Raw genomic sequence first — 64,729 nt, forward strand, 5'->3', positions numbered from 1 at the left:
TATTTAGGTCTTCTGCCCATTTTTGGATTGGGTTGTTTGTTTTTTTGGTATTAAGCTGCATGAGCTGCTTGTGAATTTTAGAGATTAATCCTTTGTCAGTTGCTTCGTTTGCAAATATTTTCTCCCATTCTGAGGGTTGTCTTTTGGTCTTGTTTATGATTTCCTTTGCTGTGCAGAAGCTTTTAAGTTTCATTACGTTCCATTTGTTTATTTTTGTTTTTATTTCCATTTCTCTAGGAGGTGGGTCAAAAAGGATCTTGCTGTGATTTATGTCATAGAGTGTTCTGCCTATGTTTTCTTCTAAGAGTTTGATAGTTTCTGGCCTTACATTTAGGTCTTAACTAACCTTATTGTGGTAATCGTTTTGCAACATATACATGTATCAAATCATCACATTTTACATCTTAAACTTACATGTGTTATATGTCAATAGTATCTCAATAAAACTGGGAAAAAATAAAATAAAGTGAGTGGTTAGAGGAGTGATAAGGTGATTTTGAGCAGAAACCAGAAATGAGGGAACAAACCATTGGAAAAGAGAGCTCCAAATACTGGGAGACAGTCAGGGCAAAGGCCCTGTGGTGGGTGGGTGCTTGGCACATTCAAGGCACAGTAAGAAGCAAGTGGGAGGAGGAGTAAGGAATGCTAGGAGAGGATTAGCGGGGACATGATTGGGTAGGACTCACCCCCACGGATGCTCAAAGACAACCACAAACCCAACCCTTACACACATATACGTTCATATATAGGGTTGAGGCTTGGGGTGATTGTCGTTGTTTATAAGAATAGGGTCAAGGCTTCCCCGGTGGTGCAGTGGTTGAGAGTCCGCCTGCCGATGCAGGGGACACGGGTTCGTGCCCTGGTCGAGGAAGATCCCACGTGCCGCGGAGCGGCTGGGCCCGTGTGAGAGGCCCACATACAGAAAAAAAAAAAAAAAAAAGAATAGAGTCATGCATATATTAAAACTAGCCTTTCTCACTTAACAACATACCACAGGCATCTTTAAAGTCCCTAACATGGACCAGGGGTAGGCAAACTTTTTCTGTGAAGAACCAATTAGTGTATATCTTTGGCTTTGCGGGCAGTCTCTGCTACTCAATATCGCTGTTGCGGCTTAAGAGCAGACACTAGGTAAGTAAGAGGGTGTGGCGGTGCTCTAACAGAATTTTATTTACAAAACCCGAAAGCAGGCCTGATTTGGTCTGGGGCCATAGCTTGCCACAGTCATTGCACTCCACCCTCTTGAGTTGCCATGTTTTCCCAAAATCCATTCAAATTGACAGCCTCTGGAATGATAAATTTTTCAAACATAAGACAGCCTATCAGAATCCAGCTTACATCACTTCAAAGCTTGGGAAATACTTTTGGTTTCCAAAAGTAAGAATACCCACTGGATTGAAAATCACAACTATGCCCTTCTCCAGACTATACTTTACAATCTGGGTAATTATGGATTTGAAGTTATTAACTCTCTTCTGTATCAGATTGAGGCTTCTCTCCCTCTCTTTCTGACAGACTCCTGTCAGCACTTCACAACTTTCAAATGAGCAGTGACCTTTATCTGCCACCATGTTTATAGACACTTCAGACACCGCCACATGCTGTACATCCATCATTTCTCCTTTGAGTTGTTCTTCCAAAATATCAACAGAGGTGAGTTAGATTATCAGCAAGACTCCACAGAAAGCTGATGACCCAACACTCCCTTCAATGATGCTACTTGAGACTGTTTCCTCTTAGGCAATTCAAATTTTTTGTTAAGAGTAGTCAGTGGGTGGTACTTCCCTGGCAGTCTAGTGCTTCCACTGCAGGGGACATGATTGCAATTCCTGGTCGGGGAACTAAGATCCTGCATGCTGCTGCGCGACCAAAAAAAAAAAAAAAGAGTAGTCACTGGGCTCTGGAGAAAGAGAGGTGAGAGAGTGTGGAGGACATCAGCTACATCTTTCTCTTTGGGCAAATGAACTGAAAGGAGAGAGGAGGTGACACCCCACTCCCCATATGCTTCTAAGTACCACCCCATTACCTTCCCAAAAGGAATGTTCAGAGTGGCATTTCCTGGTTCACCTCTTGCCAACAATGAATTTTTGCGCGGCTTGTGGGATCTTAGTTCCCCAACCAGAGATCAAACCTGTGCGCTAAGGCAGTGAAAGCATGGAGTTCTAACCACTGGACAGCCAGGGAATTCCCCAACAATGAATTTGAACAAACTTTAAAATATTGACAATTCAATGAGTGAAAAAAAGGTTATCCCGTTAATTCTTCTTTCCCTAATTACTATATGCCACACACAACTTTTTTAAGATCCACCTATATATTTTACTTACCTAACTTTAAGCACAGTGTAGCCTCTACCATCAGATGCCAGTTATTAACACTCCCCCTCCCCTAGTCGTGATAGCCAACAGACCCCCAGACTTTGCCAAATGTCCCCTGGTGGGGGCAAAATCGCCCCCTTTCAACAGAACCTGTAGAATATCAAGGTTGCCCCACTCACGAAGAGCTGGAATATACGGAGATACCTAAACAGCCAGTATTATCCCCGTGATGCCATTTCCCCTCAGCTTGTGTGACACCACGCCCTCCAGCTCTCCTTCCCACCTCTCTGGTCACTTCTTCCCAGCACCTTTTCCTGAACTGAAGTTTCAGAGGACTCCAGGGTCTTCTGCTCTCCACTTAAACTTATTCCTCTGTGGTTTTCATCTAGTTCTCCAGCTTTAAATGGCATCTCTAGTGATAAACTCCAAAATGTGCGTTTCTGCCACATAGATAAGATGCCTTCCAAACCAATGGGGGAAGGGATCGCGTTGGGACAACGGACTCTCCACAGTGGGGAGAACATGAGCGTACCTCTGGGGCAGGACTGCCAGGTCTTGCTCAACTTTCTTGGGCCAGAGGCCTTGGCCCTGCTCCTTTCGTCGGTAATTACAGCGAGCGTGAGACTGCCATATACACCTCAATCTATAGGTGGCTCCAGGTGCCAGTGCTCCAAGAAAGACCCATGGAAGGAGAGGTGGACGTACAGGGAGGCGGTGAAGTGAGACCACGATGACGGCTGTGAGACCACGATGACGGCTGTGAGACCAAGAGGGACAGAAGCCAGCAGGGCTGTGCGCGCCCGGCCGGGTCCCCACGACCTCGGAGCGCAAACCTCGTACGCTGTGGAAAAGGGTACCTAATCGACTGTGTCCGAAAGCACCTTCCCCACCAGCCGAGCGTGAGCCGAACGACCCGCGGAGAAAATTCGAGCCTCGTTTCCCGGGACCAATCAGAGACCGCGGCGGCCTATTATGACAACCTCGGGAACCAATGAAAAAAGGGATTCTCCTAGCGCCAGTCCTGGAGAGATCACACAGAGGAACGGTTCGTTTTTTTATTTTAAGTACAAATTAGAAAACAGGTCCGCGACTGGAGACGGAATACGACGTTTACAAGGATGTGTGGAGAAAATTCGGTGAGCTGGTAGAACCTCACTTCCCTGAAACTTGGCGGACAAGAACTCGCAAGTCACCCTCGCGCCCAGCGCTCCGGCTTAAAGCGCGGGAGGGTAGGTGCAGCGCGCTGACGCCACACGCCGGGCCCCACCCACAGCCGCCCGCCCTTATAGCGTAGCCCAGGCGCGCGCGCACCATTGTGTGGCTGGACTCGGCCGCCGCTGCGGAGGGAGGTGTGTGTCCGGGCTCTCGCCGTCCCCGCACCCGCGCCGCGGCTTCTGCCTTGCGGTCCGCCGTTCGACAGCCAGCCCTCGGGCCCCTCGCCCGCCACGGACATGCCGCGCGTCTACATAGGACGCCTGAGCTACAACGTCCGGGAGAAGGACATCCAGCGCTTTTTCAGTGGCTATGGCCGCCTTCTCGAAATAGACCTTAAAAATGGGTGAGTCTGGCCTGGGTGCCCACGTCCGTCCGCAGCGCCCCGGGCCTGCGGCGGCAGGGCAACATCGGAAGGAGGAGACGGCCAAGGCCGCGGCGCCGCGTGGCAGGGCCGCCAAGATGGCGGCGGCGCGGGGCTGCGGGAGCGCGCGGGGGGAGCGGGGGCGCGTGCGTGCGCGCCCCCGGCCTAACGACTCCCGCCGGTCTCCCGCCCTCGCACCGCCCCTCAGGTACGGCTTCGTGGAGTTCGAGGACTCCCGCGACGCCGACGACGCCGTTTACGAGCTGAACGGCAAAGAGCTCTGCGGCGAGCGCGTGATCGTGGAGCACGCCCGGGGCCCGCGCCGCGATCGTGACGGCTACAGCTACGGAAGCCGCAGTGAGTCCCACCCCCGCGCGCTCCGCGTCCTTGGGACCCCGGGGGGCGGGCGCAGGCTTAGGGGGGCCGGGGTGGGGCCTCCCAGCCGGGCAGGCGCGGTGGCCGGGGTCGTTTGACTCGGGTGTCCCCGGGGCCCGCTGCCTTCACGCCTGCCCGGTGAAGACACGGGACGCCGGAGCGCGGGGATTGGGTGGTGGGTTTTGCCTAGCCAGGGTTTGGGTGTTTGGGGGCGGGGTTGCTAAGCTGGGAGGGGGTGACGTGCTGGGCCCCTGTCAGCACTGTCGTGGGCTCTGCCTACGGAGGAAGTGAGGGATGGCTGTATTTGTTGCATGCCCCTTACTTACCTGTCAGTGCATTAGCTGGGAATGTGAATGATTTAGCCTAGAAGTTTGGGGACAGGCTGGGGTGGAGGTGGGGTCGGGGCGGGAAAGGGGGTGGGGTTTTAAGAGTAGATTTTAGTGTTATTCAAATTGGCGGGGGCCAAAGGAAATATTCTTTAGCAGTAATGTGGTAGTCTACCACAAAGTAGATTTAAATGAGCTTTATGCTGTATTTGAACTAGTTGGGGCATGTTATTGGGAGGAGGTGGGGGGATTTTTGGTTATGTTAAATGTTTGATGTTGAAATTGTTGCATGTTGAATTCAAACTTTTTAACAAGTCCTTGATGTTTCAATTTGAAAGTGACCAATGGGGCTGAGGCTGTGTCCACTGAGGCTAAGATGACTGCCTTTCCTGATTGGCCTTGGCTTTTCCATACATTGTGTGACCCTTGCCCTATGACCCTTTGGCTGACCTTACCGGAAGCCATGACGACAGCAGCCTTTTGCCATTAGACGCAGGGTGATGGTGAGGATTCCAAGGGTTAGACAAAACTGGTTAATCTGAACTAGGTGACTGTTACCTTGCGTGTTTTGTGGCCAAACCACCACCAAAAACCTCACACTGTGATGTAAGTACTTAGTGTAACTAGTAAACATTTTTGTAAAATGTAGAAATGCATGTAATCAGTTAAGTTTTATATTTTACAATGTTCTGTAAAATAAAACTTAGCGAGGTAAATTGAATAAAGGAGCAGTCACTTTCTAACAGAATGTAGGAGAGTTTAGTTGGATTTAGTCTATTTGACTTGCCCTTAATTTAATTTATGGCAAATCACAACTGTATCAAAGGTTTAGCAATATAGTAGCAAAGTCCTACTCCAGTAAATAAAAGTTGATATGTTTGTACTAACTTTCAAAAACTTGTATCCCTATCACTACAAAGCATCTAATTGTTCTCTTCATGTGATAAAGGTGGTGGAGGTGGATACAGCAGTCGGAGAACCTCTGGCAGAGACAAATATGGACCACCTGTACGCACAGAATTCAGGCTTATTGTAGAAAATCTTTCTAGTCGTTGCAGTTGGCAAGATTTAAAGGTGAGTGCTATGATGTGAGGTAAAAAAGATATGACTAATGGTTAAAAGGTAGGGTTTTGTATTGCTCTTTCATTTCTGAGGATTGGATTTAACGCATAGTTGTTTTCTCTTTAGATTTTTGGGTCTGACCAGTCTTGTTGCTCTTTTTAGGATTTCATGAGACAAGCAGGTGAAGTAACCTATGCGGATGCTCACAAAGAACGCACAAATGAAGGCGTCATTGAGTTTCGCTCCTACTCTGACATGAAGCGTGCTTTGGATAAGCTGGATGGTACGGAAATCAATGGGAGAAATATTAGACTAATTGAAGATAAACCACGAACAAGCCACAGGCGGTCTTATTCTGGAAGCAGATCAAGGTAACTTATTGAAGGATATGGAGAAGGGAGGAAACAGTATTTGCCACAAAGAAAAATTCAGTCAGCAGTATTTCAATTGCTGCTTAATTGAAATTAGGTCAGTTCTTAGTTTCTTTTGTTGCATCATTTGGAGCAATTGTTGGTTAGTCTATTTTTCATAAATTGTACAAACATTCACATCAAGATGTCTTGAGATAAAGATTTATTGTCACGTTTCTTGTTACAGGTCACGGTCTAGAAGAAGGTCACGAAGTAGGAGTCGTAGGAGCAGCCGCAGTAGATCTCGAAGTGTCTCAAAAAGTCGCTCCCGGTAAATGTGTCCTTGAGTGTTTTTCTGAATTACATACTTTATGTTTATAGAGTGCTTATGTGTTTGGCAAGGTACTGAAAAAAAAATCTGGCTTTTATTGTCTAGATCCAGGTCTCGGAGCAAAGGTCGATCACGTTCTCGTTCAAAAGGCAGGAAATCTAGATCAAAAAGCAAATCTAAACCTAAGTCTGATCGAGGCTCCCGTTCGCGCTCTCGGAGCAGATCGAAGGATGAATATGAGAAATCTCGAAGCAGGTCTCGTTCTCGATCTCGTTCCCCCAAAGAAAATGGGAAAGGTGATATAAAGTCAAAGTCCAGATCAAGGAGCCAGTCTCGTTCCAATTCACCCCTACCTGCTCCACCCTCAAAGGCCCGTTCTGTGTCCCCTCCACCAAAAAGAGCTTCAAGATCCCATTCTAGATCTCATTCAAAGTCAAGGTCACGATCCAGATCGAGTTCCAGAGATTAACCCAGAACTCTACATTCTTTGCACACTATTACGGAACACTTTCCTACTTGCTTAGGCAGTTACTCTTCCACGTTTGTACTTGGCCTCTTCTGCAAGAAGAGTCTCCCGAAAACAGGGGCATACAAAAATTGGATTTGTAGCCAAATTTGATGAAAAAGATGAGATTCTAAAGAAATGGCATGAAATCAAAGATCTTCTCCCTTTGTAGAATTAAGATAACTTTGATTTTATAGCTTTTGAGCTAAAATAACTTTTGTAAAGATTAAGCTCATTTAGATTTTTTTTTTAAGTATTTCAGCAGCATCTGCTGCAGGGGTTTCTGTCATTGTTATATTTGTTTGCTTAATTTTAAATTAACCGTTTCAAGCTTTGAACACTTAAGGCTTTAGAGGGAGAACCCAATTTCCAATTATGTTGGCTTTTTATAAAGCTTGAGTTATGTAAGATTTCAATAAAAGTTTGCTACCAAGATGATTGCCTTATTGAATAGGTCACTCTTAAATTCCTTCAAATACTGATTATCTTCTATCTGTGGAAGTAATGTAAATTCTACTTAAGTGTAAAACAAGGCAAGTCTCAGACCAGCAATAAATTATTCAATTTGGATAACATTATTTTGTCCTGTTATTCAAATTTGCCAAAGTCATATTGGCCCCCTAAACAGGTTAAGTTAAAAATAAAAGATTTTATAGTCGATCTGTTATGCAATTTTGCCTAAATTAATAGATTTTTTAAATAATGAAACCTTTTTCAAACTTAAATTGATTGAACTCTTCAAAAAATAGTTCCTGTTACTTGGGATCTTATCTAGCCTGGAATCCCACTTTCTGGAAGTGGTCATTGTAATTAGTGTTTTGTTAGAATAAGGTTCCGTGGTCTTTAATGTTTGTTATGTAAAAATGGAAGTAACCTTTCTTTGATCAGAAATTTGGTGTGTTATTCAAAATGGAAAAGCAAATATTTCATTTTCTACTGAAAGATCCTTAACAGGCACTTAAAACAGATCGCTTGATAAATCAGTTTTACTGATTAAAGTAAAATTCCACCTAACAGTCCCCTTTAGTTAGTGGGGTTCTGTGATAATTGGTTAGATCATCCTTGTAGAACTTTATGTGGTTGGCTTGGAAAAAATTTAAATGGGTTAACCCTAAACTTTTGTACTTCGTCATGAAGGGTAATGAATACTGTGGAAACCAAATTTTATAATACTGCGAATTTGTAGGAGTTACTGGGTTACCAATTAGTCCATACATCCGTTAAGCCTAGTTAGTTGAGATTGCAGTTTGAGAAATGAATTACCATATATATATACATATATATATATATATATGTATGTATCTCTTTCTCCAGATTGTTTAAATAAGGTAATTTCATTAAAAGCACTCATTAATCTTAGTCTGAAATCAAGATGTAGGTTATATGGCTCAGCTTTAACATCTTCCTGGGAGCTGTCACTCTATATAAGGTGTTAAGGGCTGGGTAGTGTTAGGGTGTGGTGGGTACCACTCATTGTGCTGCAGGGGGGACTAGAAAGCATCATAATCTAGAGTTGGTTTGTAGGTTCAGATAATCCAGAAGGCAAGCCTAATCAAATTGAGACTGTGTGGAAAAGGTTGAGTCAAAGATCTAGTTGCCAAAGTGACACTGTAACTGCTAGTGTTTGCTCATGTAAAAAGACTTGTTCTAATAATTACTGGGCTTCCTGTTATGAAATCTTAGAGCCTAATCTTAGGAACATAGTGCCCCAGAATGTTGATGCTTCTTCCAAGACCTTGTTTTCTTTAATGCTTTTGATATATTTTTTTTAGATGTTCGTAAGAAATATGGTTTGTTTGGGGTTTTTTTTCAATATAAGCTTCAGATTTTGAGAGAAGAAACTGGTATCTGTAATTATAGTTCATTGTTTTGCCTGTTTGAAAGAACAAAAGTTAGGACTCTTACATGAGGAAGCAAGCCTCCACTGCCTTTCAAATTACATTTAAGGACAAGTTACTTTTAAGAATTGGCTTTGACCAAAATTCTCTTGTTTTCAGCGAAAGAACAAAAGCTTTTAAAACCACAGCCTGTTAAAATGAAGGAGGGGAGCACTACAGTGTGAGATTAGGCTTTCTGAAAGTGTGCAGCCTCCTTCAGCTGGGCTTCCTTGTGTCCATACTCCATCGCATGGTAGTCAGGTTTGTTTGCATTGTTAGCTCCCCCCCCCACCCCGTGGGTGATTGTGTAGGTAAATGTCTGCATCCATAAGAATTCAGCAGCAAAGGCCAACTTATTAAAATTCTGGTTCCTCTCCCACACCTGTGGACCTACATCATTGGATGTGCTAAACCACTGTATGTATAACGCTGGCCCACTTGACCAGTGAAATGTTTAGTTCCTTGCTAACTTTGAAGTAGAATCTGAGTCTCTACAACTTGCCACATGTTCATCTGTGGCTAGATGGAGTATTAACCTGGTGGAGAGCAAACTAGAAGTGAATGATAACTGGATCCCCCTTTCTTTTATGTGGTAGCGTGTGGACATGCCATAGTGCCTTTATGGCCAGTTCCAGTCCTTCCTGCTCCTGTGACTTAATGTTCCACTCCTGTGTTGTTACCATCTTTTCTCTTGGTATCTTCTTTCTCCCACTTTGTTAACCTGCTTTGTGCTTTATTACTTCAATAAAATGTTCACTGAGGGAAAGGCTTGTTTTGAGTTTATTGCGTATTCCCACTTAGCGCCAAATATTTGGCAGATGGTTTTTTGAATTTGAGTTGCCGTTGGCAAGTTTCATTCCTGATTTGAGTATGCGAAAAGGTCTTGTTTTCAGCTCCTCAGAAACATGAGGTTAGGATCAACATAGTAGATGGTTTAACTGGCTTCAGTGTCATCCGCAAGGTGGTAGGGATAACCCCTCATGGGTGGTGAAGATGAAAAGTTAATATGTGAGAAGTACTTAGAACAGTACCATAATAAGTAACTATGCTGTTACGAAGGACTAAACATGCTAAGTCTCTGCTATTGCCCTGCTTCAGTTTTCACACAGAATTTACCCATTGTTACCTTGTAGCAGTTTGAACATTTTCTGTGACAATTGCTCAGATAAACTAGGGAGCTCAGTCATCTTTTCCCACCTAATTTCACTTTTATTTATGTTGCTTTCAGAAAGCATTGTTTTCTACCTTCATCCAGGTTTTGTGGTTGTACACAAATCTTGTGGAATGTTTTAAGTTCCTGATTTAATTTTTAATTACAAAAGTAGTATGTCCTTGGAATATTAAGTATCGCTCTTTTAGAGTCCACTTACTAAGGTAGCTGCTTCTAACACAGTGTATTTGCCCAGACTTCTCCAGTCGTAATGCCTATGTGCTTCAGTAAGGTATTCAAACCATGAGTGTGTTCTGCGACTTGCTTTTTTTTTTTTTGGCCAAGCTGTGCGGCTTGTGGGATCTCAGTTTCCCAACCAGGGATCGAACCCACAGCCTCGGCAGTGAAAGCGAGGTGTCCTAACCACTGGACCGCCGGGGAAGTCCCAAAATATTGAGCTTTTTGAGGCAGCAACCACATCTTGAACAAGATACATCTTTGTGTCCCTAACACCGTGTATGCTTCCATTCACTAAAAGGATGTGTATTTGCATTTGTGTAATTGGTCTTCTAGATCCTAAATAGCTTGTTTAGATTTGCTTGGCTGGCTTATAACAACTTCACAGATGGGCCCCCAGCATAGTACTTAATAAAGTGATAAAGTGAATAGAAAGGAATCATGGTTCAAAAATCAGAAGGTAAATACAAGAAGTTAATAAACAGTAAATTCCATCCTTGACCCCTTGGAGGAAGCCAGGATTACTAGTTTCTTATGCATTTCTGGAGATGCAAACCCGGTAAAATTAATGTTTCCCAGGTAGTTTGATCATAGCTCATCTGAATTTTACAAAGTCAAGTGATATTTAAGTAGTATACCTTCTACTAAGAAACTCTCACGTGTAATTTATATTATTTATTGTTAACATCCAGAAACTTGCACCCATTTTTGAGATCATTACTGAGAAAGGTATGTTATTTGTATGTTTGTTAACAGAGGCAGGATTTAAGTCCTGGTTCAGTTCTTAACAGCCCTAAAGTATCAACATCTATTTCAGATACTCATTTCCTCTTAGTGAAAAGCATTGAAGAGGCATGAATGAGCAGTCTTCTTTTATAGTTATTTTGATAAAATTTCAAAATTAGGAAAAACTTGCAATATAGTACAAAAAATTACCCTTTGCCATTCACCAATAATATTTTGTTTCATTTACGCTGTTTTTTCCTAAACCCTCTGGAAGGTAAGTTACATCTTTCTGTTCTATCCCTAAAATTTTGTGTATTTCCAGGGACATTCTCATATAACTATAGTGTCTGCCTATCAATACCAGGAAAATAGCTTTGATATAATCTTATCTCATCCACAGTATTTATATTTTGTCAGTTGTCTAATAACATCCTTTATGCTTTTTTTTCAATTGGCCCAGGATCATTTGCTGCATTTAGTTGTCATGATTTTATTTAGTCTCTTTTAAACTGGAACAGGTCCTTGGCCTTTCTTGACCTTGCCATTTTTGAAGAGTAAAGGGTGGTTATTTTGTAGAAGTTTTCTCAATTTTGGTTTGTCTGATGTCTCCTCATGATTGCATTTTTGGCAGAAATATCACAAGAATGAGACTGTCCTCAGTGCATCATACCTAGTGGCACATTGTGATAATAACCTGAATCAATTATGAAGTCGCTTTTTCCCTTTATAGTCAATTTGTGGGAGATAACCAGAGCCTATTCAATACCCAGTTCCTATCAAACGGTCACCCACTATTAACATTTGTTGATTTTTTAAGTTTTGTTCATTGGCATTCTGTCGGGGTGCTTTCTGTGGGGGGTAGACTGTTTTAAAGGTCAGATCTAAAGAAGGGGTGTTTGGGTTTTAGGAGGGGAAGGAATCCTTTTGGAGACTGACAAAGTTACTGAACGGAGAGCTTTGATGGCATCAATTTGTACTCCGTTATTGTGGAAACCAGGACAGTGGTTCCCCTGGCCAAGGGCCGAAAGGGAGCTGGAGGTAACTTTTACGTAGATGAGAGGAATATGCAATAGAAAACTGTCCTCAGCTATGAAACAGTGTCTTCCCACATTGTAGGCAGTGGGTGCGATCATCAGAGCAGCTGGCACAGCCACTTGTGAAATAGTAGCTGCCTGTGTTGTAAACCATTCCAGGGGACTCCCTGGCGGTACAGTGGTTAAGGACTCCGTGCTTTCACTGCCAAGGGCTCGGGTTCGATCCCCGGTCGGGGAACTAAGATCCCGCACACCGAGCGATGCAGCCAAAGATAAAATAAAAATTTCCATGATTAGAGTAGTCAAACCTTAATGTTCTAGCCAGGTGAGAAAAAGGTAAAGCAGAGTTGCTGAATATGGTGCCCAAGTATTAGAAATGTCAGTACCCCTTTCCAGTCATTCATGAACAGCCTTGCATGTACTATTTAAATATATTGCTGCTACTTTTATACAAAAGTTCAAATACTGGCTAGAGAATAGTGTGATGGACCTCCTGTGCACTCATCCAGCTTTAACTATCTATATGCCTATCCACTTTCTCTACAGATACTTTTGAAGGAAATCCTAGACATTTCAGCTGAAGATGGTTCAATATATACCTCTAAAAAGACATCTTAAGTCCCATTTATCTATAGGGTCCTCCAGTTTTTTTTTCCTTGCACTGTATTTGGAGTTTTTTTGTTTTTTGTTTTTGCAATGTATTTCTTGAAGGTCACTGTTGAGTAGTTTCTTGGTCTTGATTTCACTGATTGCATTCTCGTGGCATCCTTTAGCGTGTTCTGTCCCCTGCATTCCCTGTGAATTAATAAACCTAGAGCAGTGGTTCTGGAAGTGTGGTTCCTGAATCAGTAACATCGGCATCACCTGGGAACTTGTTAGAAATGCACTTTCTCAAGCCCCACCCCAGACTCACTGAATCAAACTGTAGGTGGAGCCCAGCCATAGGTGTTTTAACAAGCCTTCCAGGTGAATCTGGGGCACGCTCAAATTTGAGACCCATTATTCTGGAGGCTTTTTATAAGATTCTGATTCATCTCGTTCATATTGGCAGCCACTGATCTTTGTCAGGATCTTTGTCAAGATCCATTAATCCATGAACCCTTGATTTTAAAACTTTTTTTCAACCCACTGCAGTTCTTTTTGATGTTGCTTTATTCTATCTTTGATCAGTGGGAGTCAATTTAAGTTGCTTCCTGAGTTCTTTTGAAACAACCCTAATAATCTTAGCAGTTTTTTTGCTTTCTGGTATAAGATTTCCAGGCTCATCTATCTAGTCCCAAACCTGCAATCAGGCATTTCTCCCAGGAGCCCTGGTTGCTGCTTTAGTCTCAGGAGCCTGAGTCAGACCCACTTGCTGACCTTGGAGAGCTTCCCAGAGAGGCAGGAGGCAAGTGAGACTCCCCCCAGGGGCATACAGAACTGGGTGGCAGCCATTTTGGGGAGCTCATTCTACCATGAGGTCACTGGTGCTGGCAAGCGCCATTTTGGAGTCCTCCCTGTGGCCTATTAGTGCCAGGTGCTAACCCACCAACCAGCAGGCCAGCATCAGTCCCAGAACACCCCAGCCCCACAGCCAGCTGTGGCCCAGGGTTCAGCCTCACCTACCACTGCACCCACAGTAATCAGTTCTGCCACAACAGAAGGGCCACAGAGCCCACATGGGGGCACCCCTAGAGCATATAGCACTGGTGACCAGAGGGGAGTGTGCTGCTGGGCCCCATAGGACATCTAATAAGGCCACTTTTCCAAGAAAGGGAAATGTAACTGATCTACCTAATACAAAGAAATAAAAATAGAGATTTAGGCAAAGTAAGGAGACACAGGAATATGTTCCAAAGGAACAAGACAAAACTCCAAAAGAAGAGCTAAGCAAAGTGGAGATAAGTAATCTACCCAATAAAGAATTCAAGGTAACGATCATAGAGATGCGCAACCAACTCAGCAGAAGAATGGATGAGCCCTGGGAGGAGTTTAACAAAGAGTTAGAAAATACAAAGAAAAACCAAACAGCTGAGGAATGCAAGAATAAAAATACACTAGAAAGAATCAGCAGTAGATTAGATGATATGGAGGAACAGATCAGTGAATTGAAAGAGTAGTGGAAATCACCCAAGCTGAACAGAAAAAAAGAATTTTTAAAAGTGACGATAGTTCAAGAGACCTCTGGGTCAACATCAGATGTACTAAGTCTGAGAAGAAGAGAAAGGGGCAGAGAATGTGTTTGAAGAAATAATAGTTGAAAACTACCCTAACCTGGGAAAGGACACAGACATCAAGGTCTAGGAAGCAAAGATAATCCCAAACAAGATCAATCCAAGAGGTTCACACCAAAACACATTGTAATTAAAATGGCAAAGAGAGAATCTTAAAAGTAGCAAGGGAAGTAGAATGGAACACCCGTAAGGCTATCAGCTGGCTCTTCAGCAGAAACTGCAGGTCAGGAGGAAGTGGTATAATATATTTAAAGTGATGAAAAGAAAAAAACCTACAACCAAGAATACCCAGCAAGTCTTATCATTTAAATTTGAAGGAGAGAGAAAGAGTTCTAGGGACAAGCAAAAGATAAAAGAGTTCAGCACCACCATTTTGGATTTCTGACCTCCAGAGCTACAAGATAATTAATTTGTATTGTTATAAGCCACTAACTTTGTGGTCATTTGTTCAGCACCAATTAAAAACTAGTAAGGACTTCCCTGGTGGTGCAGTGGTTAAGAATCCGCCTGCCAATGCACGGGACATGGGTTCGAGCCCTGGTCTGGAAAGATCCCACGTGCCGCGGAGCAACTAAGCCCGTGTGCCACAACTACTGAGCCTGTGCTCTAGAGCCTGTGAGCCACAACTGCTGAACCAGTGTGCCGCAACTACTGAAGCCTGTGTGCTCTAGGCCCACGTGCCACAACTACTGAGTCTGTGCTGCAACTACTGAAGCCCACGCACCTAGATCCCGTGCTCCGCAACAAGAGAAGCCACCATAATGAGAAGCCAGCTCACCACAACAAAAGCATAGCCCCTGCTCACCGCAACTAGAGAAAGCCCATACGTAGCAATGAAGACCCAACGCAACCAAAAAGTTAAAAAAAAAATAAGCTTAATCCAGTGATTTTTTTTCCCATTGTTTTTTTTAAAATGTTTTTTAAAATTTATTTTATTTTTTTGGCTGCGTTGGGTCTTCGTTGCTGCACGCGGGCTTTCTCTAGTTGCAGCAAGCAGGGACTACTCTTCGTTGTGGTGCGCGGGCTTCTCATTGCAGTGGCTTCTCTTGTTGCGGAGCATGGGCTCTAGGTGCACAGGCTTCAGTAGTTGTGGTGTGCAGGCTCAGTAGTGTGGCTCGTGGGCTCTAGAGCACAGGCTCAGTAGTTGTGATGCACGGGCTTAGTTGCTCCATGGCATGTGAGATCTTCCCGGACCAGGGCTCGAACCCATGTCCCCTGCATTGGCAGGCGGATTCTTAACCACTGCGCCACCAGGGAAGCCCACCCATTGGGTTTTTCAGTAGCATCATGAGACATGAATTCTATCAGTATGTTGAGAACAAGATTCAGATATTTAGCAGGGTTGGGGTAACAGAAATAGCCGAGGCTCTGGCCCTCACTGAGACAAATTTACCTAGTGGTTGCAAACATAAGCTTCAATTCCCAAAGCCAAATACAAATTTTGTCAGTTTCTGATGCTTTGGAAAACATACACCCATACACCTATGTCCAGGGGGAAAGCAGGACCTGAAGCTAATCATATTCGGAAACTTGCACCTCCCCTGCCTTTTCCACCGTGGGACCCCCAGGTCAGGGGTATCCAGTCTTTATACAGGGGATTCAGTTTCAACTCCCAGTACCACATGGACCCAAGATCCCATCTCCCATCATTATGTGTGTGATGAAATCCAACTCCCTATCCAGCCACCTCCAGGACAAGAGAGACATCAGGCCACCCCCTGGTTGCTCTGTTTCCATCTTTGTTTCTGACTCCTTCTGACTTCCCCTTCTTTCAAGTTCAGCCATGAATTTACTCTCCTTCCTTCCTGGCTTGCCTGCTTCCTTCCTCCCTTCCTTGTACTATTTTATCCAGGATTTTGGGGTGTCTGTGCTACAAAATGCTCCCTATTAGCAAAATGTGCCATACCGCTGAAAGCAGAAGTGTTTTCCCACTTACAAAAAGGGCACATCCGGATGATTTCGTAAAATACATGGACCGCCCCAATGGTGAATTTTAAATCTGTAGGAACAGAAAGGTGTGGGCTGCTCACAACAGTGTTCTCTGTGCTTCTATTCATCAACATTTCAAAAAGCTTTGGGTCCGCTCTTTGGTAGGGGGTTAACTTGGAGAAGACACTGGGGGCTATTAACTTGTCGAAGAGGGGGCTGTCTCGTGAGGGAAGAATTGGACTTGATCACTTTCTCCTGAGGGCAGATTGGACCAGCGGAGCAAACTCTGGCTATATTAGAGGGAGAACCTTCCCCAAACACATCCACTTGGGAGGAGCTCTCCATCCCTGAAGGTGTGGAGGCAAGCAGGCCCACCAAAGGTATCAAGACCACCAAAATACTGTTAACGAGCAGAAAAAAATAATATATCGGCAACTCACACCCGCATTCATTGTTTATTCCTGCGTCCCACTAGCTCAGATTCCACTAGTCTAAAAGACTCATTCCTTATTGAAATTTATGTGTTTGTGTAGTTCTGTCACTTTCCTTTAATCTTCTGAATACCTAAAATAAACCTTTTGGAATCTAGAACAAGCACAGTCTGGGTAGAAATGAGAAAAGTGAGTGGATGGTGTGTATGTTGGTGTGAATAAAGAGACTTCCATTGTTATGGCAACCAGCATCCTCAACTGCTGTAATCCTGTTCCCAATAATACGAGTTGTGATTAAAAACTGACACGGCAGCGAGGAAGGACACATGTAATGCGTTGGTGTGGCAACCAGAATAAAGTCTGCATAAATTTAAATCTGATGATCACAACAATTAGGGGAATTTGCCTACAATTAATTAGGAACTCTTTTCTCATCTGCACTGGAAATCAGGAGCCTGGAGGTCTGACCTGTGGCCATGACCTTAGGCCAGATGGACCTCAATATCCTTTTCTGTAAAATAAGAGGTTAGATTAAATCACTAATGTGGGTGTGGGGCACAACTCGACTGTACCAAGAGTTGCCCTGTTTTCATCTGCATGCAGTACATCATTAGTCAACAAACGTTTATTGAGCACCCACTCAAGTGTCCAGCCCTGTGCTAGGTGCTGGGGATACACAAACCATTGTGTTTCCTTCCCTCTCGGAGCTTGCAGTCTCTTAACCTCTCCAATAACACAAATCTATGTGAAGTTACAGCTGCCGTACGTTTAGAGGCATTTTGTGCTACAAGAACCAGTAACAGGGAGATTTGACTAGTTAGATCAACCAAGGAAATCGAAGCACAGACAGGCAATGATTTGCGCAAGGCAACACCACCACGGGAACCCATTATTCAAAACAAAACAAAACACACAAACAAAAAACCCCAAAACAAAAACCCTACGCCATGAAGTAGCTTATAGTCTTTACAAATGGAGAAATGGAGGACCAGGAGGATAAGTGATATGCCCCAGGTCACAGCAGCAGCCAATGGCAATGTGGTCATCCAGACGCAGGCGCGGCTGATGCTGCCCTTTAGGCCATCAGGGCCAGGATCGGAACCCGCACCTTGCGGGGGGCTCCTTTCTTCTGGTCGCATGGCCCTTCGTGCGCCCTGAGACGGTTTTCTGACGTTCCTCGGCTCTCCTTCCTCAGGTGAGAAGCAGGCGCCGTGGGAAGGCGTTGGATAGCGCAGCGACCCGGCCGGGGTGCGTACGGGAGTGCAGCCTGGTCTTGTCACTGACCACTCAGCTCAGGGGCCCACCAGGCTCTCTCTTCCGGCGCCGTGGTCCCCGCGCCCCGCTGCGCGCTGCTAGCTGTGAGGCAGGGGGTGGGGGACAGGGAGAATCTCGACCCGCCCCGCGCGCGCAGCAATCCGACCCCGGGGCTAGGGGACATTAGGCCCACGCAGTCGGTGCCTGGCAGGAGGGCCCCCGGCCGGCGTCCCCCAAACGGGCTCCGCGCGCGGTCTGCGCTCCGCGTCCTGCGGGGAGGCGGGCCCGCCCCTCTGTGCGCGCAGGCGCGCGCCGCGCGGGGCTCGGACCGCAGCTTGGCGCTGGGTGGCCGCACGCGGGCCTTGCAGGTAGGACCCCGGGTGCGGGGCGCCGCGCCGCCCGGCCCCGCCTGGCAAAGCGAGTGCTCGCGTCTGCGGCCGCGGGGCGTTGCTCCTCCAGAGCGCCTCCGGCGGGGTGCACGGGCCCAGGAGTAGGTTCGGGGAGCCTGAGTGCAAGGGGGTCTGGGCGGGTGCGGGGCTTGAGGGCAAGGCGTCCGCCAGCAGCTGGCGGCGATCGGGAGGGTGGGGAGGGAGGCGACTTGGTTTTTAGAGAAATGCAGTCAATTAAGAGTTGTTCATTAATAGAAGAGAGGGTGTAGAGGGCGGGGCTTTGGTTTTCTTGAAATGGGTCATTTGGCAAACTTTCTCTTTCCTACCGTTAATTTCCAATTTTTATAACGGAAAATTGAATTATTATTATTATTTTGCCATAAAGGGAAAGAATAAAAAGAATTCCGCCATTTTGGCGTTTTAAAAAGTAACCGTTCTGCGGGGCTGACTGGTCAGTGACTGCCCCGCCCGCCGCCGTCTACACTAGTCCCTGGAGGCGGGTACCCTGGAGCCCGCATCCATCCCTCCGGCGTTCTGGCCGCAGCTGCAGCGGGGGGCGGGGTCGAGGCCCCAAGTTTGCGACGCTCAGGCTCGCTGAGGCTCAGAGTGTGTGTTGGGGGTATCTGTCTGGGGTGGTAGCTCGCCACCCCCGACACCTAGAGCAAGGGCGTTTATTGAGGGTCTGTTTTATGTGAGGCCTTGACGGGCAAGGGCTGGGGGAAGCCTTGGCAGACAGTCCAAGAGAAAATAAACACGGACACATTCACTCAATAAATATTTATTGAGCATCTGCTATGTGCTAGACACTAATCTGGGTTGGGAATCCAACGGTTGTTTTAGGTCAGGTTCCCTGGAAACAGACTCTGAGAGGGAGGTTTGAGTGTAGGTTTATCGGGGTGGCCTTGGGAATATCACCTGTAGGGGAGTGAAGACAGCAAGTTGGTTGGGCGGAGGGAGAAGGTGAACTGCTGATGTAGTCTTAACAGAGGCCTCCGCCTGTCCCAAGGGAAGTTCTGGAGGGAAGAAGGCCCTGCAGAGCTGTCCCAAATTGAGGCAAGGGGGCGGGGCCTTCCTACCCCGTATCAACTAGTGAGCAGATGGCTGCTTCGGAGAGGGCACTTGCTTCCCCTGGCTGAGGGCAGTTCAGAGAGGAGCTGACAGCTGAGGGCTGCCAGTGACAACCTTCGCAGTAGCCCGGGCCTCCCACTCTATCCCCTCCTCTTCCAGGCTCTGAGAGACACAGAAGGAGGAAATAGTATTCTAGCCCCTAAGGCAAGAATGGCTAAGCCATTTATGGATTTCAGGAATATGTGTTTCTTCTTATGTTATTGATCACTCTTTACTCCCATCTCTCTTTCATTCATTCACTGACTATTTGTGGGTGCAGGCTCTGGATCAGGCTCTTTGGTGCTTTGTTCTGTCCCAGAGGAAGACACAAGTTAATGTACAGTTAGATTGTGGTGTAGTGGAGAACAGTAGAGGGAGCGATGAACTTTGTTTTGGGGGGTGGATTCTGGGCCTTTCACAGAAGAGGTATCAAGCTGGACCTTGAAGGATGATCAGGAATTTTCCAGACATATGGGATCTGGTAAGGTACCAAGCAGAAGGATCAGCGTGTGCACATAGAAGGCCACAGAAGTGGGGTTCTGAAGCTGTGACCAAGCTGCAGCGGGGAGTGGATGGATTCCTGGCATCTGGCTCAGGCCTGGGAGCCATGTCAGACTGGTTGTGTTGCTGTGTGGACCTAGAGGGACAAAGCTTATGAAAATTCTGTATGAGCTGCAAATTTGGGGGCTGGTAGTGGTAGAGGAGAAGTACACAGAGAAGGTAGTTCCACAGAGAAGGTAGTTCCAGGCCTCGGAGAAGTTAATGGTCCAGCTGGGGAAAAAAACACACACAGTTGGTGCTGCTAGCCAGGAGCCCACAGCCACATGCGATGGGTCCCAAACATCACAGGTGCCCTGGATCCTCTCCCCTCCTGCACTGTCAAGGACTTGTCTTCTAGAATTATTCTTTTTCCCCTGCTCTGTCAGTTTCTTCCTTTATAGGCTCATTTTCATCAACTACAAACATGCTGTAGCATCTTCTATTTAAAAAACAAACCAAACTCCCCCTTCCCTGAGAACTCATCACTCTCCAAATACCATCCCCCACATCCATGTTCTCCTTCCCGTCACAACTCCTTGAAAGAGTTGTTAGTCTTGTTGTTTCTACTACCTTTTCTCCCATCCCCCTACAAGGACCAATTCTTACTGTCAGTTTCCCCACTAGAATGTAGACTCCATAATGGAGGTTTTTGTCTGTTTTGTTCATTACAAGTCTGCATTGCCTAGAACAGTGCCTGGCACATAGTAGATGCTCAATAAATATTGAACTAATCAATGATTTCTCTCTAGAACCCACTCTGATCAAGTTTTTGTGTCCACAGCTCCTCTGAAATGGCACTTGTCAAGATTTCTGGTGATTTCTTTATTGCTAAAATGGTCAACGCTCAGCTCTCATCTGACTTGATCTGTCAGTGGCATTGAACACCACTGAGCAGTCCCACTTTCTAGAAAACTTTCTTCCAGAAATCCCTCCAGGAGCCCAGATGCTTCTGGTTGCCCTTTGATCTCATTGCAGTCTCTTTGGCTAGATCTTCTTCCTCTTCCCAACCTATAAATTTTGGTGAGCTCCAAGCCTCCCACCTTTTTCTTTATACTCGGTACTATAATTTTTCCCTCCCGTCTGTACAGGATGGTTTTTAAATTATAACTCCAGCCTTAACTTTATCCCTTATTTCTAGAATGTAGGCTTCATGAGAGCACTTTCTCTTGTTTGAGACTATTCGCAGGGCACAGAAGGATGCTGATACCTAGTTGGCCCTCCAGTGTCTGCTGAAAAAAGGGCAGGAACCTGAACAGAAGGGCAGCTCTCTCAACCACCCTCCCTTCATAGACCTGAAATATATGATGGGCTTTCAGACGGAATGGAATTCTTTCAGGAGTAACCATATTCACTCCTAATGACTGCCAATGTTTTGAATAAAAAGGTTAACTCTATTTAAAAGAACTTAAAATGGTACAACTGTGTCAACTGTGCAAAGCAAAATAATTGGAATTGAAATTCAGGGAATGCTATTATATTTTAACATTTTTTTGAAGGGGGAAGGGGAGAGAACAAACCTTGGTTTGACTGTTGCCTTAATTCATCAGGTTATATGTTCAAGCCTTTGCCTACCTGAATATACACTCTCTATATACTATATAGGAGATACTCTGTATTTTAGGGAGGAAAAGCTGGAAGATAAATCAGTGCTCAAGAACAGCAGGAGGGAGGAATGAAGGGTGGGAAAGATAGCAACCATTGCAAGCTGATTTTGCCAGCAAGCAGCTTATTTGTTACTAGAGCTACCGAGCTCCTCAAAATTTCTGTTAAAAGGGAGTGAATTGGTATTTATTGAAGGCCTGCAGGTATCAAGACTTTCCATATTTTTTCCATTTAATCTTCATCAGAGCCCTTCAGGATAGATACCATTACCCCCTTCATTTTACACATGAGGAAACTGAGGCTCAGGGAAGGTAAGCTACTTACTCAGAACCACAGGTATTAAGGGGGAGCTGAGATTCAAACTGACTTGTCTATCTGAAGCCTACATCTATGTTCTTTCCTTTAATCTGTATGCCAAAAGCCATTGTCAAGCCCTGCTAACACCTTAAAGCAACCAAGTATCACTTACTCATACACTCCTTTTTTCTTTTTTTTTGGCTGCACCGCCAGCTTGTGGGATCTTTGTTCCCCGATCAGGGACTGAACACGGCCCCCAGCAGTGGAATCATGGACCACTGGACCGCCAGGGAATTCCCTATACTGCTTTTTTTCTTTAATAAATTTATTTATTTTTGGGTGCGTTGGGTCTTCGTTGCTGCACGCGGGCTTTCCCTAGTCGTGATGCGCAGGCCTTTCATTGCAGTGGCTTCTCTTGCTGCGGAGCACGGGCTCTACGCGTGCGGGCTTCAGTAGTCGTGACACGCGGGCTCTAGAGCACAGGCTCAGTAGTTGTGGCGCATGGGCTTAGTTGCTCTGCGGCATGTGGGATCTTCCCGGACCAGGGCTTGAACCCGTGTCCCCTGCATTGGCAGGCGGACTCTTAACCACTGCGCCACCAGGGAAGTCCCCCTATACTGCTTTTTATTAACAAGTTCAAATTACTGAAATCCAACACAGTACATACTGTGTGCCAGGGACTATTCTAAGTGCTAGGGATATAGCAATGGACAAGACAGATAAAGTCTCTGCCCTTGTGGAACTTATATTTCTGTGGGGACGACTGATCAAACACAAATAAATAAATGAAGATCATTATTGATTATAATGATGGACATAAAGGAAATCAACACAGTTATGAGATAAGAGATAGGGCGATGGGCGTGGTGCTTTAAACTGAGTGATCAGGAAAGACCTCTTCTGGGGACGTGACCGCTGAGCCGAGGCCTGCTGAAGGGGAAGGAGGCGGCCAAACACAGAGCTTGGGGAAGAGCATTCCAGGTGGAAAGAACAGCAAGGGCAAAGGCTCTGAGGTGCGAACGTTTGTCAAGCAATAGAATAAAACCAGAATCTATCAAGGGTAGAGAACAAGGTGAAGGGTGGTGGAGGATGAGGTCAGAGAGGAAGGCAGAGGTTGGATTCTATACCGTAAAGCACTTCGATTTTATTCTAAGGGCAGCCAAGAGCCCTTGGGGAATTGTGGATAGGGAAATTATGTGATTTGGTTTACATTGTTAAAGATTGCTCTTAGGGCTTCCCTGGTGGCGCAGTGGTTGAGAGTCCGCCTGCCGATGCAGGGGACACGGGTTCGTGCCCCGGTCTGGGAAGATCCCACATGCCGCGGAGCGGCTGGGCCTGTGAGCCATGCCCACTGGGCCTGCGCGTCCAGAGCCTGTGCTCTGCAACGGGAGAGGCCACAACAGTGAGAGGCCCGCGTACCGCAAAAAAAAAAAAAGAAAAAGAAAAATTTTAAAGTTTGCTCTTAGTGGAGAATAGACTGTAGCAGGGGCTGGAGAGGAAGCAGGGAGATGAATTAGGAGGCAATTTCAGAAGCCCAAGGAGAGCTGATGGTGGTTGGGACTAGCATGGTGGTGATGGAGATGGGGGGAAGTGGTCAGACTCTGAGATGTGTTTTGGAGGTGGAGGTGACAGGCTAATTAGAATATGTAGGGACTTCCCTGGTGGTCCAGCGGTTAAGACTTCTGGCTTCCACTGCAGGGGGTGCGGGTTCGAACCCTGGTTGGGGAACTAAGACCCCACGTGCTGCGCAGCCAAAAAAAAAAAGAAAATGTATAAAGTTGTTCTGTGCTAAACAATAGCTATGGCCAGCCCCGGTAGCTACTTAAATTTAAGTACAGTTAAACGGAATTTAAAATTCAGTTCCACAGACATATGAGCCACATTTCACGTGCTGAGTAGACTCATGTGGCTAGTGGCTACTGTGTTGGACAGTATAGGTATAGGACATTTCCATCATCACAGAAAATTCTACTGGACAGTGCTGGGAGGGCATCTAGGACAGTGGCCGACACATTTTAGGAGTTAAGTAAATGATAGGTATTAAGCACATTTGTTATGTCACTAGGTCTTCTTTCTTATAAACTTACCTGTTCAACTAACTCTTTATTAAATGTCTCTGCTGCCCTGGCTTGATTAAAGCAAAATCACGCACTGCCTGCGTTCTCATGCCCTACCTCTTTGCTCTTGAGATGTATACATTTCTTCAACAGATGTTTGAGTGCCTACTCTGTGCTTGGGATTGGAGGGAGTGGTGGACAGGGGGCATAAAAGAACACGATCAGGAAAGATCATCTCCCAGGAAAATGAACGTGTATGAGTGAAGGAGAATCTGGTACTTGAAGGCTCTGAATCCCCAGAGGGAGAAGGGAGTGATTCTATTGGGGATGGAGGTGGGGGTTGAGAAAGAGGGGGAGTTTGGACTTGGCCTGGGCTGTGCCATGAGACAGCTGGCCAGACAGAACCTTGGCCTGAAACACACTGCCCGAGACTCCCTAGAGTGTACACATCAGTTTACAAAGCACCCTCACACATGCCCATCTTACAGAGACTGGGGGAGGTGCAGGGCCTGGCCAGAGCCCTCACCTGAGTGACCTGGATAGAGCCAGGAGCCAAACTTGATGCTGGGCTCCTAAAACACCCTGCTCCCCTCAGCCCTGAGGCTTTTCTCTGTGGGTGGGCAGCTCCTCCTCAAGGAGGTCTCTTACCTCCCTGATCACCTTGGGGGCTGTGTTCCTTTTGTAGGCCTACCAGGATGGAGGGGCATGCGGAAATAGAGATGCTGAGGACACTGAAGGGGCCCTCCACAGGGGAGGTCAGCGTGCACCTGGTGGCCAGAGACAGCCCAGGTTCAGGCTCTCACCTGCCCGCTGCTGCCTTTATCATTCCAGGTGGGCATAGCCAGGGGTCTGGGGAAGAGAAGCACCCACATACCTGCCCAAGCAGGTGTGGGTCCTGGGGAGGAGATGATACTTTTCACCTGCCTGCACACATGCATGGCCAGATTGGGGCAGGGCCACCAGGCTCATCTGTGTCGTGTCTGTCCGTGTATCTGTTCGCAGCCAGCTCAGCCACCCTTGGTCTGCCCAGCAGTGCCCTGGATGTGTCCTGCTTTCCGCGGGAGCAGATCCATGTGGGCACCTCAGAGCGAGTGGCTGGCAGCGTACCTGTCACCGCCACTGTTCTGCCACAGTTAAGCGCTGGGCCGGCGGCCAGCCCCAGCGCCGGCACAGTGCGGCTCCTGGAGTGGACCGAGGCCGCGGCCCCGCCTTCTAGGAGTGGCCTGCGGGTCAGTATCTGTGAGGATTGGGGGGGGTCCAGCGAGCCGCAGCTGTGGGGCGGGGCCTGCGGGCCTGGAGGCGGGGCCTGAGGCGGAAGGTGGGGAAGCTGGCCGAGAGGGAGGATTCTGGGGGTGGGACTTGGAGTGAGGGACTCTGGGGGCGTGGCTTGGAGTGCAGACCTCCCCAAACGAGACATTTGCGGGGCCCTAGGGGCGCGGCTTATGGGGAATGGGTTCCGGGGGCGTGGCTTGCAGTGAGGCGGCTGGAGAAGGACCATGCTGACTAGGGGTGGGTCAAGGGCCAGTACAGGAGCCGTGGTCCTCTGACCCTCCGCACTCCAGTTTCAGATAAGCGAATACTCACCGCCGAACATGGTAGGAGCGGAGCAGCCCCCAAGCCCCGAGCTGCGGCGGGAAGGCGTGGCCGAGTACGAAGATGGCGAGGCCCTGGCGGGAGGTGGCAATGCGGGCCCCCAGCAGCCGGGTAGGAGCCCAAGGCCCGAAGCTGGGCCCCTGTGGGAGTAGGGGGAGCCCTGAACTCCCTGAGGAGCCATGGCCAGGGGCGTGGCCCGAGGGGGCGTGGCCCGGGTGCCAGCAGGTGTGCCCACGCCCACGGGTCGGTCTTGGGGCGGAGAAGGCTGCGGGCCGGTGGGGTGGGGTGGGAGGGGAAGTAGATGGGGCTATCCAGTAGGGGAGCCCAAGGTGGGGGGACCAAAGGGGAGGCCAAGCGTGGGCTCCGAGGTGGGCGGAGCCTGAGTGTGGAAGTGATGGGTGGGAGGCCTGAGACCCTTTTGGCCCCCTGCAGAAGACCTCCCCCAGGACCCTCCAGGAGATAACCCTCAGGACCCGCCAGAGGATGATGGCACCTGCCAATGCCAGGCGTGTGGGCCTCAGCAAGGCGCTGGTCCAGATCCTGGGGCCTCCAATGATGGCTGCCCCCAGCTGTTCCAGGAGCGGTAAGGGGGAGGGAATTCACCTCTTCTTCTCTGCCTGCGGGCCTCAAAGCCCCACGCCTGTTCAGGGGTTAGGAGAGGGTGTGGATGGTGCAGGGTGGGTAGTTCTTTCCCTCAGGCTGCCCCTCCCTCAGGTCAGTCATAGTGGAGAACTCTTCAGGCCAGAACAACTCCTGCACCAGCGCTTCTGAGCTCCTCAAACCCATGAAGAAAAGGAAGCATAGGGAATATCAGAGCCTATCTGAGGAGGATTCGGAGCCGGAGGCCATGGTAGGAAGAGGGCTTGGGGAGGGGAGGGGGAGGCTAGAGGCTATACCTCAATTCCACTATCCCCTCCATTAATCCAGATCGTGGGGCTGGGCTAGAGAAGACACATAGTGACTCACTCATCATATTTTGGGGTCCCATCCTGAGTCAGATCCTGTACTTGGTTGGAGGGAAATAAATAAACCGCTCTCCTGTTTTTCTAGACCTCCCATCTCAGTCTAGTGGCAGGGCTAAGTCACATTGACATGAATCAATAACCAAGTAGATGTGCAGGCAGATGGAAAGCTTCATCACTGGAGCCCCATCTCTGAGCCAGAGGCCAGGGAGCACAGGGCTCTAGTTGCAGAGAAGCTGGAGAAGACAGAGCATGAAAGTTCCACTGGGCAGGCAAAATTGGCACAGGGCAAGTATTTGTGTCCTCAGTTTCCCCACCTGGGAATGAGGAGAATTGTAGTCAGGCTGTGTAACTAGGGGGGGGTGTGCTAATGTGAGTCTCTGCCCATGTGGTAAGGGACTGTCTGCCAGAGCTGTGTTCCCGCTGGTAGCCTAGAAGAATATCCATCTGTTTGGGGAAGAGCACCATGTGACCAGAGAGCTAGGCAGGGGCCAGGAATAGAGGCTGAGGCTTCACGCCAATGCACGAGGACAGGAAGCTGGGATCTGGCTTGCCTTCCACAGGAGAAGCAAGAAGAAGGAAAGGATTCAGAGGGACAGCCCACCACTAGCACCCCAGAAAGTGAGGAGTGGAACAGCAGCCAGCCTGGTATGATGGCCCGTGTGTATATTATATTCATGTGTGGATACACCTTCGGAAGTGTGAGGCTGGGAGTGCGGGTTACCATTGTGATGGTGTGTTGTACATATACAGATAACCATAAGTTAGCACGTGTGTGACAGAGAGAATGAGAGAGACAGAGAGAGACGGTGGTTTTGGTTTGTGCATCAGTATATGTGTGTTCTTGGGGGTTATATCATGTGTGTGTTTATCCTCTTTTATCCAGTTGCGAGCAGGCCTCACAATATCCAAAGACTTAAGCAGCCTTTAATGGCAGCATGTGGTGGCGTGAGCAAGTCCGTACCGGTCATTGGTCTGACCTTGCTATTTGGGCCCCCATTCTGACCCTTCAGTTCTAAGAAAAATGGAACAAAGGTCATTCATAGTTAGCTCTGGCCCTCAGGTCTTCTCCATTACCATCTCCACATTGCCATGTGACAACAGCCAACTGGAGCCAAGTAACATTTATCGCACTTATAATCGCCTAGATACTGGGTAGCAATGTCTATCTTCCTCCCTCAAAACCGAATCTCTTCTACTAAGCATCTGTATCCCTGGTCCTTAGTCCAGAGGCTGGTGTGGAGTACACTCTCAATACATGTGTTTGTTCAGTGGATGAATGGAGGAGTTGTATGTTGGTGCTTCCTCTTGGACCATGGCTCAGTTGCATGAGTCACTGTCTTTCCTGTCCCAGGGAGAACCAGAGAGCGAGGTCAGTTCTAGGGCATCATTCTGCCTTGATGGCTCCAGTGCCATACAGAAGAGTTCAATCTGTGTCCAGGGCTCTGAACTCTATCGTGCCTATTCCATATTTTGCCCATCTTAGCCAAACCAGATTTTCACCGCTCTCTCTTTCACCCGAGGCTGTCACATCAGAAGCCAAAGTCTTAGCTCTCATTGGTTTATGGCATCTTAAGTCTTAAATAGAGGAAGGAGTTAGTGTCTAACTGCGGTTGGCTCAACTGCTCTATCTTTCTTAAGGAAATACATTCTTTTTTTGTTTTTGGGGGCCGCACTGTGTGGCTTGTGGGATCTTAGTTCCCTGACCAGGGATCGAAGCTGGGCCATCGGCAGTGAGAGCACGGAGTCCTAACCACTGGACCTCCAGGGACTTCCCTCCCCAGGAATACATTCTTAAACCAGCATTTTTTTACCTGGCTCCTGTTGACCAGTCTAAAGTTATCTTTTGATTCATACATTTCACCGTCTCAACCGTGAACATCAGTGTGGCATTTGTTTCTGGATATTTTCTCCCTTCCGCCTTTTTTCGAGGGAAGAAACTTTGTCAGTAGACAGAAGTTTGCATTTATGGCTAAAATCTTTTTCCACTCATTTTTGGGATCTTTTGGGAGAAGAATCTGGGGGTAGAGGGGGAGGTGGCAGGGCTGCTTGCATGTCCTGTGTGTGTGGATAATCTGTATTTTACCTACATTCTATTTGGTAGTTTGATGGCTACCCTATTGGATTCATGTTCTACAGACCTGACGTATCTAGTCCTGATGGAATGTTCCAATAGTTTAAGAGTTAGAGCCATGTAACTCATGTACACACACTCAGCCTTCTCTTCCATATATCTCCTTCACCTTTTCAATTGTTTTGTGTGAAGCATCATTTTCTTTTTTTAAATTTATTTGTTTTTTGGCTGCTTTGGGTCTTTGTTGCTGCCTGCGGGCTTTCTCTAGTTGCGGCGAGCAGGGGCTACTCTTTGTTTGCGGTGCGTGGGCTTCTCATTGCTGTGTCTTCTCTTGTTGTGGAGCACGGGCTCTAGGTGCACAGGCTTCAGCTGTTGTGGCATGCGGGCTCAGTAGTTGTGGCTCGCGAGCTTAGTTGTTCCATGGCATGTGGCATCTTCCCGGACCAGGGCTCAAACCCATGTCCCCTACATTGGCAGGCAGATTCTTAACCACTGCACCACCAGGGAAGTCCAATGAAGCATCATTTTCTAACACACCATTGCAAAAGTCTTAATAATTTATATAGTCGTTAATAGCTATTCTGATAATTTTAACAGTTACTGATATTCTCATTTCATCTCTCATCCTGCCCACATCCAGGTCAAGTATCAGCAGTGGCACTCTTTGGGGTCAACTTGTTATAGCCTTTTCAGATTCAGAGCAATGCTACAAGCATCCTGTTCTATTTCCTTATAGTTACTTTAGACATATATTTTTACCCATTTTAAATTGAGTTATTGTCTTAATTATTTGAATTAATTGTTATTAATTCTTTATATATTCTGGATACAAGTCCTTTGTCAGATGTATATATTACAAATATTTTCTCCCAGTTTTTGGCTAGCTTTTTTGTTTTCTTCTGAATGATGTCTTTTGAGGAACAGAAAGTTTTCATTTTGATGATGTCTAACATATCCATTTTTTTACAGTTAGTGCTTTATACATATTTTTACAAGAAACAGCTTCTTTTTTTTGCCACGATGCACGCCTTGTGGGATCTCAGTTCCCCGACCAGGGATCGAACTGGGCCATGGCAGTGAAAGCTAGGAATCCTAACCACTAGGCCACCAGGGAACTCCCAAGAAACAGCTTTTTAATAGGTTTATAGAGATATAATTCACATACCATATAGTCCACTCATTTGAAGTGTACCATTCAGTGGTTTTTAGTTGATTCACAGAGTTGTATAGCCATTATCACAATCAATTTTAAAACATTTTCATAACTCCAAAGAGAAACCCTGTACCCATTAATTGACATTCCCCCCAAACCACCAATTCCCATCCGGCCCTAGGCAACCACCAATCTATTTTCTGTATATATGGATTTGCCTGTTCTGGGCATTTCATATAAATGGGATCATATACATGTAGTCCTTTGTGACTGGCTTCTTTCACTTAGCACAGTGTTTCATGGTTTATCCATGTGTAGCATGTATCAGTACTTCATCCCTTTTTTTCCATCTCTTTTTTATTGCTGAACAATATTGTATGGATATATCACACTTTATTTATCAATTGATGAATATATATGGGTTGTTTCCACTTTGGTGCTATTATGAATAATGCTGATATGAACATCTGTGTGCAAGTTTTGTCTGGACATAAGTGTTCATTACTCTTGGGTATATACCTAGGAGTGGAATTGCTGGGTCATATGTTTAGCCTTTTAAGGAACTGCTAGACTGTGTTCCAAAGTGGCTGTACCATTTTATATACCCACCAGTAGCATATAAGGGTTCCAGTTTATCCACATTCTCACCAAGCCTTGTTATTAACTGTCTTTTTGATTATAGCCATCATAGTGGGTATGGAGTGGTATCTCTTTGTGTGTTCTTTTTTTAAATAAATTTATTTGTTTGTTTGTTTGTTTTTGGCTGCGTTGGGTCTTCGTCGTTGCACGCAGGCTTACTCTAGTTGCAGCGAGTGGGGGCTACTCTTCATTGCGTTGCGTGGGCTTCTCATTGCGGTGGCTTCTCTTTGTTGCAGAACACGGGCTCTAGGTGCGTGGGCTTCAGTAGTTGTGGCACGTGGGCTCAGTAGTTGTGGCTCACAGGCTCTAGAGCACAGGCTCAGTAGTTGCAGTGCACGGGTTTACTTGCTCCGTGGTATGTGGGATCTTCCCGGACCAGGGCTTGAACCATGTCCCCTGCTTTGGCAGGCAGATTCTTAACCACTGCACCACTGGGGAAGTTCCTCTTCTTGTGGTTTTGATTTGCATTTCCCTGATGGCTAATGATGTTGAACATCTTTTCTTATGCTTGTTGGCCATTTATATATTCTCTTTGGAGAAATATTTATTCAGATCCTTGCCGTTTTCAAATTGGGTATAAGAAACACGTTTCCTATCAAAATACAAGGAGTGCCATGCAGAGTTGGGGAACAAGTTGAGAATATAAGTGTGTGATTCAGTACAAGACATTGATCAGTATGCCGCTTGCAGCAGTGCCCTCTTAAATTTACATGCAAAATTCTGTGAATTGCTCATTTTCCTGGGGAGGTGGCCCATGGCTTTCATTAGATTTTGAAAAGAGTCCATTTATACTCCATAGAAACTGAGGGCTGGATAAACAGTAGAGCACAGCATTATGGAGCCCAACCTCTTGAGTCTGGTATTCCCAGGCATAGATCCCTTATACTTTTGGAACACACGTAACAGGCTCTTCATTAAGCATTCTGTCTTAAAATGAACTGATTATGAATTGGCTAACCATGCTCTATAAGAAGTAGATAAATACAGAGATGTATCTGTAGCAATTTAAAATGAAAAGAACCAGCCAATGGTGGCATCCTGATGACTGCTTGTCATCGGTTGTTCTTGAACCATGGTGCTCTGTTCTTTACATTTTTTTGTCTTTCCTGTTGACCTTCCAGTGGAAGGTCTGGCTAGAACCATTCATTTGGGAATTATCTCTACTGAAAAAGCTGAAGCCATGCTGAAGAAGCTTCCAGAGAGAAGATGGGAGGGAAGTACTATATTGATTTCTAGGGATCCACCATTAATGAGCAGGGTTAGGGTGGGAGAAAGAAAAACCTGTAATGGAAGTAGAAGAGGCGGAAGATACAGCCAAGAAAGTACAGCAAGAAGGAAATGCTGAGATGGAACAGGTGGTTGGTAGCACATGGAGATCAAGAGAGTTGAGTAATAAGACAAGATCATTGGATTGTGGCCCTGGTGACTCAAGAGAGCAATTTCATTAGTGTGTAGAAGTAGGCTTAAGACTGGGTGATTAAGAAGGGAATTCGTCAAAAGAATGTTAAAGTTCTTCACAATATCCCTTTATCTTTTTGAAGTCTGCAGGATATGTAGTGATATCCCTTTTAAAATTTCTCCTATTATTACGTGTGCCTTCTCTCTGTTTCTTTTTTTTCCCAGCTTTGAGAGGCCCGCGTACCGGAAAAAAAAAAAACCAAAAAAACCCCTATGCTAGGTGCCAGAGATATGGCTGGGTCTTGAAGGATGAGAAAAAGATAGGAGGATGGGACAGGGTGGTGACAGAACCTCTGAGACAGAGGGATCAGCATGTGCAAAGGCACAGAGGCATGGAAATGCAGGATGAGGCTAGTTCACTAGGGGTTTGTATGTGTGGAAAGGTATTTGGATTTTTGGTTTTTGATTGGAAATCCAAAGCCATTGAGGACCTCAAAGCAAAACAATAACAAACTAATTTTTATTTTAGAGATTCTGGCAACAAACTGAGTTTTAGGCACAGTAAATTAAGAGGCTCTAGGACTAGGTTCAAAACAAGAAGGACAGAGAACATGGAGAAGTGGAGATATAGTCAAGAGATAGCTAGGAGTTGCAATCAGTAGGACTCAGGCACTAAAGAATCCTGGGGAGTAAAACAAGAGATGTAAAGGATCCCTCCCAGGCTTCCAGCTTGCATGACTGGATGAACGGTGTGGTGCTGTTGACTAGGATAGAGAATACTGAGAGGGGCAGAAGCTTTGGCAGAGAAGTTGCGAGTTTGGTTTTGGACAGCCTGACCTTGCTAAGAAAGTGCTAGCCAGGGGCGTCTAGTCTAAGGGAGCAGAAATAAGCAAAGGAACATTTCTGGAAATCAAGAGAGGATTGGTGCTACAGCCAGCCTATATGGTGCCTTTGTGCAAATTATAAACAGGTGCCCCTTTGGAACAGACCAATTAGAAAAAGTCAGCGTGTCTTCATAGCAGACTAAGCCACGTGGCCTGGCAAGGAGCCAGGCTAGATTCCAGCCCCCATTCACCCTCTTGGCTGGGCACCTATGTATGGTACACAAACTATACAAACATGCACGGGAGCTTTGGGACCTACTTGAGCTTGGGGATTTGCCTAAAGTTTCAGCCAGTTGTTCACCATGGAAAAAGGATGCAGGAAACTGGAGGAGGCTGGGGGCTTGGTCAGGGAGGGAGTCTAGTCATTACTAAAAGGTTTAGTGGTCAGGCCTCTCTCTAGTGGATTACATTTAATCTCTTTTCCCATCTGTGAAAAGGATTACTACCAGCCCTGCCTATCATGTCCAGACAATGTTAGGATTAAAGGGGACCATGTATATGAAGTCTCTGAACCATCCCTGTACCCCCAGTTTCTGGCACCAGACACGGTACATGGGAGGTACCCCTACATGATCAAAGGAACGGTTGAGGTAGAAGGAAGGGGCGGGCGATGGTAAACTGTAAATATGCGTTATGACTACGAGAGAATCCAGGTAATAAAGGCCCAGGGAGGGGAGTGGCGGGGAGGGTGGGAGGGTAAGGATGGGAGTGTGAGGGTGGCAGGTGAAGATGTCAGAGGTCTCTACTATGGCATGAGGGGCTTAGAGCTTGGCCATGTTGGAGTATGGCTAAAGAGAAATGAACTTGCAATGAAAGAGCCAAGGCGGGGCCAAGGTGCCTGAGATGAGGAATCTGACAGCTAATCAGCTCCTTGGCTTGTGTTATAGTTTGGGAAGAGTGAGACAAAAAGCTAGATGTCATCCACAGAGAACTGGGTGCTGTAAAGGGATTGGTAAATAGTACTGGTGATTTGAAAAAACAGGTATTATGCAGGATGATGTGGAATGCCAGTGGCCAGAAACAGCAAGGTGATGCTAAGCCTGGCATCCTGAAGCCTCCTCCCTGCCCCTCCCCCTACACCGTAAGTCCAGATGAGGACCGAGTGGGAACAGTGAGAGTTTCTTGAGGGACTGTAGTGGGTGATGTGTTCTAAGGTAGGGGTCCCCGACCCCTGGTCCGGTCTTCGGCCTGCTAGGAACTGGGCTGCAGAGCAGGAGGTGAATGGCAGGCAAGCGAGCAAAGCTTCCCTTGCTTCCCGCTCCCCTTACCCCCGCATCGCTCACATTACCACCTGAACCATCCCCCTACCCCCCTCCATGGAAAAACTCTTCCACGAAACCCGGTCCCTGGTGCTGAAAAGGTTGGGGACCGCTATTCTAAGGGGCGACCCAGGTTTCACTCTGGACAAAGGGGAGCTGGAAGAGCAAAGGGGAGTTGGAAGTGCTCTAGGTTGCTGTGTCGGTGTAGGTCTCAGTTTCCTGGCTTAGTTGATCTGTTGGTGAAGAAAATACCTGCTTTGGCCCATCTGGGTTAGATGGTTGGGATCTCAAGATTCAGTGGAGTGACTGGTGAACTTAGGCAGCTCCTAGGAGCCACGTACGTTCCAATTAAGGAAAAAGCTTCTTCCTGAGTGACAAACCACTCCACACCAGAATGACCCAGAGCAATCGCCAAGCGAGCCAGAGCTAGGCAGAGCGAGAGTCCAGACCAGACGGCCTTCGTGGAGACCTAGGAAGGATCCAGCATCTCATAAGGATCTTTTACTCACAGCCTCTCACTTGCTCTTCCTGATGACCCTCTCTGGTAGACAAAGTGATCTGCATTTGACAGATGACAAAATTGAGGCACGGAAGTTTCTAGAAGAAGCTGGAGCTATTCACCCAAGCGATATGAATTGATTGTGGCAAATTTTTTCAGGCTGACGTTGGGAGCTTACCTTACATGTTGCCAGCTTTTCCCATCTTTAAAGGATGTTTCGCCTCTGTGTTGGAGGCCAGGACTCCATCTCAGGCTAAATTGAAGGTCCCACAGGGAGATTCAGCTCCCCCTCCCCAGGACCTGGAGACTCCGAGGGCTGTAGGCTCTGACCAAAGTACGTGTGTGTGAGTGTGTGTTTGTGTGCACTCTGGGGGGTGTGTGTGTAATCATTCTCTACTCTGTGGGCACGCCAAGCACACATACATACATTTTGTCTCTGTGTGAGCCTGTCAGTCAGTGCTCAGAGGAAGAAGACTCGGGAAAAGGGGGTTTCTTCTTTCTGTGTGGTCTCTTCTGTTTCTTCCTCATTGCATGTTTTCCTCCCATCTCTCTTTTTCCTCTTCTTTCCCGGTGAGCTTAGGTGTTGCTGTGATTAAGTCCTCTGGCTCAGGATTTGTCATGCAGCTTCGTCCCTCTGTGGTTGAGACTCTAACCTCTGTTAGTCGCTCCCTAATCCGAAGTGCTTTTGCTGACAGTGGGCTGGGGTGGGACGGGGCGGACAGAATTTGGTACAGCCCGCTGTGTGCGGCACCTCATGGCTGAGTGGGACTAGAGGGCAGCTCGTAATCACAGACAAAAGTTTGTTTTGGAGGTTAAGGTAGAGTTGGGTTGGAAGATGGTATTTGAGGAGCAGCCCAGGGGTCAGCCTGTCTGTCTCCTGCCCACAGCCTCCGGGGAGAAGGAAGGCTGGTCGTGGGAATCCTACCTTGAGGAACAGAAGGCCATCACTGCCCCCGTCAGCCTCTTCCAGGACGTGAGTCACATACTTTCCTCCTAGGAAGAGCTTGTCTTCCCAGTCCAGGGACTCGCCACCAAACTCAGGCCTTCTGGTGTTTTCTGTGTCTGACATCCCTCAAAGGACTTGCACAATGGAAGGTGGAAAGACTCGTTAGGGGCCCAGAGTAGAGAAGGGCTCACTGTAAGGGGCTTCCTCGGTGGGAAGAAATAGGGGAGTGGGACCCAGGCTCACCCATCCCTGGGCCTGCAGACTTTTGAGTTCTGGCGCTTTCTAATCAGTTCTGATCTTTCCATGACTTGGGTAAGAGAGAGTCCCGAAATCCATTGTTCGAGGGAACTAGGAGCTAGTCCGTCCTGCTTTGGATCCCTGCACTAAAGACCCCCAAATAAGTCACCCCTTTGGTAGTGCTGGGCGGGTGGAGCCCCAAGGCAGTTCCTTTGCCCGCGCGCACTAAGCAAGGGTGAGGCTGGAGGGAAGCTGAGCCCTTTTCCATCTGTGCATTGACAGTACCAGGTGGTCACTCATAACAAGAATGGCTTCAAACCGGGCATGAAGTTGGAAGGCATTGACCCTCAGCACCCAAGCATGTACTTCATCCTCACCGTGGCTGAGGTGAGCTGAGGCTGGCACCCCCATCCTGGTGACGCCTCTCAGGATGGCTTGAAGGAGCCAGCCAGGGGCACGGAGGGCTCGGACTCAGATGAGGGGGGCACTGCACTGCCCTCAGAAAGGGGAGGGGAAGGCGCAGAAAGCTAAAAATCGGACAGAAATCAGGCGAAGGGTCGGGGTGGTGATGTTACTGAGGAGGAGCGCTCCTGAGGGCGGGGATGGTGGCTCGAGTCCAACAAGGTCCTTGTCCTCTTAGGAGCTCACCGTTGTGTGGGAATCAGCCAGATAAACGGCCACAGCCCACAGGGGAGATGACAGATGTGAGCAGGGGGGCACTGAGGGGACAGGAGCGGCTTCAGAGAGGAAGGGCCTCCATTGCTGAGTCTCGAGAGATGAGTTGTGAATGAATAGGATGTTCAGGCACAAGAGGCAAAGCGAGCGGAAGCACTGAGGCATGGAATGCCACGTTCAAGGGCGCCGTGCTCAAGGAGCCGCCATCAGCTTGCTGAGGTCTGAGCAGTGAGAGAAGGTAGCAGAAGGAAAGGTCCCTGGGGGCCCTGAGCAGGCCTGAGCCTTGGTCACTGCCCTTGGGATTCTATCCAGGGTTCAGAGGGGCCAGAGAGTGCCTTAGAATCTACCGTCTTGTGCCCAGAGCTCAGGGCTCATGAGTATGTGAACCATCCTCATTGCAGGATGGGAGGGTGTGGGGCAAAGTGCAGGATGCAGGGAAACCTGGGGATGAGGAGAGGTGGAGTGGGGAGTCTGCCAGCACCAGAGCCCCTGAGACACCAGGCTGGGCCAGGAGAGGTGAGGGAAGGGGAGTGCAGCGACTGCTTCCCTCCCTCCCCCTCGTGGGGCCAGGTATGTGGCTACCGCCTACGTCTGCACTTCGATGGGTATTCCGAGTGCCACGACTTCTGGATCAATGCCAGTTCCCCTGACATTCATCCCGCTGGCTGGTTCGAGAAGACGGGGCACAAGCTGCAGCCCCCCAAAGGTAAGGCCTAGCTGGGTTGGTCCCAGTGAGGCAGTGAGCCTCCCAGACCTGCCCCCCCCCTTCCTGTTGGTAGCTCCTTCCCTGTTCCCATTGCACAGCCAGCCTCTCTGCATCTCATCCTGCTATGCCTCGGCCCCAGGGCTTCTGCTTTGCCCTTGCCCTTTGAGCGGACGTCCACCCAGGTTGTGTTCTGCTTCGGCAGGGGTTCCCTGGGCAGGTTCTCGAGGCTTGTGGGGTCCTCAGGCCTGCCTGATTCTGCTGCTTCAGTGTGGGGTGCGCCCGCCATGGCCCAGCCTCTGTCTGCACGGTGCTCTGTTCTTCCCCCCCGAGGGGCCCAGGTTACAAGGAGGAGGAGTTCAGCTGGAGCCATTACCTGCGCAGCACAAGAACCCAGGCTGCCCCCAAGCACCTGTTTGTGAGCCAGAGCCACGTGAGTGCCCCTGAGTGAGCGGACATTTGCCTCCCAGGATAGAGTCACTGCAGCTGGCCAGTCTCTCTGACTCAGCAGACAAGCACTCATCTCCTGGTGCCCCCAGCTGGGCTCTGGTCCTCACCAGATGGGAGGGGCCCACTGGGCAGGCCCAGGGCCAGAGGAGGAAGCCGATTACGGGGTTCCCCTGGTTCCCTCCCTCCTCCCTACCGCTGAAATCCTTTCCTCCGCACATCCCCCTCTGAGCCTGGGCACTGAGGTGTCATTCTTCTCTTTGGCTTGGGTTTCTCTGCAGTTCTTGGTGTCAGGTCCAAGCCTGTATTGTGGGAGTGGCTTTTTCCTTCCTTTTGACCAACATTGAGGCTTTCCCATTTGGTTCCAACACTCACCCCTTGTCTTTCTCTCTGTTCAAGGCAGCCGGCAACTTTATCCCGCAGCTAAAATCTCTCCTAATCCCAAGCAAAAGGTTTGAGAGATACATAGGGAACTCCCAGTACAACTGTTACCATATGGAAAGCCCAGGGTCCCCGTGGGCCAGGGGCTGTACCATGCTGTCCAGGAACGGGCAGGTACCCCCAGCCCCAGTCCAGCCCCAGAGATCATACTTAGAGGTTCCCGTGTGACCGGTGGGCTTCTACCAGCTATTGTGACGGGGGATGCAGATTTTTAAATCAAACTGTTTAAGTCCTGTCCCCACCATTGGCCAGCTTTGTGGTCCTGGGCAAGTCACTTAATTTATAAAATGGGGGTGATAATACCCATCTCCCTAGGGCTGTGGTAAAGATTGAGGGAGGGGATGGTTTTTGGAGTTCATGCCTGACACGTGGCAGGTGCCTCCCTGCCCTGCCCCCGCCGCTCCCTGCCTCACATGTCAACTCCTCTTTCTCTGCCACGCCTCTGTGGACCCACCTGCCTCAGCCCAAGCTGGGCCAGGCTTGTCTGGGGAGGGGAGGCTTGTGCTCAGCCTGGCAGACTCTTTGGGTGAGTGTGTAGCCTCGTGTTAGTCAGTCATCTTCTGCCACAGTGAGGCTTCCTCTGAGAGTCCCTTGGAGGCCAGAAATTCCTGAGTGGCTCAGGGCTGAGGTTGGTGATTCTGCCCTGGAGGGACCCTCTTTCTCAGCCTCTTTGTCCCACCCTCCTCCCTGCCCACCCACCAGGCATGGCCCCCAGGGAACCTACTCCTCTTCCTTTGCCGGTGGGTCCTGGGCCAGCACAAGCCAGCCTGGGCCTGGCCATGGCAGCCCCTCTTCTTGCCCCCAGAGTCCCCCACCCCTGGGCTTCCAGGTGGGCATGAAGCTGGAGGCCGTGGACCGCATGAACCCATCCCTCATCTGTGTGGCCAGTGTGACCGACGTGGTGGACAGCCGCTTCCTGGTGCACTTTGACAACTGGGATGACACTTATGACTACTGGTAGTGGGAGGACCCAGACTTGGCCCTGGGGTTGGGGACGGGGATGGGGAGGGGATGGCGGGGGCGGGAGGCTTCACATAGACCCAGCCCAGCCCTGACATATTGCTCGGGGGACAGTTGACTGCCCTGTGGATTTGATCTACATCACTTATTAATTATGACGGCAATTAAATATTTCATCTAAAAGTACCAAGGTTAAGATGAGCAAACCCCTGTGACCCATGATTGTCCCTGAGATATTAAGGTGCTGTTAGAGTTTTTAGTTACTGTTGGAATTTTCTGACTTTCTCACCTCATATGTCTCACTCTCACTCAGAAGTAACATGAGGGTGTGCCCTGATCTCATAGGATAGCAGATTTAGGACCTCGAAGTTTCATCTGGGACAGTGAATAATTCTTTTTTTTAATTTTTATTTTATTTATTTTTTTATACAGCAGGTTCTTATTAGTCATCCATTTTGTACATATTAGTGTATACATGTCAATCCCAATCTCCCAATTCATCCCACCACCACCACCCCCGCCACTTTCCCCCCTTGGTGTCCATACATTTGTTCTCTACATCTGTCTCTCTATTTCTGCCCTGCAAACCGGTTCATCTGTACCATTTTTCTAGGTTCCACATATATGCGTGGATACACGATATTTGTTTTTCTCTTTCTGACTTACTTCACTCTGTATGACAGTCTCTAGATCCATCCACGTCTCTACAGATGACCCAATTTCATTCCTTTTCATGGCTGAGTAATATTCCATTGTATATATGTGCCACATCATCTTTATCCCTTCGTCCGTTGATGGACATTTAGGTTGCTTCCATGACCTGCCTATTGTAAATAGTGCTGTAATGAACATTGGGGTGCATGTGTCTTTTTGAATTATGGTTTTCTCTGGGTATATGCCCAGTAGTGGGATTGCTGGGTCATATGGTAATTCTACTTTTAGTTTTTTAAGGCCCCTCCATACTGTTCTCCATAGTGGCTGTATCAATTTACATTCCTACCAACAGTGCAAGAGGGTTCCCTTTTCTCCACACCCTCTCCAGCATTTGTTGTAGTAGATTTTCTGTTGATGCCCATTCTAACTGGTGTGAGGTGATACTTCATTGTAGTTTTGATTTTCATTTCTCTGATAATTATGATGCTGAGCAGCTTTTCATGTGCTTGTTGGCCATCTGTATGTCTTCTTTGGAGAAATGTCTGTTTAGGTCTTCTGCCCGTTTTTGGATTGGGTTGTTTGTTTTTTTAATATTGAGCTGCATGAGCTGTTTATATATTTTGAGATTAATCCTTTGTCCATTGATTCGTTTGCAAATATTTTCTCCCATTCTGAGGGGGTTTTTTTTGTCTTGTTTGTAATTTCCTTTGCTTTGCAAAAGTTTTTAAGTTTCATTAGGTCCCATTTGTTTATTTTTGTTTTTATTTCCATTACTCTAGGAGGTGGATCAAAAAAGATCTTGCTGTGGTTTACTTCAAAGAGTGTTCTTCCTATGTTTTCCTCTAAGAGTTTTATAGTGTCTGGTCTTACATTTAGGTCTCTAATCCATTTTGAGTTTATTTTTGTGTATGGTGTTAGGGAGTGTTCTGATTTCATTCTTTTACATGTAGCTGTCCAGTTTTCCCAGCACCACTTATTGAAGAGACTGTCTTTTCTCCATTGTATATCCTTGCCTCCTTTGTCATAGATTAGTTGACCATAGGTGCGTGGGTTTATCTCTGGGCTTTCTATCCTGTTCCATCGATCTATATTTCTGTTTTTGTGCCAGTACCATATTGTCTTGATTACTGTAGCTTTGTAGTATAGTCTGAAGTCAGGGAGTCTGATTCCTCCCGCTCCGTTTTTTTTCCCTCAAGACTCCTTTGGCTATTCGGGGTCTTTTGTGTCTCCATACAAATTTTAAGATTTTTTTGTTCTCGTTCTGTAAAAAATGCCACTGGTAATTTGATAGGGATTGCACTGAATCTGTAGATTGCTTTGGGTAATAGAGTCATTTTCACAAGATTGATTCTTGGGACAGTGAATAATTCTTGCCTTTCAGGTGTGATCCCAGCAGCCCCTACATCCACCCAGTGGGTTGGTGCCAGAAGCAAGGAAAGCCCCTCACCCCTCCACAAGGTGACCCTGCAGCCTGAGCCAAGCCCCCCTCTCCCTGGTCCCCTACCAGTATCTCATTAGCTGGGTCTTTAGGGGGCAGGGGGAGGGGACAGATGTGGCCTGGAGCCTTAGCTTCTTTGCCTGGGAGTTGAGAACCCTCTGATCTTAGGAGAGGCCTGTCAAACCCTGACTCTGTTAAGGTTGAAGGGAAGAAAGTTAGTTGACCCCCACCTCAGCAAGGGAGCAGGAGTCCAGAGCAACGAAAGTGTATCCTTCCCTGTCGGGGTGTTACGCTGGCCCACACGCAGTAGGGGTTCAGATGGGACCGGGGCTGGAGCAGCAGAGCCAAGGAGGGGGCTAGGGGCCAGGGTTCCCAGAAAGCCCTGTGAGCTGTGAGGTGGTGTGCTTGCTTCTGCCTGGCACCCCCCTGCCTCAGGAGCCCCCTGTCCACGGGCCTTTGTCCTTTCCGTGCCCCTGGTCCTGCTTGGAGGGGAGAGCTCCCCCAGTACACCTGGGTGCCTAGACATTGCGCTCATCCTCTCCTCCAGACTACCCAGACCCTGACAGCTTCTGTTGGGAGACATATCTGGAAGAAACTGGGGCCTCTGCTGTGCCCGCCTGGGCCTTCAAGGTGGTGAGTCATCTCTCCCCGCCCCGAGCTGAGCTCGGGAAGGCGAGGAGCCCTCGGCCAGCCAGAATGGGGCCCTGGCCTCCCCCTTTGGCTGTGGTTTCCCCAGGCACAGCACCTGGGCTCCCCTCTTGGGGATTCAGCTCTGCTGAGCTGGGCCTCGGCCTGAAGGCTGCTGTCCCCCCGCAGCGACCCCCGCACAGCTTCCTGGTCAACATGAAACTGGAGGCCGTGGACCGCAGGAACCCAGCCCTAATTCGTGTGGCCAGCGTGGAGGATGTTGAGGACCATCGGATAAAGGTGGCTCTGGGCTCCTTGGGCTGGAGGAGTGGACAGGCCAGTTGGGCAGGGCTCCTGTAGGCTGGGTTGTGGTCAAGGGCATGGCATGAGCCAGACTTGAGGGAGGCTGTGCGTTGCAGGGAAGGGAGCTCTGAACCTGAGGCTGAAGATCTTGGGTCTCAGTCTGGCCTCATCTGTGACTTACTTTTGTGAGTCGGGACAAGTCACGTCCCCTCTCTGAGCCTATAAAATGGGCCTAATCATCCTTGTCCTATCCAAGGATTGATGGGAGATGCAACTAACTTAAAGGGTGAAACCCTTGGGAAGTGTGGTGGCCAAGACAGACTACTGTGGGGTGGGCCCCTTGGTTCTTCCAATCCAGGATCTTGCTTCTGACGGGCCCCAGGGATGGGGAGAGCCTCCTGGAGCCTGGAGAACCTCCCGGCTGAGCTGGGCTCCACGAGAAGCACCTGACCTCCAAGGGTCTTTCCTCCCCAGCTCCACTTTGATGGCTGGAGTCACGCCTACGACTTCTGGATCGATGCCGACCACCCTGACATCCACCCCGCGGGCTGGTGCTCCAAGACGGGGCATCCCCTGCAGCCTCCTCTCCGTGTGTACCCCTGGGGCCCCTGGCCCTCTCCTCCTGATGCCCGGCCCTGCCCCTGAGCTCTGGCACCCCTCCCCCTTCTATAGCATGCCCACAGTGAGCTCTGGGGTCCCTCATCCTCCCCACCTCAGGGGTCTTTGCTACACATAGCAGTGCCTCTGGCCTCCCCAGTTTGCTGGGTTTGGAGCCTGGAGGTGTGAAGGGCCAAGCTCACTTGGGAGCATATGCTTAGGAGGTAGTTGTACCCCTGGGGAGTTCTCTCAGCGAATAGCAGAGCCACGCCGAGCATGCGCTGTGTTTGCTAAGGCAGTGTGGCTCCCTCAATCAGATCCTGGGCCCCTCAGCAGGCAGGGGTTAGAGGTCACCCACGTCTGTTTCACATGTGGTGTTGATTCTTCTTGATGGTTCTCTGCATGTGGGCAGAGCCTAAAAAAGGTCACCGAAGTCTTGGGGGTAAAACTGAGAAACACGAATAACATGCAAATCTGCCTGATGTGGCTTTCCGGGGCAGCTGTGCCCACACCGGCCCTGAGGTGCTCTCCCCAAGGGTTCTCCTCCTTTCAGAGAGTATGGCCTGCAGGTTTCCACAGAGAATATGAGAGCCAAGCCCTCATTCCCCCAAGAGGGGCTGACATCCATATCCACCCAGGAAGTGGTGTCCCAGCCTGGTTCAGGGCCCCTTGCACCTGGGGAACTGGTTCCTAGTCAGGGAGCTGACCTTCCCTGCCCTGCATGACTCCTCTCCCAGCCCCGCCCCCACCGCCAGGGCCCTGTGCTGACCCTTTTCTTCCTGCCCCTCCAGGACCCAGAGAGCCCAGCTCTGCCTCCCCTGGGGGCTGTCCCCCTCTCAGCTGTCGAAGCCTGCCACAGACCAGGACCTCCAAGTACAGCTTTCACCACCGGTGAGTGAAGGGCTCCTGCTAAGAGACCCTCGGGCATTGTTGCTCAGAGAGGGTCTGTTTTATACCCACTATGGGTGGCCGACCAGGGCCCACCCAGCCGCTCTCCTAATGGGGCCAGGGTTGGGAAGAGCTAAGTGGGAACTATCAGATTCAGCCCATCTTAAGCCTTCTTCTTCTCCAGAAAGTGCCCCACTCCTGGTTGTGATGGCTCTGGCCACGTCACAGGCAAGTTCACAGCCCACCACTGCCTCTCGGGCTGCCCGCTGGCCGAGAGGAACCAGAGCCGGCTGAAGGCAGAGCTGTCCGACACGGAGGCCTTGGCCCGTAAGAGGAACTTCTCGGGCTTCTCCCTAAGGAAGAAGCCTCGCCATCACAGCCGGTGCGGAGGGCAAGGGTGCAGGGCCTCGAGTCCTCCTGGGCCAGCCCAGGCCCTGATTCCCTGCCATGGACCTGGTCCCTCTCTCTCCAGGATCGGACGCCCTCCAAAGTATCAGAAGATCCCACAGGAAGATTTCCCGAGTGAGTCCTGGGCCAGTTATTCCTGTGTCCTCTGCCGCGTTCACAATGAGTACTTAGTAATTGGTGGGAGGAGTCACCAGGGGTGCCCAGAGCCGGAGAAGCTGGCAGGCAGGCCACCTCTGCATTCGAGATACTTGGGGATACAGAGCAGTGGCAAGACCACGGGTAGGGCCTTGAGCGACCTCGGATTCCAGCCCCTTTTTATCCCTGGTTTTGCTGTGATTTTCCAGGAAAGGCGCAGAGCCTCTCTGGACTTCTGGTTCGCTGTAAGGTGGGATGATGCCTCCAGCTCTGCTTTTCTCAATCTAGGCTTCCAGGGAGGGAGGCCTTGGCTGTCACTTTCTAGTGTGGCCTTGAGCAACTTAGTTAACATCTCTGAGCTTCAGTTTCCTCATTTGAAAACATGAATAATATCTGCCTTTCCAGTGTCAATTACCTGAAATAATAGTGGCTACTTTGCTGTTTATTGAGCACCTACTATGGGCCCAGCACCATTTCAGATGCTTTACCTATACCGTTGCTGACTCTCACAAGTGGTCGGTAACACAGATGTCATTCTCTCCTGAGAGAAGAGGAGTGAGAGGTTGGTAGAGTGAGGTCATTTGCCCAAGGTCATTCGCCTCATAAGGGGCTGAGCTGGGCTTCAAACTCAGGTCTGACTTCTCCTGCTATCGCTGCTGGTACAACAGACGTAAATTATCTGACCCACACGTCAGTTCACTTTTCCACCTCCTTTGTCTTAACTTGGCGGCAACAGCCAAGTACCACAGACTGGGTGGCTTCAACAGAAGTGTACTTTCTCACACTTGTGGAGGCTGGAGGCCCAAGCTCAAAGGATCAACAGGTTTGGTTTCTTCTGAGGCCTCTCTCCTTGGCGTACAGACAGCCACCTTCCTGCTTGTGTCCCACATGGTCTTTGCTCTATGCCTGTGTGCCCCCAGGGTCTCTCCATGTCTCCAAAATTCCTTTTCTTATAAGGATACCAGACAGATTGGATTAGGGTCCACCTTATCAGCCTCATTTTAACTTAATCACCTCTTTAAAGGCCCTTTCTCCAAATACAGTGGCATTCTGAGGTACTGGAGATTAGAGCTTTAACATATCAATTGGAAGGGGTATGGGACACAGCTCAAGCCCATGGCTCCAAGGGGAGGGACAAGGTGACCGAGCCCTCCACTGCGTGATGACTTCATCTATATCTTCAGCCACCGGCATAGGTCCTGATACACAGTCCTGATCCCCTGACACACGTGCTGGGGATCTTGTTTCAGTTGAGTTGAATGCGCATCATTTTTTTTTGTTAGATAGGTAATTTTTTTGGCCACGCCTGGGGGCACACGGGATCTTAGTTCCCCGACGAGGGATCGAACCTGGGCCCCTTGCAGTGGAAGCACAGAGTCCTAACCACTGGACCGCCAGGGAATTCCCTGAATGCACATCACTTTAAGGCAAGAAGAGACCTTGAGAAATCACCTGGATCAATGCACAATTTCTGGGCAGGACCCAGGCTATTCCAGTTCTTCAGGAACAGTCTCTGTAACCCGGGCAGTATGAGCACAGAGATTTAAAGCACAACCTCAAGGCAGACTGCCTTTTACATGCTGTGACAGCTTGAGCAGAAGCCACCTCTCCGAGCCTCAGCTTCCTCATCTGTAAAATGCTAATAATAATAGTGCCAATCTTAAAAGGTGGTGAGAGGCTTAAATGAGGTGGTCCATGTGAAGTGCTCGATAACCTGCGGGAATCATTAGTCCTGATGTCTTGCCTGACTCCCTCTTGCTGCTGTTCCATACTGTTTCCTCTTGGTAGAAACAGAAGGCAATTCCCGCAGCCTCAGGCCTGAGTGAGGCGGGTCTTGGCCTGCCTCCCGGCCCTCAGAGTGGGGACTTTCAGAGATGGGACTGCCGTGGGCACCTCTTCTATCCCATCCTGGTACACCTTGTTGGCTTCCATGTTCTGACTGCCAGAGGGCTCTTGCCTAATGTGTTCATTCCAGAATTATCCTGAGAACTCTTCCCACAGACTGAGGCTGTGGCCCAGATTGGACCGGGAAGGACTCACCCAAGGCCTGAAACACTTCAGGGACAGGGTGGGGGACAGAGCCCAGGCCTCTGACCTCTGGGCAGAGCTCCCCATTCCACCAGCTGGCTCTCCCAGAGGGGACACTTGTCACTCTGGATTTCATTCCGGAGGAGTCTTCTCACGCATCCGTGGGTAGACCTCCTCCCTGTGGGTTTGCTGGGAAACAGCTCCCTGGGGGAGACCGCCTGGAGAGGACAGGCCTCAGCTGTGCTCACTCTGTTCGCAGGGCCGTTCACGCCCCATGAGTGTCAGCTGTTGGAAGGAATGAGGAAACAGCAGTGATTTCCTTACCCAACCAGTTTATTTACAGATGGAGAAACTGAGGCCCATGTTAAATGACCTGCCCAGGACTAATGAGCAAGTTAGTAAGGAACTAACCCCATTTCCTGATTCTGAATCCAGTTTGTGTTTTCTATTATACTGCATTAACCCCACTGCCCCCCGCACCGTGGTTCCCCTGCCTTTCCACAGTGCCTATTCAGCACACTGTTATTAACCTCCAATAATAATAGTGCTATAGACTGAACGTTTGTATCCCCCCCCAAATTCATATGTTGAAACTTAATCCCCAGTGTCACGGTATTTGGGGTGGGGCCTTTGGGAGGTGATTAGGTCATGAGGATGGAGCCCTTGAGAATGGGATTAGTGCCCTTATAAGAGACCCCTTGCCCCTTCTGCCGTGTGAAGACACAGTGAGAAGATGGCAGCCTGTGGGTCAGGAAGCAGACCTTCACCAGATATCGAATCTGTTGGTGCCTTGATCTGGGACTTCCAGCCTGTAGTACTGTGAGGAATACATTTCTGTTGCTTTTAAGCCAAAAAAAAAAAAGAACAAGAGGAGCTGTTTCTGACCTGCAGCTAGATGTTTTGCAGTTAGATAAGATATCACGGGTGCCTGCAAAAGCTCCTGTCCTGTGCTCTGGGGAAGAAAGATACGGAGCAGCACAGCTCCCAGATTCCTCGCCAGCGTACACGGAGCACCAGACACAGGGCTTCAGAGAGGGGCACCTGGTGGACAGGAGGCCAGACCTGAGGGCAGGTAAATGAAGGGCTGGTGGCAGTGGCTGTCACAGGAGATCCGGGGTGCACCCCAGATGGGTTTGGGCTGATGAGCAGAGAGGCCGCAGGCAGGCTGAGTTACAGAAGAACAGTCAGTGGGGCTGGAAACGGGATCCCAGAGACTCTGAGGGTGATCGTGAGGTGCAAGGAGTCAGGGTGAAAGGCTGACGCGAAGAGGAGGGATGCAAGGACAATGTGATGAGCAGGGTGGGCCTGCAAGAGGAGGGCAGTGGGGGGCCGCGTTCACGAGAGTCTAGAGTTACCACCTGAACAGGATGGAGCCAGCTGTCTTGGATTCTGGGCAGAGGCAGGGCAAGCCCCATGGGACAGTGGCCATGTGGCCCATCCAAGGCAGGTAAGGTGGGTAGGGACCAGGTTTGCCAGGGTGGCCAGAAGTAGATGAAGTCCAAGCAGACAGCCACCAAGCCTGGCCAAAGAGGAAGCCAGGTGGAACAGGGCCACTCACCAAATCGAAGAGCCGCTTGGAGGCTGGAGTCGGGAGCCAGGGGTTCCAGGAACAGATCAGGAAGCAGAGGGACAGGCAGCATGCCGAGTGGGTCAGGGGTCACCCCAGATGTGCCTGAGTAGACCGGGGTCTGGTGCGCAGAGAATAAACTAGACCCGGCTGGGGACGTAGTGGGGAGGAGTGGAGCTTGAGACAGAGGCAGCAGGTAGCAGGTGCGTGTCAGGCTGGGCAGGCTGATCCTGATTCTCAAACAGGATCCCCCTGAGGCTGCAAGAATGGGGGCCCAAAAGGACTTAGGAAAAGGAGGACAAGCAGAATGGACTTTTTTTTTTTTTTTTTTGCGGTACGCGGGCCTCTCACTGTTGTGGCCTCTCCCGTTGCGGAGCACAGGCTCCGGACGCGCAGGCTCAGCGGCCATGGCTCACGGGCCCAGCCGCTCCGCGGCATGTGGGATCTTCCCGGACCGGGGCATGACCCCGTGTCCCCTGCATCGGCAGGCGGACAATCAACTACTGCGCCGCCAGGGAAGCCCCAGAATGGACTTTTGATGTCCGGGCTGAGGTTGCTTGGATGTTGGGGGCCGTTTTGATGCAAGGTATCTAGCGGTGTTTCTGGGATGCTGCAGCAGATCCAGGAGAGAAGAGCATCCTCGAAGGGCCCAGGGTGATGCAGCCTCAGAAGGATGGGGGTGGGGTCATCCTACACAGTCTGTAACGTGAGGAACCCACTTTACCCCAAGGGGCGAGCCCTGGATGAGGAGTCAGGAGATCTGGATCACCCTCTTGGCTCTGCAGGGCTATCCGAAAGGGGCCGTGGTCCTGCCCACTCTGCCAGCCAGTCTCTCAGGTGGCCTGGGGATGAGCGGGCTTCAGAGACCAGGTTAGCCTTTGGCCTTGGCCGCCAGCCTCTGCTTCTGCCTCTGCCTCTGCCTTCCAGCACTGACCACTGACGTCATGCACCAGTCCCTCTTCATGTCGGCCCTGTCGGCCCACCCCGACCGGTCACTATCAGCGTGCTGGGAGCAGCACCGCAAGCTCCTACCAGGAGTGGCGGGCATCTCGGCCTCGACAGTCGCCAAGTGGACCATCAATGAGGTGAGGACCCCTCCCTCTTCCTCCTCCTCTGCTTTGCCCTCACCGCACCCTGGCAGGAGGGCTCAGGAAAGGCCCCTGTCGGGCAGAGGCCCACACTGCTCCTGACTCAACCTCCTGCGGTCCACAGTCCCTCCCAGCTGCTCAGTGGGGGCCTTGGGGGGGACTGAGGGACTGTCTGATAGGCCCATCCTAGTGCATGGGGAGGAGGGCGTGTTGCTAGTCTAGCAGGAGAGACAGGCTCAGGCCTGGGCCTCGGGAGCAAGGGGCCCCACCTCGCTCACTCAGCAGCACAGAGATGCAAGATCCTCTTAGGCTGATAAGAAAAAGCAACACTGCCATAGCCCAGGAGGCACCAAGGCCGGGTAGGCCGGCCTCCTCCCTCCTCTCCCAAGCCCCGTCGCCTTGGCAACACGTCTTCTTTGGTTTCCAAGGTCTTCGGCTTTGTTCAGACCCTGACAGGTTGTGAGGACCAAGCACGGCTCTTCAAAGATGAGGTAAGGTGCAAAGCGCAGGGTGGGGACAGGAGGGTCACCATCGTTGAGATAGCAGGATGCAGGAGCCCTCCCCAGCACTGCCCCCAGCTAGAGAGGGCCCTCTGTCATCCCACCTAGGGGGACCAGTCATAGTGACCCACGTCTCTGGGAAAAATCTGGTACACACCATGGCCCAGCTTGGGAACCAAACCCTCTGTTCAGACCGTCCTCAGGAAGGGAAACCATCCTGGAAACAGGATTCCATTCACAACAGAAATTGTGCTCTCTGCTCGAACTTTTGTTTTCCAAACTTAGCTTCCTCAATGCCAGTCAATTAAAGTGTATTTTGACTGGCACAGCTATTGCCATTTACTGCAAGGATCCTAACACACACTTAAAATTAAGACCCAAAAGCTTACCGAAGTTGAGAAGCAGTGAACTGTAGGTGAAAGACCACTAGTTTTGTGGACAGGTGGGTTTGAATCCTAGTTCTGCTGGTTGGAGCTCTTTTGAGTCTGCATCTTCTCATCCGTGAGGTAGAGGTGGGGAGTTCCCTGGTGGTCTAGTGGTTAGGATTTGGTGCTTTCACTGTCATGGCCCAGGATCAATCCCTGATTGGAGAACTGAGATCCCATAAGCCATGCAGCATGGCCAAAAAAATAGAGATAAAATGGGTATAATGATGACTGCCTCGCAGGGCCATGTGAGCGCTGGAAATGATGAGTGGATCACTATACCAGAATGTCTAGTGTAACTATATCGTCAGCATCTATATTATTATCTACCAATGCTGTAGAGTAATATACAAATCACATCACTATAGCCACATGCCTGATACAGGGAGAGCTCAATCCATGGTGTTTCTGGCTTTCAATGTGTAGTTGTCCTCAAATAAAGAGCTTTATCGTGACTCGCCTAATTCGTAGAGTTTGAAATTGGAAGGGACCTTTCAGTTCATTTAGGTCTTCCTTCCAAAGAATACACATACCCCCCTTAACCCAAGAGAGCGTGGTTTCAGCTCCCCATAGATGCCAGGTCAGGTGCCCAGGAGAAAGAAGTATATTCCTCTTTCCCTGGAAGAATCTCTTTATCCAGGCCCAACACAGCCAGTTTCTTCATTGCCCCTTGGGTGGTGGCGCTCCCAAACTCCTCCCCGCTCTGGGTGCTTGCCTTCTGGGTTGTTGATCTTCTTATCAGAATGTGTCTATGCCGCAAGTTTCAGATGCCGTCTGACCAACACAGAACACACTGGGCTGCTGCTCCCCTGTATGTCTGATGCTTTTGTTTTTAAAAAGGCTTTATTTTTTTTTAGAGCAGTTTTAGGTTCAAGGAGAATTGAGAGGAAGGTACAGAGAGTTCCCACGTACCCCCTGCCCCCTACACATGCACAACCTCCCCCATTATCAGCATCCCCACCAGAGTGGGACCTTTGTTACAACCTATGAACTGACACCTAGATGTTTTGTTTTCTTAATGGAGGTAAAATATGCATGGAATTAAATGCACACATCTTAAAAGTACAGTTCGACAAGTTTCGTGGACTGTATACACCCTGAACCCAACATGTCAATCAAGATATAAAACATTTCCCTCATACCAGAAAGTTCTTTCCTGGCCCCTTTCTTCAGCTCTCATAGGCAACCACTGTTCTCATTTCTAGCACCATAAACTGGTTTTACCTGTTCTTGAACTTCACATAAGTGGAATCATACAGCACGTACTCTTTTGCGTTTGTCTCTCTTCAGTGTGATGTTTTGCAGGTTCATGCATGTTACAGTGTACACCAGCAATTAGCTCCTTTTTATTTCTGAGCAGTGCTCTGTTTTATGAAAATCCCACAGTTCTGTTAGTGGGCATTTGCATTGTTTTCTCCTTCTCCATATTTGAACCCTATGTTTTTGTTGGCAAAACTTAAGTTTGCACTAGCTTTATTACAGCCACGTCACACCAGTTTGGAGTTCATCAAAGTCCCCCAAGTGCCTTTTCTGTCAATTATCTATTATAGTCTAACCAAATTTTCCAGTGTGTTCCTTGTACCACTGGGGGTTTTTTTTTGTTTGTTTGTTTTTTTAGCCTAATGTAAAACTTTACATTTATCCCTATTAAATGTTCTCTCGTTGGTTTCATAGTCTCATTGTTTTAAATCTTGATTCTGTCATCTCTGATATTCATAGGGCTTTCCAGCCTCACACAACTTGTACATTTGAAAACTAAGCTTTCTGTGTCTTCCACCAAGTCTTCACCGCATGTGTTTAATGAGACAGAGCAGAAGCACGTGACACCCATTAGAGATCTTCCTGTAGGTGACAGCAGGTCACAAATCAACGCTCTTTGAGTGCAGTGGTTTAGCCAGCTGTGGAATCACCCCAGAGTTTGATCCTTGGGCATCCTCCCCTTTTTAGGAAAAGGTCCATCTCTCCCAGGAATATCTACTGTGTATCTCAGTTCAGCATGATCTGTGAAACAAAAAAGCAATGGCAAAAGCGGGGAAGGTGTGCTGGTGGCCCACGGGCATCAAATAGAGTCTCAGGGTGGAGGAGGACCTTTGCAGGGTCTGAGGATTACCTTCTCCGGGATCTGGTCCATGTCATCCATTTCCCCAGGGAGGACCGTGCTCCAAGGAATGGGCTTTCTCTGGCTGAACTGATGCTTTCAGGGACATGAGTCAGGATTCTTTCCAGCCAGGACGCAGACCGTTCATTAGAGGGATGCTTCATGAGTGAGAAATTAGAGCATATCGGATAGATGGTCTTAGGGGTAGTCTGTTCAGTCTGGTGGTTGGCACTGATGGGCCTAAGAAAAGTCTGCTCAGTCCTCCCTTTGTCACCTTTATTGTAGCTCTCATGTATTTGTTTAACTTACTCGGCAAATAATTATTGAAGTCTGCTGTGTGCCTGGCCCAGCATCATGTGATGAGGGCAAATTCCTTAGTCTTTCTGCCTCAGTTTCCTCACCTGTAAAATGGGGGTAATTAATACTGGTACTGCTTCAGAGGGGTGCTGTGAGAATTATTAAATCAGTTAATATACGAAAAGTGTTTAAGAACAGTGTTGGCCATATAAGAAACACCATAGAAGTGTTTTGTTTGCCATGATTCTTAAGGAGGGAGCATAGGAGGGATGATACCTTTTCAAAAAAGGGGTCCCAGTACCCAGAGGAGGGGATTCTTCAGGCCAAATGGTGGGACCAGGAGCCACATGGCCCTCCTGCCTAGAGGCTCCGCAGCCCAGCCAGGCCCACCCGCTGAGAGAAAAGGCCCTTGTGCTCACCATACCCCACCTCTAGCCCCATCTCCCGCCCTGGCTGTCTGCATCTCTTTCCCTCCTCCACAATGGGCTTCTTCCCTCCCTTTCCCTACCCATCTCCCTATCCCGGAGAATTAACAATTATTTGCTTCACCTTTTTTTTTTTTTTTTTTTTTTTTTTTTTTTTTGCGGTACGCGGGCCTCTCACTGCTGTGGCCTCTCCCGTTGCGGAGCACAGGCTCTGGACACGCAGGCTCAGCGGCCATAGCTCACGGGCCCAGCCGCTCCGCGGCATGTGGGATCTTCCCAGACCAAGGCACGAACCCGTGTCCCCTGCATCGGCAGGCAGACTCTCAACCACTGCGCCACCAGGGAAGCCCTGCTTCACCTATTTTTAGATGAAGCAGGTTGTTTTTGTTTTTTTTTTAAGAAAGGTTATTTTATTTATTTATTTAGGGCTGCATTGGGTCTTTGGTGCTGCACGTGGGCTTTCTCTAGTTGCGTCGAGCAGGGGCTGCGCTTCGTTGCGGTGTGTGGGCTTCTCATCACGGTGGCTTCTCTTGTTGTGGAGCACGGGCTCCAGGCTCACGGGCTTCAGTAGTTGTGGCTCGTGGGCTTAGTTGCTCCGCGGCACGTGGGATCCTCCCGGACTAGGGCTCGAACCCGTGTCCCCTGCATTGGCAGGCGGATTCTTAACCACCGCGCCACCAGGGAGGTCCCAGATGAAGTAGTTTTAAGTAGATAATGGCCATCATGACATGTCACCCCTGAGTACTTCAGCACGCATCTCTAAAAACTAAAGTCTTTCTCCACATAACCACAACCTTGTAATCCCACTGAACAAGTGGACAGTAGCTCCTTTATATCACCTAATACCCAGCCCGTATTCAAATTTCTCTGCTCGTGCCCAGAGTATCTTTTGCAGTTGGTGTTTTTGAGCCAGGACCCAAGCAAGGTCCACACAGTTGGTTTGGGTTGTTATGTCTCTTAAATATCTTCTATTCTAGAATAGTTTCCTCTCCTTTTTTTTTTTTTAATTTTTTTTTTGTGTGTGTGACATTGGAAACAGTCTTGGTGAATGTGAACTTCTAGATCTGTCTCACTGCTTCCTCGTGGTGTCGTTTAACTAGGTCCACTCTCCCCTGTGTTTCTTATAAACTGGACGTCAGGTGCAGAGCTTGCTTAGATTCAGATTTCATCTCTCTTTTTCTCTCTTCCTCTCTTCCTTCCCCGCTGCCCCTTCCTTCTCAGGAATAGCTCATAGGTAACATGGTAGCGCTCAGCCTGCAGCACGTGGGAATGCCTTCGGTGTCTGCTTATTTACTATTCGCAGTGCCAAGATTGACCCTTATGTGGGCACAGCAACAGCAGGTATTTTGAAGCCGCTGTCAGTGAGGACTCAGAGGACATTATGTAAACACATACTGAAATCCAGACCAGCCAGCAGAAAGAGACAGAGCTAGAGCACATGTGCGTGCATGTGTGTGTGTGTGTCTGTGTGTGGACGTGGGGAAACCAGTGGATATCTTTCTTTCCTTCTCTCTCCCCATTGCTGTCTTCCCTTTTTCCTTCCTCCCTCCCTTGTCCTTTCTCCTCCCTCTCCCCCTCCCTCCTGTTTCCCTTCCCCCCATCTGTCCTTTACTCCTATTTTCTTTCTCCCTCTCCACTCCCCACACACACCCCCTCCTTCCCCGTGACCCTCTCCACCTTCTCCGCTTTCCACCTCCCTCCTGCAACTCCTCAGATGATTGACGGCGAGGCCTTCCTTTTGCTGACACAGGCGGACATTGTGAAGATCATGAGTGTCAAGCTGGGCCCAGCCTTGAAGATCTATAACGCCATTCTCATGTTCAAAAACGCCGACGACACCTTAAAGTGACCGGCTCAGGGCTGGTCTCTTAAATATCTCCCTCCGCAGCTGCTGCTTCCTTCCCGGCTTGAGTTCCTCACATCCCATCCGTGCCCCTGCCACCCTCTGTCCCTTATCAGGGGTGGTCCTTCTCTCCGGGGCTGCCTTGTACAAGGCCCAGGGAAGCAGAGGAGCCCTGAGGAGGATGGAGTCCTAGCCCCCGAGTCCTAGAGCTCATCTGCCACCGGGCACACCGGTGAGGGTGAGACTGGGCGGGGAGAGCGCCACTGATGGAGAAGTTTGAAGGTGCCCCACCCATGGCGGCCCCGCATCTCCAGCGACTTGTTTCATCACCAAAGGGTCTTTCTCTCAGCCGTTAAGAACAGTCTGGTAGAACAGGAGTCCTCCAACCTGAGGCCCTTTTCTCTTTGGCATCTCTCTGCGCTCTTGCTTCCTTGTTCCCTTTCCTCCTATCAGGAAGCGACCCTGCCGAAAATGTATTTATTCAAAAAGACACCTCCCCTCTTTCTGTCTGCTGGTTTTGCTGCCCACATTCTGCTGCCTGGTTTCCTGGGCACGGCCCAGCCAGACCCCGCTGGCTCTTCCCCCTTAGACGGGTGAGCCCCAGAGGTATGTCTTCATAGGATCCATTGGGAGGCTTTGGCTGCCTTTCTCTCTTTTTTGCCTGGAAGTGGGGGATTCTGAGCCAGGATGCCTTCTTCAACACACCCAGTTCTGGACCACATGGTATTTTAGTGTCCCATGCCCTGTCCTGTTTCCAGTAGAGCGGGTGGTCAGAACCTGTTTAACTTCTGTAGCAGAGGTTAAGGCTCCACGATGTCCCCCTTACACCCCTTCTGTGTCAAGTGTGGAGAAGAGGCACCCTGGCTGGCTAGGTGGCCGAGGCCAGCCCCAGGGTACATCATATAACCTCGGGCCTTGGGCCAGCGGGGCAGTCCGGCAGGCATGGTGGCTTTCAAAGCTGGGTATTGCATCCTTCTCTGCAGCCGTGGGTCTCAGCCAACGTGTTGCCCGGGGGGTGAGGGCCTTGTGCCTGCCAGGCCTCCTGCCGTGGGGATGTAGCACGCTACCTGGCACATACACCCCATGGCATCACATTCAACCTGTCTTGGGGAGTCTTACAAACACCCCTTGAAGTTGGGAGTTGGGAAGAAGGTGAATTCTATCTTTGATGTCTCCATGTCCCTTAAGCCTCTCTTACCACTCTCCATCTGTCTTGCACTGCCAGCCAGGTGCCTGCCAGGGCTCTGGGACTTTGACCTTTCTGTCCAGGAGGGGGCCTAGCCTCCACTGAGCCACTGCCAAACCCGCCTCCCAGCCTGCAGGGGCGGGGGCAGAGGCCACGGCAAGAGCCAGCCCCACACGTGGAGGTGCGGAGCCGCCGCCAAGCTCCTGTGGAGCCAGGGGCCTTCCCCAGACCCCCTCCCGTCCATCATGTGATGTGTACGTGCGGGTGCGTGTAGGGCACTCTTGGAAGTGTTTGACAGGGTGCAGGTGTGAGCCTCGGTGCTGGGAAAATGTCAAGGGCTATTATTGTTAAAATATGAAGCTTTATCTTTGGGAAACCCAAAGCTCTGTTGAGTCCCTGCCCCAGTCCAGGAGGGAACCTTCTCTCACAGAGGCAGCTTGGCCAGGGCAGCCATTCAGCTCCCCCAGCTGAGCTGCCGCAGGGCCGCAGACGGTCCTCAGAGGCTCTGCCTTCCTGGGAGGGCTCGGCCAGGCCCTGCCTCGGGCTGGGGGCTGGGTTTACGAGGCTTGGGGCCCCCTTGGCCAGGAGTAAGGCAGAGCGAGCTGAGCCTCTCTCTCTTGGTTGCTTGGGTGGCAGTAAAACCCACCAGCTCCGTGGCCTCGTCTGCTCCTTGTGAAACTGGGGAGAGATGCTCGTTGACTCTGGTGTGAGGAGAAGACAGCAAGTACACACAGCTGTGCTGTGGGGCCTCTCCGCGTCTAAGGAGTGCAGCTGGGACAGCTGTGCCATGTGGGTCTGTCCACCACCATCCTAATGCTTGTCTACAGGAGAGACAGGATGGACCAAGGGCCTTGGAGAAAAGGGCCCCCAGGCCTCCGAACTTGGAGGCCTCAGCACTGTCTGCGCCAACATCAAACTCTGGAAAGAAACCAAATCATAAAAAAGGGGGAAAGAAATCTGCCTTCTGTCGACCCCGCTGCTGCTTCACCCCTATCCCTTCCCCAATGAGATCATTGCACCTTGACCTGGGCGCGTGCGGTGAGGGGTGAGGGGAGGGAGTTGGCACCGCTGCCCTGTGCCCTCCGCCCTGCTCTCCAGCGGCAGGAACCACATACCCTTTGGCCCCGGCAGCTTCTCCCAGCCCTTGCCCAGCCCCGGCCTAGGGCAGTGAGACGCCTTCTGTTTAATTTATGAAGCAGAGAGAATGATCCCAGAGTTCAAAAATGAAGCCTGTTTGCACTTTCATTCACATGCACTTTGGTGGAGTTAATGTTTTTTGTACTTGCCTCGTGAGAGAGAGAGTGTGTGTGTGTGTGTGCGCGTGTTCGTGTGTGCACGCACATATGCGTGTTCTTTAAGAGAATCCTCTGGTTAAAGATAAAGTCACTCTTGACTCTTGAGAGAGAAAAAGTGACAAACAAAATGTGGTGTATTTTGTCAGTGTATTGAAGCAACATAAATAAACCTGAAGAACGGGATGATTTGCTCTGAGTCTGTTTCTCTTTTCATGATCCAACGTCCAGAAAACACAAGACGAATCTTGTGCCATCACTGAAGAGAATAAAGCATTCTGTTTGCTGTTAGGGGTCCTAAAGAACCTGATTTTTATTCTATTTTAAAGATAAAAAACAAAGGATAAAGATGAATGGGTATACTTGTCAACACTGAGAAATGTAAACAACGGGAACCTCCTGAAAACAGTGTGAAAATGGCCTGATCCTTGACAGTTTATACATGGTCAAGGGCAGAAAATTCAACGAAGCCTCTGGTTTTTAAAATAACCTCAGATTTGGGGGTGGGGAAATGTCAAGCTGAACAGTTAGAATTTCTTAAGGTTCCCAGAGATAGTATGAGCTGATGGGAAAGTGGCAGAAAAATTCAATCACATCAACGCCTTTCTGTCAAGGTCCTTAATTCCTCTGCCCACTGCTTTAGCCAGACTACTTGGCTAGAATACCAGCCATGGAGCTGTCCAAGAGCCCATCGTCTCCACACCTTAACCAGGAACTTATCTTACCGAGTCGATTTGTGCCATGGTTGACTGATGATCTCTGGCTTCAATGTCAACCCTTAGGGCTGCCCAGGAAGCAGCTGGAATTTGGAGGGCGGGTGGTGGATTAGGTTTGACTTCCCTTTTCATGCTCCTCAAACCTCCTACCCCATCACCTTCCTAGTTGTCTCAATGGATGTCCTCACCATCTATGTCACAGAGAAAATGGGAGTCCTCAGAAGGAATACCCCACCTTCCAGTCACCTCATCTTCCAGTCCCCTCCTACCTACATCCATCCTTCCTTCTTTCCTACTATCATAGCGGAATAATTGATCCTTCCATTTGTCCAAAGTTAATCGCCTACCAGCCATGGCTGCTATAAAAGGAAAAGAGGGGCTTCCCTGGTGGCGCAGTGGTTGAGAGTCCGCCTGCTGATGCAGGGGACACGGGTTCGTGCCCCGGTCTGGGAAGATCCCACATGCCGTGGAGCGGCTGGGCCCGTGAGCCATGGCCGCTGAGCCTGTGCGTCCGGAGCCTGTGCTCCGCAACGGGAGAGGCCGCAACAGTGAGAGGTCCGCGTACTGCAAAAAAAAAAAAAAAAAAAAAAAAAAAGGAAAAGAAACATTGAGTGATGAGTAGGGACTTTTGGAAATTTCAAATGTGATTGCAGAGATAATTCAATACAAGGGTTGAAAGATAAAGTTGATATTGCTGCAAAAGTGGAATAAAAAAAGATGAAAATGGGAAAGAATAAGAAAATTAGAGGACTAACTAGAAGTCCAATATACAACTAACAGGAATGCCATTAAGAGAGAACAGAGAAAACAAGTTATATGAAACAAACTTAAAAAAAAAAAGGAAATTTCACAGAGAGACAAATTAAAAAATCACACTGAATGCCCAGCACAATGGATGTAAAAGGAACGATACCAAGCCTCATTACGGTGAGATGTCAGAATAATGAGAACAAAGAGAAGATCTAAAAGCTTCCAGAGGGAGTAAGACAGGTCACATCCAAAGGAACATGAATTACAGTAGCACTGAACATCTCAATAGCTATGCTGGAAGCAAGAGAAAGGAGCAATGTCTTCACAATTCCAAAGGAAAATTATTTCTACCCTAGAATTCTGTACCCAGCCAAGCTATCGGTCAAATATGAAAGCAGAACATTTTCAAACGTACAAGGTTTCAAACTTTTATCTCCTATGCACCTTTCCTCAGGAAGCCACTGGAGGGTGTGTTCCGTCAAAATGAGAGAGTATATAAAAAAGGAGGAAGATCCCAGGAATGCAAGGATATGTCTTTTCAACATAAGAAAACCAATCTATATAATATGCCACCTTACTAGAATGAAGGGGGAAAACATATGATCATCTGAATTGATGCAGAAAAGGCATTTGACAAAAATCCAACACCTTTTCACAATAAAAACTGGCAGAAAACTAAGAATAGAAGGGAACCTCCTCAACATGACAGATGGAAAGAATTAATATTCGGAGGTAGGAAGACAATATTGTTAAGACGTCAATACTACCCAAAGTGATCTATAGGGTCAGTGCAAACCCTATCAAAATTCCAATGGCCTTTTTTGCAGGAATGTAAAATCTGCTTCTCATGTTTGTATGGAATTGCGAGGGGCTCCCAAAAGCCAAAACAATCTTGAAAAGGAACAAAGCTGGAGGACTCACACTTTGTGATTTCAAAACTGACTGCAAAGCTAATGTAATCAACGTGTATGATACTGACATAAAGGCAGACCTAAAGACCAATTGAATAGAACTGTGAGTCCAGAAATAAACCCATACATTTATGGCCAATTGGTATTTTTAATAAATTTATTTATTTTATTTATTTTTATTTTTGGCTGTGTTGGGTCTTCGTTGCTGCATGTGGGCTTTCTCTAGTTGCAGCGTGCAGGCTTTCTCTACTTGCAGCACGCGGGGGCTACTCTTCGTTGCAGTGCGCGGGCTTCTCATTGCAGTGGCTTCTCTTGTTGCGGAGCATGGGCTCTAGGCGTGCAGGCTCAGTAGTTGTGGCGCACGGGCTTAGTTCCTCCGCAGTATGTGGGATCTTCCCGGACCAGGGCTCAAACCCATGTCCCTTGCATCAGCCGGCACATTCTTAACCACAGCGCCACCACGGAAGCCCCAGCCAATTGATTTTTGATAAAGAGTGTCAGGTCCATTCAATAGGGATGAGAACAGGACAATAGGATTCCCACATGGGAAAAAAGTGAAGTTGGATGCCTACCTTACACTATATAAAAAATAGAGCTAAAACCATAAAACCCTTAAAAGAAAACAGAGGTAAATCTTTATGACCTTGGAATTGACAATGGATTCTAGATGTGACACCAAAAGTACAAGCAACAAAAGAAAAAAAATAGATAAGTTGAAATTCATCAAAATTAAAAACTTTGGGGACTTCCCTGGTGGCGCAGTGGTTAAGAATCTGCCTGCCAATGCGGGAGACAGGTTCGAGCCCTGGTCCGGGAAGATCCCACATGCTGCGGAGCAACTAAGCCCGTGTGCCACAACTACTGAGCCTGTGCTCCAGAGCCCACGAGCCACAATTACTGAAGACCACGTGCCTAGAACCCATGCTCCGCAACAAAAGAAGCCACCGCAATAAGCCCGCACACCGCAACGAAGACCCAACGCAGCCAAAAATAAATAACTTTATTTTTAAAAATTAAAAACTTTTGTCTATCAAAGGACATTATCAAAAAGGTGAGAAGAAAACCTGCAGGGAGAGAATAGGTGCAAATTTTATATCTGACAATAGTTTAATAACCAGAATATATAAAGAATTCCTAAAACTAAACAACAAAAAGACAAGCGACCCAAATAAAAAGTGGCAGAGGACTTGACTAGACATTTCTCCAAAGAAGGTACATTGACACAAATGGCTAATAAACACATGGGAAGATGTTCAACATCATTAGTCATTGCAAAAATGCAAATCAAAACCACAATGAGAGGGCTTCCCTGGTGGCGCAGTGGTTGAGAGTCCGCCTGCCAATGCAGGGGACGCGGGTTCGTGTCCCGGTCCAGGAAGATCCCACATGCCGCGGAGCGGCTGGGCCTGTGAGCCATGGCCGCTGAGCCTGCGCGTCCGGAGCCTGTGCTCCACAACGGGAGAGGCCACAACAGGGAGAGGCCCGCGTACCGTGGGAAAAAAGGAAAAAAAAAAAACAAAACACAATGAGATACCATGTCACATTCACTAGGATGCCTTAATCGAAAAAAAAAAAAAGAAAAATAATAATTGTTGGCAAGGATGTGGAGAAACTGCTGGTCGGAATGTAAAGTGGTGCAGCCACCATGAAAACTTTGGCTCTTCAAGGAGAAGTTTGGTTCCTCAAAAAGCTAAATATAGAATTACCATATTACCCAGCAATTTCATTCCTAAGTATATACACTTAAAAGATTTGAAAACGGATTATTTGTATGCCAGTGTTCATTGAAGCATTATTCACAATGGCCAAAAGGTAGAAGCAACCCAAGTGTCCACTGATAGATGAATAGGTAGACAAAAACTGGTATATCCATCCATACAATGGAATATTATTCAACCATAAAATGGGCTAAGCAACATGGATGAACATTTTGCTAAGTGATATAAGTCAGGTACAAAAGGACAAATATTGTATGATTCCACTTATATGAAGTATCTAGAATAGGCAATAGAGACAGAAAGTAGATTAGAGGTTACCAGGGGCTGTGGTGAAGGGGGAATTGGGAGTTACTGCTTAATAGCTACAGAGTTTCTCTTTGGGGTGATGAAAAAGTTTTGGAAATAGATAATGATGGTGGTTGTACAACACTGTGAAACGACTTAATGGTACTGAATTGTCCACTTCATAATGGTTAAAATGGCAAATTTTATTTATGTAGATTTGGCCACAATTTTAAAGATTAAAAAAAAAAAGAAAGAGGACACAGAGAAAGAAAAATAAATACCATATGCTAACACATATATATGGAATCTAAAAAAAAACCAAAAAGGTTCTGAAGAACCTAGGGGTAGGACAGGAATAAAGACGCAGACATAGAGGGTGGACTTGAGGACACGGGGAGGGGGAAGGGTAAGCTGGGATGAAGTGAGAGAGTGGCATGGACTTATATATACTACCAAATGTAAAATAGATAGCTAGTGGGAAGCAGCTGCATAGCACAGGGAGATAAGCTCAGTGCTTTGTGACCACCTAGAGCGGTGGGATAGGGAGGGTGGGAGGGAGACGCAAGAGGGAGGAAATATGGGGATATAGGTATATGTATAGCTGATTCACTTTGTTATAAAGCAGAAACTAAGACACCATTGTAAAGCAATTATACTCCAATAAAGATGTTAAAAAAAAAAAAAGAGGACAACATAGGATCCAGGAAATAGGACCTCCAACAAGGAGAGGGACAAAAAGGGGACTTCCCTGGCGGTCCCGTGGTTAAGACTCTGTGCTTCCACTGCAGCGGGCACAGGTTCGATCCCTGGTCAGGGAACTAAGATCCTGCATGCCACGCGGCATGGCCAAAAAAATTTAATTTAATTTAATTTTTTAAAAAAGGAGAGGGACAAAGGGAATTTCTAGAGTGATGGGAAAGGAAGGGCCAAGTTGTCAACTGAGCAGCTGCCCAGATGAGGACAGAAGGATGAAAGTCCCCAGGAAGGATGAGAAAAAAACAACCAAACAAACTGAAATCGATATATTATTGTATTAGGAGGCTATTTTCAACTCTATCAGAGAATTTGAGAGAGAATTTATATACGTGTGTGTATGTATGCAGAGGTATATGTTCAATATTTCAAGCCATCGAATGAGGCAATTACTAATTAACTTTAGGAAAAGCAGAAGTGTGTATTTGGATGAGCGAGATCTAAATATTGTAAGAAGGAAGTGAGAGAGTGGCATGGACTTATATATACTACCAAATGTAAAATAGCTAGCTAGTGGGAAGCAGCCGCATAGCACAGGGAGATAAGCTTGGTGCTTTGTGACCACCTAGAGGGGTGGAATAAGGAGGGTGGGAGGGAGACGCAAGAGGGAGGAGATCTGGGGATATATGTAAATGTATAGCTGATTCACTGTGTTATAAAGCAGAAACTAACACAGCATTGTAAAGCAATTAGACTCCAATAAAGGTGTTAGAAAAAGAAAAAGAAAAAGAAGGAAGCCACTTGAGAATTTCTAAAAATGACAGATGGAGGAATCACAGTATAATCATGCTATTTAGACACGTGGACGTGATTACCAAAGGAAGCAGCTAAAGTGCGTTCCTTGTCGATGAGGAATGAGACAAGGAACTGAAGTTTTTCATTATCCACCTCATAGTCCAGCTTGATTTTTAAAATTTGGTACATTTATCACTTTCTAAAACTCTTTTTTCCTAAGAGAAAACTGGGGGGCTCATCTCTGGCCTGTGTGTGAACGATGTTGGCCCAAGCGTCCTGCGCCCAGCCCACTTGGGTAACAGGCTTTTCAGTCCAATGCCTGTTATTCCCTCGGCCTATGGATGAATCTGCAGGTGTGAGAGGGTGGGTGCAAGTGTGGGGTATTGGTGGGAGTAGGGACAGGGGACCAGATAAAGCACAGAAAAGTGGGCTGAGGAATGTCAAGGTGGAGGGAATTTTCACGGAAGTGGGTTCCTATTGGTTCAGGCTCTCGTTTCCCCTTCTCATCCCTGAGAACAAACCTTTGACCTTCACACCCAAACTACAGAATCCAGCCAGCTGAGAGAGAAGAGACAGGGAGATTGGAAGGGGAAAGAAGAAGGAAGATGAAGATGGGAAGGGATTGCCTTACTGCAGTGGCATCAGGGTAGGGGTGGCCTTGGCTATTTTCTGCAGTATTTTGAGGGGAATGGGCAAGTTTAAGCACTGCCGATAGCCATGTCAGTTGGTACAGCTCGTTACAGTAATTTGGTAGATAGGTCAAAATTAACCCAGCACTCCCACTTGCAGGAGTTTATCAGACGGAAACGCTTGCCCAAGGTCACAGGATATTAACGCAAAGATGTTCTCTGCGGCCCCGCTTAGAATTACTGTGATTTTGGTAACAGTTTGAATGTCCATCAGCAAAGGAAGAGTGAATAGGAAATAGGAATGGGAAATTAATTCCACAATATACAATGTGATACAGATGTTTTTTAAAATGTTGTATGTGTTGACATGGAAAGCTGTGTGTGAAGGGAAGAAAGTGAGTTGCTGAACAATAGGTATAGTACGGCCCATTTTTCTGGGGGGAAAATTGGTGCGATATGTAGATGACGGCGCAGACAAAAGTCTGGAAGGAGAATCACCGTTTTGTTAACAGCAGTTACCCCTGGCGATGAGATGGAAGGTGGGTTGGAGGAGAAACTTTCACTGTTTATTTCAAAGTCTTCGGTATGTTGGAATTGTTCCCTACAGTTTATGCAACACCATTATGTGGGTTGTTTTTTTTTTTAACTGGCTTTGCGAGTGTGTGGGAGGAGGGATGTAGGGGAGGAGGAGCTTGGCAGAGCAGGCGCAGCTCTGTCCGGAAAGGGGCAGGACCCGGGGCTCTGCCCTGGTTTGCTTGGTGCCCTTGGCCAGCCACCACTTCTCTCGGGGCAGGAGCCAGACACCTGCCGCTGTGTGTTGGCGGAGGCTGGGAATGAGGTGTGCAGGGTTCCTCCAGAGCACATTAGAGCAGCCAGTTTCTAAGGCACTAGAATGACTGGGAAATTGTTGACATTTTAATAAAAAGGCAGCGAAGGAGGCAGCATGGCAGTCAGACTCTTGAGTTGCCTGCTAAGAAGGGGGCACTGGGCAGAGGTTTTCTCACCTGTCCAGCAGGCCAGGCCCTACGCCTTCCCTGAGTTAGAACCCTTGGTCTGGGCAGCTTCAGATCAAGCAGGAGAAAGCCTGGGGTGAGCTGAGCCCTGGTGCCTGAGCCTCAGTTCTCCAAAAAGCCGAGCGGGGCATGGGTGTCAGCTCAGCCATGGTTCTCCTTCCAGGACGGTGCCCAGGCAGTGCAAGACCAGGTGAGCTCTGTGCCCTGGCTTTGGGTCAACACAAGAGAGTGCCAGAGGTATCAGGTGATGAGGCTGGCTCCGCGGAGGGAATGAGCTGCCCCTCTCTGGATGGATCCACGATTGGGCTAATCCCAGAGGCGGGTCGTCCCCATCAGGGAGAGCTGTGCAAAACAAGCCCTTTCCATGGTCAGTTCTCCAGGCTCTAAGAGAAAGGGAAAGTGACTCCGCTGATGGAATCAGGGAAGGCTATGTGGGAGAGTCAGCATCTGAGCTGCAATTGGAGGTGGGGGTCGGTGGAGGGGGGCGGAGGGAAGATTTCAGAGAGTGAAATGTGACAGTGTTAAAGGGACTTCAGAGCTCCTCCCTGTAAGGCAGAACACACACTGTCATCACCGATTCACATGAGGCTCAGGGAGCTGGAGTCGCTTGCCCAAGGTCACACAACTTAAGCTGTGCTGTACCTTTTTCAAAAGGGTCCCCAGGGCAGGGCCCCGTGGAGGAGCCAGTGGGAGCAGCCAGCGTCGTGATTCAGGTCCAGCGGTTAATTAGTAACTGGAAAGCCCTGCAGCCGGTTCCCAGCCAGCAGGTCTGGGAGGTTGAACTTCAGCTGGTTTGGGAGCCTGAGCGAGTGGGTGACAGGTCGTTCCTGACCAGGAAGGTTGTTCGGCAAGTCAGGGTTGGGT

General features: G+C 48.7%; 2 protein-coding genes across 3 annotated transcripts; both read left to right on the forward strand.

Moving 5' to 3' along the window:
• Nucleotides 1-3,645: 3,645 nt before the first annotated feature.
• SRSF6 (serine and arginine rich splicing factor 6) lies at nt 3,646-7,418 on the forward strand. The gene is made up of 6 exons (XM_082669954.1): nt 3,646-3,876; nt 4,103-4,251; nt 5,545-5,669; nt 5,820-6,028; nt 6,255-6,338; nt 6,444-7,418. Exons 1-6 carry the CDS (start codon nt 3,770-3,772, stop codon nt 6,805-6,807), a joined length of 1,038 nt encoding a protein of 345 aa, XP_082526080.1. The 5' UTR covers nt 3,646-3,769; the 3' UTR covers nt 6,808-7,418.
• A 16,963-nt stretch (nt 7,419-24,381) lies between these two features.
• Nucleotides 24,382-53,883, forward strand: L3MBTL1 (L3MBTL histone methyl-lysine binding protein 1; the record flags this gene model as incomplete). Of its 2 annotated transcripts, XM_082670339.1 has the most annotated exons (21): nt 24,382-24,517; nt 24,689-24,915; nt 25,249-25,390; nt 25,712-25,862; nt 25,994-26,129; nt 26,805-26,889; nt 35,035-35,120; nt 35,613-35,717; nt 36,576-36,711; nt 37,050-37,141; nt 38,402-38,553; nt 40,592-40,668; nt 41,196-41,281; nt 41,465-41,575; nt 42,053-42,167; nt 42,967-43,066; nt 43,248-43,445; nt 43,536-43,585; nt 48,129-48,286; nt 48,718-48,780; nt 53,749-53,883. In XM_082670339.1, the coding sequence occupies 21 exons, from the start codon at nt 24,382-24,384 to the stop codon at nt 53,881-53,883; spliced, it is 2,541 nt and encodes an 846-aa protein (XP_082526465.1). The 2 variants fall into 2 exon arrangements, with proteins under 2 accessions (XP_082526465.1, XP_082526466.1); XM_082670340.1 differs by lacking the exon at nt 48,718-48,780.
• Nucleotides 53,884-64,729: the final 10,846 nt, after the last annotated feature.

Source organism: Grampus griseus (genome assembly GCF_964374135.1).
Source record: "Grampus griseus genome assembly, chromosome: 14".
Lineage (NCBI taxonomy): Eukaryota > Metazoa > Chordata > Mammalia > Artiodactyla > Delphinidae > Grampus > Grampus griseus.

Coding starts and splice junctions, on each gene's coding strand:
- SRSF6 (XM_082669954.1), top strand. CDS start 3,770: ATGCCGCGCGTCTACATAGGACGCCTGAGCTACAACGTCCGGGAGAAG. Junction 3,877..4,102: donor GAAATAGACCTTAAAAATGG/GTGAGTCTGGCC, acceptor ACCGCCCCTCAG/GTACGGCTTCGTGGAGTTCG. Junction 5,670..5,819: donor GCAGTTGGCAAGATTTAAAG/GTGAGTGCTATG, acceptor TGCTCTTTTTAG/GATTTCATGAGACAAGCAGG.